This window comes from Nylanderia fulva, unplaced genomic scaffold (assembly GCF_048542155.1).
Source record: "Nylanderia fulva isolate GAGA-0341 unplaced genomic scaffold, ASM4854215v1 Scaffold73, whole genome shotgun sequence".
NCBI lineage: Eukaryota > Metazoa > Arthropoda > Insecta > Hymenoptera > Formicidae > Nylanderia > Nylanderia fulva.
The window spans coordinates 158,413-230,501 of NW_028190841.1; the positions used below are offsets into that span (position 1 = coordinate 158,413).

Here is a 72,089-nt window from a genome sequence, read left to right on the forward strand (position 1 = left end):
TGATTCCAAAGGAGGGCAAATGTCCCTTTTTGCTCCTCCTCCCTGCGAACGCCCATGAATAAAATTGCTAATTATCATCGGCAATTAATTGAATTAATGCAATGTTTAGAAAGTAAAATATAAAATATTTAATCTAATATATATATTTTTTAAATTTTTTACCTCGACACAATTATATAAGGTACTATATGTAAAATTTTATTTATAAAAAGCATTTCTCTCTCCCTCTTTTTCTCTTTTATTTTCATTTAAAAAATTTTAAAGAACATGTTACTCGAGCAATTAAGAAACAGGATACAAATAGTGAAAATGTGAGAAAGATAAACACGACTGAGACTAAGGACATAGTATAATTCCGTAGAACAACGAATGCACATAGAAGAGCAAATTTACGGAAGAGTGAAAATATATAGGATGCCTTATACTCTGGCTGAGATAAAACGATATGAAAAAATTGAGCCGTTCAGGCGAACATCAAAGTATAATATGTTGTGATGAATGTACATCAGATTTATATTACAAATAATTGAGAAAGCTAATAAAGATCATCGATCAGTCAATCTATCTGCTGATGAGATTATTGTGAATGATCATATGTACGTAAAAGTGTGTGAGACAAACGGGGAGGGATAGGGTATGGTGAAAACAATTAACTCTACGAGTGATTTAACCGGGAAACTCCGGCTCGTTTACCAGTCGTGCCTCGATAGAACGAGATAATTCCGTATGAACGCCAACACCGGCTTAACGATCCATCAAGGTGCGATGAAATGAAGTCGTTTGCCCGCAAACGCCGCATTCGCCCGCATATTCCGGTGAATGCAATGCGCAATGCGCAGAACTATCTCTCTCTCTGTTCGGATTTTATTCTTAAATAGATATTCTTAAGATAAGGCATATTAAATGGTTAATTAAACCAACTCTTGTACATATCAAGAGACATTTCTTTTTTCCCCGTTAAAAGGGAAGATCTTCCAATAATTTTCGAACAGTAAATGCGAGGAATTTTAAATTTTCTGAAATTATTTCATTGCACTCTCTCTCTCTCTCTCTTATTTTACACTACAACCAAAAATTATTTTCAATCAGAGAAAGTGTTTCTTATTTTTTTTTTGAGTGCTGAAAACGATGACGCAAATTAAATTTTACGTCAGATTTTCAAAATAATTGAGGTTTAATGTGTAAAATGTAGCTTTTTTGCGATATTTGAGTTTTTTTGTAAAAAAAGATTAACATTATATGGAAAATCTAATCAAATATCATGAATGTATTGTTCATGTTCATATTCTATATGCATTTTTTTATTTCAATATCTTACTTTTTAGTCATGTTAGAAAGGATTTAAATACAGAGTTTTGCTGACGATAGCAAATATTCTATGAAGTAATATAATTATACTTATAATTTGTTTAGGATTATTGATACACACACATATTGTGTAACTTATCGTGATAGATTCCGTTAAATGTATATTTATATGTAGGATGTCTTATTTTAATTGCTCATTAAATTTTTACCATTTTTTGTATATTATAAATCTCAATTATTTCGGAAATGTACTGGTGAGAATTAGCTTGTGGAATAGTTTTCAACATCTGAAAATCTATAAGAAACACTGTCTGATTTAAATGATAATGGATGATAATGGAAACAAATATTTTTTGTAAACTAGTGTTATTTTTTCTATATTATAATTATTATAAAGAATAAATTTGATAGTTTATGCGAATAAATTTGATATAAATAAAAAAAAAACTAGTTATAACGGTTAGTTATTAGATAAAGTATTGTTATAAAGGGATCCAATGAAAGTCCTTTCATTGGATGGTTAAAAAGGAAAAAGAGGAAAATCGTCACGCTAATTTACCATAATAAATAAAATTGGAAGTTATATATCGCGAAAATGAAAAAGAATAAAAAAAAGGTTGGCGCAAAATATGAAGGATTTAGGCGACTGAAAAGAATTTAGGATTCTTGTCTAAGAAAAATACAAAAAGAAAATATATAAGCGTTATATATTTTCTATATTCTTTTATCTAATTTTATATTTTCTTTTTGTTATTTTGTTAAATAGCTTGAGCGTGTCATAAAACCAACCCTTTCTTGAAACGGCGAATAGTTACGACCAGGTAGTTATTAGTAGAGTCTGTTATACGATTCTTTTTAAAGGATTGATGTGTTTGAGGATTCACGCGCGTTTTCGTCCGTCTCGTTTATTGCACTGAAGAGAAAAAAAAACAAAACCTCGTTTCCGTTTCGATCATTCTTCCTCGCATTTTATAACTCTAGTTTATTCGCATCTGCTCAAAAACTAGATCATCGTTATAAAATGTGATGTGACCCTTCGAAACCTTTCTTGTGGTTTGACCATTTCCGAACAATAATTGGTATATCCTATGGGCACAAACGATACATCATATAATGCATAATTGAAGTTATAATATTTATTATATTACATATCAAGAATATGCTTGTAAAAAACATAGCATTTGAAGAAATTAGAGCATTAAGAGTGAAACTGTAAAGTCACAAAAAAAATTAAATTATAAAAGTAACAACATGTAAAAATAAAATAAAAATAAACTGTAAAAATATAGTAAATAAAATAAGTAAAATAAAATGTAAAAATAAACTGTAAAAGTAACAAAAAAATTAAATTAAAATCAAATAATTGAAATTTTAAATTAAAATAATTTTCCTCACGTTTCGCGAAAATTTCTAATCAAGAATTATAACAAGCACAAATCGCATCCTTATTTCTAAAGGAAATTTTATTTTGTCTGATAATACTCCCCGTCCTGAGAACAATCTGTTAAGCGTGCGTGCTGCAGCATCACAATCTGTCGCGCAACTACGTTTTATCTTATCTATGGAACCATTGAGTCTCGTTCGGATGACGGGACACATGCTTTTAACAATCTCGTTGCAATATTGTTTCAGCTTACTGCTAATAAAACGTACGCGATATACAGATTAGGATTTTAGACTATCGTGCAATAACTATAGAATTTATTAGATGAGATCGCTGCATGAAGAAAGGGGAATATAAGAATTGTAATAATTAATATTTAACTGAAAAAAAATATTAATGTAAAAGAGGATTAACGATTGAAGAAGAAATTATTGCCTTTGCTGCTGAAAAAAATTTTATCTCATTGTCAGATAAGATATGTGTATACATATACAATGCGAATCTTTTAAAGACAAACAATTCAAATTTATTATTCGTTTAGAAAATATACGATGTCGTTTTTGTCTGAATGGAGCCTTTGCAAATTCTCCTTGAAAAATATATTTATTAACGGAATAAGGAGAAATATTTTAGAGTAAGGATGAATGTTGTAAAATAATTGATAATTGTGATGTCAAAAAAAAGATATCGATATTGTTTCTCTAATAATTTAGTATGACACGTGTTTATGAATCTTTCGAGGCAATTTTAACGGTAATATTTTTCTCTCTCCTAAATTAACCATTCTCACCAGGCTTAACTCTTTTCTTTAACCCTTTTCTTTAACTCTTTTCTTTAACCCTTCACTCTTTTTTTTAACCCTTCTTACGCTATAACGATCGCGTCGACTTATGAGTTTAAGAGAAAGTTGCATAACCGTCCGTGATTATTTGTTACGGTACATTTCTCGATCTTCTTTTTCTATATAGAAAAGAAGAAGAGACAAAATAAAAGAAAGGGTTACCGTTAAAAACAAATATTTCAGTTTGTAAATAAAAAAGCAAAAATGCGCAAAAAATTGAGTTTCAGCTATGAGAGATCTCCAAAGAGGCGAATACCGGAGAAAAATAGTGTCTCCCTCTACCTGCTCGGATCGGAGTGATTATGAGCGGATCGGTTTCCCAGCGACTGATCGACTTGGTCGAATTAATTCCCACAGTTCGTCCGTGATAATCGCCTAGTTGGATCGCACAATGCCGATCGACGATATGTCGATACGCTCTCGGTGCATTCTCGGGCGCTCTTGGTGTGCTCTCTATTTAGGGATTGGCCATGCTTCTTACCCTGCCATCCCGTTACCGCGTTATTTATTGGCCCTCGCTTTTATTACCTAGCCCTAGCCGGGAGAGTGCGCGGCCCGGATTCGCCACGCTTGCCATTTATGAGGGAAATATTGCTCGATCGCAAAAATCAAACGACCGATTAAAATCGATCTCTGATCGCGTGAAAATTGATTCCGCAGGTTCCAATTCTCGTGCCCTGATATATATAGACGCAGCTATCGCGGAAGTTAATCTTTTAACCGTATTTCTGTTCTTAAGGGGATTCAATTTTATGGAACGTATAGGGTGAATCCGTCAATAGTGATTGGATATGCTGATTGAAAGAGCGCATGATGCAGTAGTATCGAATATTAGAAAGTGTATTACACTAGTCAAAAAAATTAACGGTCGTTTAATTGCCAAGGATGTTTGAACGAATTTAGGATATTTTGAGGATGTTAAATTCAATAATGATAACAATTTTGTCGAATTGATTTTAATTTTTTAGGACATGCAGCAAGATTTAGTCTGTTTTTTTTTATTCTTTAACATTGTTTTTATTTTCAACGTGATGACATATATACATATAAGAAAATTATACAAACAGCATTTTTCTATGCATTAATTGTGATTATCTGAATCAGCTTACTTTGTTTTTGTATTATTTTATTTACTTACTACTTAATACAACGCCATTAGGTATTTCATATATAGGGTAAAAAAGGCATACAAAGTCGATTCTCGCATGTATTGTTGCCGCTTTTCTGTGTTGTTGATTGCGGTTGTCTCGATTTGCGTTATGTATTATATCGTAGCATTGAACGGCTGTCAAAGATTAATAGTGTGACAGTTGTTCAAAATAATACTAAATCAAAGCACATAAAATCAATGGCGCGCGCTTGTGTTGTCTATAGCCATATAAAAGTTTCATGACTTCGCGGAGGACATAAGATGGTATCATTTGTTCGATCTTGGATAATCATTTGAAGATCACGTGAAGGTCATCTTTCTTAAATGAAAACTATTTCTCTCTCTCTCTCTCTCTCTCTCTCTCTCTCTCTCTCTCTCTCTTTCTCTCTCTCTTTTAATGCATATTCTTGTAGGTTATCTCGAGAGCTTATTTCCAAGATACTATAATAAAGTATTTTTCTTTTATATACGTACTTCTTCACAGAAAAAAAGGAATCCTTGATTCAAGTATATTTTTATTCTTGAACGCTATTTGATTGATTTAAGCATAAAATGCTCTTTGTAATCACAAATTTTCATTTGCCTTAATAATAAATAAGTTTGTGTAAAGTATATTTTATCCTTAAGATATATTCTTGTTTTAAACATCGCATATGGTAAAAACAAACTTAGTCACATTTGAACTAAAAATTATTATATATATTTGAAAGTACCGCTTATATCTGATGCTCACTTGTCACTTGTCCTTGCAATATTTAAAAGTAAATTTCAGCTTCAACCAAGAATATTTTGCACTTTGTTTTAAGGATAAATTATCCTTTATCCAAAATTATTTATATTTGGCGCTATTATAAGGATAAAATATACTTGAATCAAAGCATATTTGCATTCTTTCAAGGATACTGTTTTTTCTGTGTTGAGTTATAAGGCTTGAAATATTTACAATTTTTTGACATAAAATACAAAATATGTTGTAAAATATTCAATTTTTGGCAATTTTACCTTAATATTTTTATGCACGAAATAATAAAACCAATTAACAGACGTAAAGAAAACGCAGTTGTTTTTAAGAAAAAGTATTCAGCTGCAATTGGAAATTACATACTTTTTTAAAACAATTATCTGTTTTTCTATATTTTCTACATTTCTATATTTTTCGAGATATTTCCCTGGGACGATTAAAATGAATCACCCTGTATATACTTTTGCATGACTTGAGACAGTTTCCATATGATTTAGAGATAAACTACCTGACTATTACATTTGCATTTTTTGTTTTTTTACGAGATACCCATATATCATCTTAAAAATTAGGGCCAATCTAGGAAAACCAAAGCCACATTCGGCGACACAAAATTACTCTAAAATCAATCAATATAATTGGCACTAAAATTAGCATTGACCAGTGTTATTGTTCAACGAAGTTTTGGGACGAATCTTTAATAGCTTCACTATACTTCTGTGCCATCAGTTAGTGAAAAGAATGGTCACGATTTACCGCAATATAACTAGAATGGTTTATACCTTCTGTTTGTCCCAGCGTCCTTGTCATTGTTCGTTGATTCGTCTTTGAAGAAGAAAGTAATAAAAAGGAAACTTGAAATTGTTCGAATCTTTCGCTTCTAGGGTTATAAATTTGTCAGAAAGGATATTTTCGTAAAACAGAATAGAATTTATACATATATATATATCTATCGTTTACGCTTCACGCAATTTTCATAATTATTTTTCTCCCCAAACTTTTAGTCAGTTGTTTGAATTTCTCTTTCTAGGGTTGATTATTTTTTTTTCTTAGCAAAAATATATCTAATATGTATATTCGACTTGGAATTAATACAAGAAACCTATAAACTTGAAATATACGAAGAAAAATTGGTTACCGATTAATGCAAAAGATTAATCTAATGTATGTTAGGTAATTATATGTAACATCGACAAATCATCCGCGCATAAAGACTAGAAGTCGTAGAATAAAGCCGTGACTACGGATCCCATAAAGCGACGTAACACGGACACGTAAAACAAGTCGACGAGCTTTGCTTGCGTTCTTCCTTTAGCCTAATAAAGGTTACACCGGGGTATGGACGCCGCTATACGGGGCTATAGGTGAGTTAATTCCATCAAGGGAGACCTGATTCATTATCCAATATCGGGTCTCGTAAATTCTCGAGCAAGTCAAATAAGTTATCGTTCTGAACGCGACACGTTGACCCTACTCACTTTTGAGGATTTTCTTTCGAAAGGTACATAGATTCTTTCGATTTTTTTTTTACTCAATTTTCTGTCTCGTATTCTCTACGCACTTTTTTATTGAGAAGAAATGAGAAAAAACATATTTTAGCGTACAAACAAGAAATATGTATTTGTACACACCACGCTTTTTAAAATAATTCTAATTTATATTTTACTCTTAATATTGTCCATTATTGAAGAAAATGATATTAAAACAAAAGAAAGGGAGAATTTTTATACTTTAATAATTATTTTAATTTAATTCATTTTCAAAATTGTTTCTAGAAGGTGTAATTAATATAATTATTGAAATACTCACATGTATATATAAGTTTGTGATATATCTATTAATTTCCATTAATATTATAATAATAATATTTTATATTTTTATTAATATAAAAATAATAATAATAATAATAATGATGATGTAATATTGCTCGCATGAACTCATGTAATTTATAAAAATTTAAAAAGCGTGGAAATAAGTACGGAAATGAAATAATTAACGGAAATTAAACAACGAAATCACAAAGAGCTCATATTTATAGGGAGATCAATAATGTCATTTTATCCGTTTTTTTACGTATTTACAGACCAATAAAACTTTCTTCTTTCATCTTATTTCGAACAAGATCGTGAACTAAAAAAATTAGTGAAATAATAGCCAAGTAGCAAAAAGAAAAAAAAACAGTTAATAATGAATATAATAGACAAACCGAAGGAAAAAAACAAAGAAAAAAAGTGAAAGGAAGAAAGGAAAAAATTGATGTGTCGACAACAGGGAAAAGTCATTTATTAAACATTTTAGAAATATTGTGAACGAGTTCTTAGGACGTGCTAAGATTATAAAGATTTATTATTTTGCCTGAATAAAAAATTTAACTTTTTCCTATAAATCCTATATTTTCTATTAAAAAATTGTGGAAAAAACTAAACAAATAATAAAATAACCCTCTTTTTTAAAGGCTGAAAAAAGAACAAATTTCATTTTAACAAATTACTTTTCTTTAATAATAAAAATGATAATAATGCAGGTAATAAAGTATCAATAATGTGGCTAATAATATTATTATCTTTAAGATGAGATATATTTCAAATCTGCAATTACACGTAATTATATATTATATGAGATTAATAAATTTATTAAACTATAAATATTTAAATAAATTTATTATACTATAAATATTAGTAGTATATATAATAATGAAAATTTTTACATTACACCACCAAAGCAGAGAAAAAGTGTAAATAAAGTGAAAAATAAACAGACAAAATAAGATCGATGGTTTCCTTTTTCGAATTCCCAATAAAATCACGCACGATTAGAACATGACAATCTTCTTGTTTTAGAAATTGATTTATCTTTTTCCAGACATCGCCACAATTTACTTCAAGCGTAGTCGAAAAATTACGTCAAGGACACATGGTTCGATTCAGTCAGTGTTGTTCCAAGACAATCGATTTGACGCACGATAAACTGAATGGGATTGTTAGGCGCTACTACTTATTTCTTTCCCTTTATATCTCAAATGAATTTTCTGGAGTAGGAAAGGGGACATAATAGGTAGCTTCGAACGTGCACGCGATTTTGTATAATAGTCGAAAGACTGGGGAGAGAGAAGGAAGGGAAAGAGAGATAAAGGAAACTGGCGGACTTATCGTTTAGCGATCGACCAAATTGCTTGGCAGCCAATACGGCGACTCTCGTCAATGATATTATCGCTCTTTGGTCCTTTCCATATGCGACAAATTTTTGTTATTCACGGTCTATATAAGAATATTTTACACTTGTTAATTGTTAACTAAAATTTTTTTTACGTTATTTCCAAAAGAATTGCATAGAGCGCTATAATGTTAGGTTAGATTAATTTTTTTATTATACTATAAATTTATTATATTATAAATATTAGTAGTATATATAATAATGAAGATTTTTACATTACACCACCAAAGCAGATACGTAATGTTACAAAAAATATTTTTTTTTATTATTTTAATAAACCAAATAAGATATTTTTATAAACGTTCAATATACAAACGGAATAATTGCCAAAATTTTTGCAAGCCATTTTTTGCACATTAAACCTCAATTATTTTGGAATTCTAACCTCTAATGAAATTTGGTTTGCGGTATTGTTTTTAGCACCCAAAAATCTATAAGAAACACTTTATCTGGTTTACAATTATTTTTTATTGTAGATTAATGTTATTGAATATTTTAAAACATTTACACACTCTCGTTGATTAATAATCGATTCTATTGAAATACCAACATATAAAAACAAGCAATGTATTAATCCCATACAACACCGTTAGATTGCAAAAACATTACAACAATCTTTCACCGCAATATTGCAATATTGCAAATTCACTGCAAAATGTTGCTACATCATTGCTGTTGAATTGCAGCAATGTTAAAATGTCCGCTTTTTGGAAGATAATAAACCTATTGATTATTGTTAACATCTTTTATTGTACAATATTGCAAAAAATTATTTTATTACAGTATTATACCCAGCAAATACCAAGTTACAGTTATATAATTGTTAGTTGTAATTTTCCACTCAACAATATAATTGTTATAATACACGTATTATATTTTTGAGTGGGAAATTACAACTAACAATTATATAGCTGTAACTTGGTGTTTGCTGGGTATATGTATATATATTACAATATATAAATTATAGAATTTGGATTACATGCAATATTTCCGAAATATTAATGTCATGTTGCTACAAGTGTGCTGGAATTTTGTGCACCTATATTTCTGCAATGTCTTTATAATGTTGCATTGCAACTTGCAACGTTGCTGCAATATAATTGCAATAATCTGTGCTGTATGGGAAGTGAAAAGGTTTTTGCTTTTGATGTACAATTTCTCTTCATCAGCGTTCGCTAAAATAACCATAGCGCAATCACGAGCAAGAAAGAAAGAGAGGAAAAGTGGGAGAAAGAGAGAGAGGGGGAGAGAATTCGCAAACCTCGGAGCTGTTTCCTCCGGCGATGAGGGAGTGCCTTCTCCTTATTTACGGCGAAGCGCGATAATAGCGCGGATGATGGGGCCCCCGTCCCGAAGCGAGATATCGAACGTAGCCATGGTAACCGCTGCCGTGGCCATATTGGTCCTCGGCCAGCTATCGATAATAGGAAAGATAAGAGGCAACCCCCGGGCAACCCGGGATATTTTATCGTCGGCAAAATGGCGACCCGGAGTCTCCGCTTACATGAACCGTCCTATACACTGCAAGGCTGCATTATATATTGTTTTCGTAATGTAGAAAGTCTATCGCGTGACAGGAAGAAAAGCGAAGGTACAACTTCATTTCTTCCGATCTCTTTTGCTTCCTCATAGAGGAAGTTTTGTTTCTATGAAATTTTTTTTCAGATTTCTATGCCAATGTGTTCAGAATTAATGTTTCAAAACGTCGAATTTTAAAAAAATTTAAATATCTCAAAAAGTATTTTTACTTACAGCATTCCAATTTGACATACAACTAAAGCAATACAATGCTTTTATTTACTGTCATTTTTATAAAAATTCGTACAATGTTTTAAATTTTAATTCAATTTGAATTTTTCAAAAAATATGTTTGTGGTTGCTCTAACTTCCGCAAATTTAAAGATATTGGGTTAGATTCTTTTTATTATATATAAATAGACTATCATTAAAGGATGGTTGGTATTGATGAGTCTGAGAAGAATCTGTGAAAGGGTTTATTTTTTTTAATTTTGAATTTTATGAAAATTGTGGTTGCATTAATTTCCGTTTTGTTTCTTCCATATAAAACAGGACAGTGTTTAGAGGGAATCTCCTATTCTTTCTTTATATTTTTAACTTAAACCTAAACTAATTTAAACATCTTTGATAAACTTCTTCTCAAAGATTATTATTAATCTTTTTCTCCAAGTAAAAGTTGAAAGTTTCTTGTCTCTCCTCAAAATGTCTTCGAGAATATTCGCGCAAACAATTGACAAAAATGTGGGTAAAATAAAAATAAGAGAGACGGAAGAGAGGAAGATTTATTTAATACAGAAATGTGCTTTCTTCTCGCACACATGTACACACCTATCCTGGAAAGTTCACCGACGAGAGAGAGAACCGTTCCCATTACGCGAAATAAATGCGAGTTAATTAAAGGGAGGAAACAATTACTCGCGAATAAATCGCAGCCGTTAATCCGTTATAGCGCGGACAAGTTAAACTTCTCTCCTCTCCGCCAATTCTCGCGGGCGAGAGGGTTTTGCGAGGAATATATAGGGATTTGCGAGACGTCGGGGCGCGTTCGCATAATTGGCTCTGAGCGTCGCCACCTGCGTCCCGAAGTCGAACCCGAACGAGGGATGGTATAAGAGGGACGAGAGCGAGAGAGGGAGAGACGAAATGGATCATTCGATTCACGGAGATTGCTTTAAAACGCCTTTGCCTTCTTTAGATATACTTGAGAATCTGCTCAAGTGGATTAAATTACTTTAATGGAGGTAATCTTAAGATAAAGAATTTTTCTTGATAGAGATCTCTCGAACGAAGCAACCCCTCTCATCCCTAGTTTTTTTAAATTGCAATCTAAATTCGAGTGCTATTCTGATAACGTCGAAAAGGAAATTTCACAATCTCTTATGTTTGTATATAAAATCTTGAAGTTTATTATTTTTATATTCAAACTCTTAAACTTTTGAAATAATTATTAGGATCATCCACTCTTGTAAAAGCATTTTAACATAGCAAGAAGGAGTAACAATATTATTATTACACATATAAAAGGCTAATAAGAGCAGAAGTAACTTCTGTTATTATTAGCCTTTTATATGTGTAATACTTTATTTGAATTAAAGAGCATTTAATTAAAATATTATTTTTGAATATTAGTTTACAAAGAATTTTTTTTCATTATGTTAAACTACTAGATAAGATGATATTATATATATTTTTGGATGTTGAAAACGATACTGTAAGCTAATTTTCACCAGCACATCAGGTTTCCGAAATAATTGAGATTTAATATAACATGCAAAAATGGCCTTTTTGCGATATTTGAGATTTTTTGTGAAAGAGGTTAACGTTATCTGAAAATTCTGATCAGATGTCGTGGATGTATTGTTTATTTCCTATAAAATGCATTTTATTAATTCAAAATATCTTACTTTTTAGTCATGTGAAAGATAAAAGCCATAGGAACTAAAAATATTGAAATAAGAAAAATGCATTTTATAGGGGATGAACAATAAACACTCGTGATATTTGATTAGATTTTCCAGATAAGATTAACTTTTTACGAAAAAATTTCAAATATCACTATTTTTCAAAAAAGCCATTTTTTTTACATATTAAACCTTAATTATATTGGAAATCTGACGTGCTAGTGAAATTTGAATGTTTTTAGCGCCCAAAAATTTACAAGAAAAACATTTTGTCTGGTTTAAAATAATTTTTGGCTGCAACTAGTGTTTCTTATTAATGTTAAATAAATAATTATTATATAATATTATATATATCGAATATTATATTAATATTGAATAAATTAAAAGTCTTTGTCGCGTTATTATAGTATTATACATATGTATATATTCTCCTCTTAGGAGAAGCATCTATTTTTCTGTAACAGAAGCCATTTCACTTATTTTTTTTCATGTACTACAGTAATAGCAATTTGTAGTCAAACAACTTAATATAAAACAAAATTGCGTGTCAAGCTGTGAATTCCGGTAATCTTCACAAAGAATCAACGTCACGGGAAATATATACAAGAATTGTATACAAAATTATACGCGGTAGCTCGCCTGCTGTGGTCTGGAAATGCGTTTCGAGCACATCATTGAAGGTCACGTTGTCATAAAAAAGCAGTTTCTTCTTAAGACGTTTTGCCACCGTAATTTTTCTCAGTTTACTTTGTGTTTGCCGACAAAAGTCACGGGTGGTTCTTAAATCACGAGAGAGAAACACATATGGGTTGTATCTGCGTTTTTGCAAGGATCATATAGGATTCCTTTGTATCCTTCTACACATAGAGAAATCTGACCTTTACAGTAAATGTATTATTATTATATTATATGGATCATCACTATAATTATATCTATAAAATAGTTTATGATCCGAGTTACAAATTTTAAGGATATACGCATTTTTGCCGCTTTTATTACGAAAAACTATTTTGAGAACATCATATCTCAAGGAATCGCCTAACCATAAATTCTAACCTAGAACTTTTAGACATTCAAAGTGGTCTGGTTACAGATGAACAATAATCTTTAAAGGCCCAATAGAGTATAATAGAGAATACACTTTCGCATATTTTTCAATTTTACAAAGATAAATTTATTTTTTACTTTATCTTTGTTAAATGAAAAATACAAATTTTTGCTTTTGTTTATTCTTTGCACAAGATTTTTTAAATTGAACTGAAATGCTATATATATATACACACTGAAAATTAGTTTAATACATTCCAATGAATCATTTATTTGAAACAAATAAATATTTATTTTGATATAAAAAATACTTATTATAAGAAAATCCTTTTCAAAACAAATAAATATGTTTATTTGTTTCAAACAAATTTATTTGAACGTATTGAACTAAATATTTGTTAATTCAACAAACTTTTTTTTAGTGTATATATACATATATACAGGATGTTCTGTAAAAATTAGATTAACATTTAAGTATGATAGATTTCTGGGATTATTTGAAAACGATTCTTCCTCAGCGAAAATATCGATGAAGGCCATCATTTTGTGCATGTTTTCAATTTTTGATATCATGACTCTATGTGAAATTAATTAAAAAATGTGATTTTATTAATATTTTACTTCCACAAGGCTTAGTTTAAAAAATCCTTTATTTTCAATCGCACGAAAATTATATGGTGTCTTGACATTTTCGCTAAGAAGGAATCGTCTTTAAATGATCCCAGTACCTAATCCATCATTAACTGTTGATTCGGTCTTTATGGAATTTTTAAATATATTGCAATAAAGTGATAAAAAAAAATTAACTAATCAATTGTTGCATATTTTGTGATGATTATTGTCATTAAGGGGATGCCGGAGAGACGGCCGAACTCCAATAGGTTAGCACCACACATATCTAAACATATGCACGTATACACATATACACATGATAGGTTAGCACTACACATGTCTAAACATATGCACGTATACAACACATATGCGTGAAAATTTTCTGCACCGTTTTCTTATTTATTAGGCTTTTAAACTTATATCTAAAAATATACTAATACTTCTTCATTCAATTTCTAGTCGGAACCTATCTTATTTTGTACGTACAAACAGCAGAATTTTTATATTAAACAATTATTTTTTTCGACCTGACGACGAAGTCGATAAAGAAATTTTAGTTTTTAAATTTTTTCTTGTTTTTAACATAAAATCAGTAGGTTCCCACTTTGTTTCTGTACGTGTTTTAATTGTGGAAAAGCATTTATTATTTTATTAAACCACAATAAAAAGATTTCGGTGCACAGAAAAATCTATAATCATCTGATCGATAAAACAGACATCCGGCATCCCAATTAATGTTTCATTGTCTCTACATACAAATCATAATTGAATAAAGAAAATAAGTTTTCCGCCTAGCTACCAGAATAATCTTGGTTTCATTTAACAGAAAAAAAAAATATATATATATATATATATATAGAAAGTAATAATAATATATAAACCAAAATTTTACGATTCGTTAACGCGGGGACAAACTGTAGCGGATTTTACGGTCTTCTCAAGTGTGGAAAGAGAGCATATGTGATTGTAAACCCCTCTCTCCCAGCCTCTTCCCCAGGTTCATCCCTCGATGTGTCAACCACCCGCGGACACGGATCCAGCCGGATTTCTCTGTATGGATCGTTTTGTCATTGGAATTTGATGATCCGCCGTCCCGTGGGGATCTCCGCTACATAAATATTTGCACGGTAATCCCTTCGCAGATCCACTTGCCTTCTCTCGCCGCCACCCCTTGTTGCCGTTCTAACCTAACTGCCACTCCGTTTCTCTCTCTTTCTCGCTCTTGCTCTTTCTCTCCCTCGCACCCTTTCGCTTTATTACGCGCCATACACGGATCTCGGCCACTCGGCAGCTTTATGATCTGCGTTTTAGCAGCCTGTGTTACTCAATCTCTCCCCGATGATGATCCCCCGTTTGTTATTCGCGCGAAATAAATACTCGATCGCTCACGCGGATCTTTTATTTTTCAGCTACACATTATTTGTAATTAAAATTTGAGTGGAAAGTTGAATTTATTTTAAATTCAAAAATCTCTCTGCAATTGATATTATTATATATAATTATATCTAACTATTAAACGTTCTGATAAAATTCGAATCGTCAAATTCTCTTTGAGAATTAAATTAACAAATTTTCTATTTGCAAAAATTTATTCAGTAAATTTACGAGGAATTTATAGCTTTGAAAATGAGAAATTCAAGAGCGATCAGCTCTATATTAGGATGTTCCAGAACTGGCGGAAAAGTTTTTAATGGCAGATTCCTGGTATCATTCGGAGACAATTTTTTCTTAGTGAAAATATCGAGACACCAATCATTTTCATCATAAGCAATTGAAAATAAAGGTTTTTTTTTTTAAATTAAGCCTTATGGAAATAAAATATTAACAGAACTACATTCTTTTCAGTTAAGTTTAGATAGAGTTTGCTTTAATAGAATTTTAATATAAGGCTTAGTTATATAAAGATACATAATAACAAAGATTGGGAACATGCTAAAAATAATGGCTTCCCTCAACATTTTTACTAAGGAAAAATCGTCTTCAAATGATACTAGGAATCTGTCATTAAAACTTTTTCGCCAGTTCTGGTACACCCTGTATATATTCAGCTAAATTGATTATCATATCGCTTTAATGACGCGAGGATTTTCGACCCTTCTATTCGATATTCGCACTTTTATTTCGAGGTACTAGATGACAGCAGGTAGGGATTACCCTTTCTTTCTGTCGGCGAGTGCAATTCAGTCCCCTCCCCCCGTGGGGGATCTCACGCTCCCCTACAAAATAATAAACACCGTCGCGTATATATGATACTTGATGATATACACGGTATGACAATATCGCGGTGATCCCTGCAAGCAGTTACCAAATGACCAATTTATCGCTCTAACGCAGCGGGGCAAATTTGTTACTTTGAAAACTGCGATCTATGAAGTTTAACTTAACCTAATCTAACCTAAGCGCGAGTGTATTCACGTGGTATATAATTAGATATCATTATTTTGCATATCAAATATTCAACAATGCAAAAATTATAGAATGAAATATCTAATGTCTAAGAAATCAATTTAATATACAATTATTTTAAATTTTTTCGAAAAAAAACAAAGATGCATCCACGTAGTAAATTGACGTCATTAAACGTCAAAATGACGTCATTTGACGTCGAATGACATTAGTTTGCCGTAAGTGATAGTGTAAGTATAAGGAATAATTGCCAATGTTGTTTCAATCAGTTTGCAGCTATCTTCAAGTGAGAATTATATAAAGTGAAGTTGAAGTCATATTGACATCGAATGACGCCATTTTGACGATTAATAACATCAATTTGCTACCTGGAATATCTTATTTCATCATATAACTGCAACTTCACTCTATAATGCCTTTCCACCTGAAAATGCCGCAAACTGATTGAAACATTAGCAATTCCTTATATATATAGACACCACTTTCAAAATAAATGGCTCACTTATTGTTAGTCTTATTTAACATAAACACATGTTTTAAAATTATATACAAAGAAGAATAATTATACAAAATGTTATTGCAAAGAGAGAGAGAGAGAGAGAGAGAGAGAGAGAGAGATGTGCTACAAATATGTGTTGATCACATATATATATATATATATATATATATATATTAATTATTATATTTTCATATATTAATTATTTACCTACAAATTTTATATTCACATATATTATTTTATTCTTACTCACCTTACGAGTGTAAAAAAATGCGCAACATATGCTGGTAGAAGCTGCAAATCTTCGATCATAATCCGGTATAAGCAGTGCGACATCGGGGACTGTCGATGTAGTAAACCGTCCTACATAATACAACATCCATCGTCGATGATTAATCGTTTCTAAGCCTCGTCATCGTGTAAATCCCTCTCGGCGATCGAGCGCTTTATTCTTTTTTTTTCACCAAAAAAACACAAAAAAAAGAATACAAAAAAAAGAAAAAACAAATTGTTTTAGAGCAATTCGCACTTTGTCTGACATAACGATGTTTTATAAATTCCACAGCAAATTTATCGCGAGATACGACAGTTTCGCGAGCGCGACCCCGTATCTCGTATTCCGTTTTAATCAAATTATTGCGAATTGTGTCTTCGTTTCCAGTAGACGGATTCAATGACGCCTAGACGAAATTTATACCAAAATCTAAGTAATCGCAAATTATAGATTAACAAAACAGTCATAAACCGTAAAATATTTTTATATATTATTATACATATTATACGTATAATTTTTTTTAAATTCTTGAAAATTGAATGTTTTTTTACTAGAATTACACATAATCTTTGTACAAAATATAACAATTTTCAAGAGAGTTTTTTAAACTATTCTATACTAGAAAATGCACGAAAATATACAAGTGTTTTATTTTAATTAATATAATTGAATATTATTGAAACTATGATTGTAACAAGAAAATATTTCATACAAAAATTAAAAGAATTTTGAGAAGGAAAAACAGATTAATTTTGAATTTTAATTTTAAGATTATTTTTCAAAATTATTTCAAGATTAATTTAGTTTTTTCAAATAAAATTATTCTAATTTTTTATATAGATTGCTTGTAATATTTAGTATAAAAAGTTATAAGGGTGGGATGACCAAAAATTGAATAGTTTACAAGGTATTTTATACATAGGTATATTTTAATTCGACATAATTTTACATAAAATATATTTACATAAAATTTAGTTTTTGATTTTACCTAAATACTTTTATGCACAAAATAATAAGAGGACTCAATTTATGTAAGGAACACATAAGTGTTTTTAAGAAAAAGTATTTAATTTGTCTTTATTTTAGAAACAACAATGTGTTTTCTTTATACATTAATTGATTTTTCTTTACACTAATTGATTATTTTGTGTATAAAAGTATTGAGATAAAGTTATAGAAAAATAAATACCTTACGAAATATTTTATGAAAAATTATAATATATATGTAATTATTAAAAAAATTAATAGTATAAAATATCTTATAAACTATTTTTTTGACCATTCTATTCTTATAACTTTTTATGCTAAATATTGTGAAGAATTAATTTATGTGAAAAAATTAGGTTGAAATCACTACTTCGAAATCTCTTAATGTACAAAAGATTTTGTCGTTACAGTCATAATTTCAGAAATATTCGACTAATTAATTAAAATATGAAACATACTGTATAATCAGCAGGTCATGAAATATTATTCTGTACAATATTTTTCTCTTTTTAAATATATCTTCCGATTTGTACACAAGGCCAGAAAGGACGAGACAATAAAGAATAGATATTACATCGACGTATAATTAAATCCAATCTCCCTTATCATTTTTTAAAGCGGGCAATCGCGCACAGGAGACACTATATGCAGCAACAGCAGCATTGACTCTGTATGCGGACATATAGATTGTATTAGGACCGAACGCGCGTACTCTTTCTTATTCCGGCTTAATCCAGGGGAACGACTGTAGTAAAACGGATCAAAGGGGGATCATACCCGGGGGTAGATATCCCCGCCCACTCGTTCACCCCGAACGCTCGTTTCGGCTCGTTTCTCCACCTCGATTCGCCACCTTGCAAGCTATCTTCTCACTAACCTCTGACTCCGGCGGAATCAAGATTAGGAGGGGAGATCGGAGTCGAAAGAGAGAATAAGAGGGTGGGAGGGGATGAAAAGAGGGAGGACGGGAGGGATGGAAGCAGGACAAGAGAATTTCGCGCGGCGAGAAACGATTGCTTTTCCGCTCGCCGGATTTTTATCGAGTTATCGAAACTCCATCGACACCGAGACACATTTCATTCCATCCAGATCTCGTATCTCTGCACGCGCCTGGTAGGCATTTAATATTAGATATTCGCGTGAAATTTTTTTCTCGCGACGCGATGCGTCGCTGTCTGTATGTATATTTTTTTTATTTTTTTAACAAGGAAAATTGACGACGTCGATGATCAGTATATATGCATTTTCTTCCCAGGTAGCAAGCACATATACGTTGATAACGTCATTAAATGTCATTTTGACGTCTATATGACGTCAATTTGTTATTTGGGTCTCTTCTTGCATTTTTAAGATGAAAAAGAGTGATAATGTCAATAATTCATTTTTCAGACTAATTAGCAGCTATTGTATATAAAAACTTAATCTATTTATTTATTATATATATTATATATATTGTATATATTTTCCAAGTATAACAAACTAACATCATTATAAAAACATCAGAATGATGTAATTTTGATGTTTAATGACGTCGTTCGACGTCAAAATGACATATGCTTGCTACTTGGGTTATGTATACATATAATTATGGTTTTCATATGATCTCAAGTAGTAAATTGACGTCATTGAATGGTCATTAAACGTCAAAGTGAATTTGACATTCAATGACGTTGCATATCTGACGTCCAAATGTACGTTTGCTATATTGGATCAATTAAAACCTAGGTAGTAAGTATATGTCATTTTGACGTCAATAACAGACGTCAAAGTAATATTATTTTGTACAATGACGTATGTCAGTTTGCTACTTGGGAATAAGTCTCTTAAAATGTAAAATATTCCATTTTTACTCCTTATTTCTCATTACAAGGATACAAAACGCACACATACAGCGAATTTCTATTGTTAAGGCCGTTCTACAATGGAATATTGTAGATGGTAGTCGTAAGAAATTGACCTGTCACAATTGATTATTTTTGAAATAATCGACTGTGGTTTGTCAATTTCTTACGACTATCACCTACGATACTCCATTGTAGAAGGCCCTTAAGACCGGGTCTACAATAGGTGTAGTAAGCTCTAGGCAAGAAATTGACCAATCACAGTCGATTATTCCCCTCATTCTTGACTGTGATTGGTGAATTTCTTAAGGCTTAAAGCTTGCTACACCTATTGTAGACCTGGCCTAATGCAATTTACCGAAGTGACAGTAATTTATTACGTGCTGTTACGACTTTTCCTTTCCGTCTCATTTGCATTTATATAATATATATATATATATAATTCATTTTTATTCATTATATATACACACACATATTTTACACTTTCACCCTATTTTAAAGCGATATATATATGGTTTCTTCGAATTTCCTGTGATTAACTTTTCCACATTTATCCTCAAATATATATTATTTTTATTTATTTGCATATTTTATTGTTTTAGGAATTTAAAATTGCACGATTTGAAAATACAATATCAAAAATACGTAATAAAGAAATTATAAGGAATTAATCTTTGAAGGAATTAATCGATGGGTTAGCACCACACATAACCGCACATATGCACGTATACACATGCATATACGCAAATGCGTGAAAATTTATTAATATATAACTTTTTTATTAGGTTTGTAATCTCACTTCTAATTGTTCATTAATATTCTTTCATGTTAGCCCTATTGCGCGAGCTCTATTGCCTATTCTTTCATGTTAGCTTTATTGCCCCTATGTCTTATGCACAGACAAACTGCAGAATTTTTTTTATTAAATAAGTATTGTTACGAACTGGCACAAAAGAACCCGATAACAAAACTGTAATTTTTCATTTTTATATGATTTATATATGGAATTATAGCTAGTGTAGTCCGTTTTTATAAGTACTTTAATCATGGAAAGGGATTTATTGATCTGTATAATCAATATAAAAAAATATCCTAAAATATTGTGATGGTGATAAAATTATATATATATCTTTCTATATAATCTCAATATAACCACAGATTAATAGATCTATTAATCTGTGATATAACGTCGTTTGACATCAAAGTTGCGACATCTTCAATTGAATAAATGAAAAACGAAATTAATAAGCACTGTTTTATCAACACAGTTGCAGTTTACGATTTTACCAGCTGAGGATAGGTTGATCTGTTTAATTCACAGCGTTGCTGTAGTGTCGCCACTTACAAGTAAACTTGCGCGCCGTCTGTGAGACTCGATAAACACTAAACAACTCTTTGAACCTCATCTTCCGGCTTTATCGCCTCGTACATTTCGATCTTCGGTCCTTTCTTTCTTTCGAGAGTAAATCGGCCAAGATGGTGAGTTTCAACACGTCAAAACGTGTTCGAAATCCAGTTTTTTCAGTTAAATCCTACGTGATACGTAGCTGAGTTTTTGAGTGAAATGATAAGTGTATCATTCCTGGATTTCCTATAAGAATATTTTCACGTATATCGAGATCAGACGCGTTTGGTTATAATTCATAACTTCTGAGAATGAATTTTGCAATTTTGTTTTTTCGAATATACTTTCTGTGAATTTGCACCAAAATTTTCCACATTTGGCGTATTTTGCGAATTTGAAAATGGTGAGGGATTATTTTCCCCGATTATTTTTTTAGTCATCACGTGTTTTGAGATCAGCTTCGAGGATATACATACACAACATCCCAAGCAACAAATTGATGTCATTAAATGTCAATATAACATCATTTTCATCTCTAATGACATCATTTGACGTCAAAATGATATTTGGCATCAAAATAGTATCATTTAATATGGCAAAATGGCATCATATGATATCAAAATGACGTAACTTACTACCTGGGATGCCAATACACCAATACTAATAGACTTTAATTATTTACAGTCGCTCGTGATTCCTGAGAAGTTCCAACATATTCTTCGTGTCATGGGCACGAATATCGACGGTAACAGGAAAGTCATGTTTGCCATGACTGCGATCAAGGGTGTTGGTCGACGTTACGCCAATATTGTGTTGAAGAAAGCTGATATTGACTTGGACAAGCGAGCTGGAGAATGCTCGGAGGAAGAGGTGAGTCGATTTATTTTTCTACAATTAAAAAATTTATTTTAGCATCGCAACATATATATTCAAATCACTTTCTAAAAATGCTTTCAGGTTGAAAAAATTGTTACTATTATGGCCAATCCTAGGCAGTACAAAATTCCAGACTGGTTCCTCAATAGGCAGAAAGATATTGTTGATGGAAAATATTCGCAGGTATGAATTCATTTTGGAAAAGGAAAAGAAACCTCATTGCAAACTATAAACTTGTTCATGGTGCGATAGCACTTTAATTAAAATTGAATAACATCTCTGTCCAATCAGGCATAAAGATACATGTTTTTTTTCCAATAATTTATCTTTCTTTATAATACATCTTACAAATCTTATCGCACAAATTCACGACTGACTGCGCAAACGTTGATTGTACATTCAGTTGGTAGCTTGTGCAATAGTAACTGCACTGTTGTACGTTTAAATTGCTTCGTAGTATCTCTTACTTTTTAAGTAACAAGTATGAGTGCAACAAAGAGATCAAGAGTATTTACAGATATATGCATTTGCTAAATAAAGATATATCTATAAATTGTGTGTTATTTCGTGTTACAGCTTACCAGCGCCAACTTGGACTCTAAACTGCGTGAGGATCTGGAGAGAATGAAGAAAATTCGTGCTCACAGGGGCCTGCGTCACTACTGGGGTCTTCGTGTGCGTGGTCAGCACACCAAGACCACCGGTCGTCGCGGACGCACGGTCGGTGTGTCGAAAAAGAAGTAATTTATACATATATTGTACGTATTAACAATAAATTTTTAAACAATAAGCGTTTTCTATTATTTATTAACATTGAACAGAAAAACAGCGAATTGCGAAGCAAATATTGGATCCAAGAATCAACATGTCATATATATATATATATATATATATATATATGTGTGTGTATATTACATTTTATACATATATGTATAATCTTGAAACAGTAATTTATTTAGGGTTTCTGGAACTCCTGACCGACCATATTAGAATTGTAATGTCAGAGACAAGAAGACACAAGCTAAAAATTCTTAGATGCCATTTTGAAATAAAAAGATATTTCGATGAAACACAACTTTAGATAACTTTAGCATGCTTTTAAAATAATAGACTATTTTTCATCTTGACAGCCAAACAACCGTAAAATAATTGTGATATCAGATTTTGTAAAACAGAATAACTACACATGAGAAAAACTATATGGATCGGGCCTTATATTGTAGTCATTTTACAGCTATTGATTGGATTATATATATATATATATATATATATATATATATATATATATATATATATATATATATATATATATATATATCTTGTTGATTAAATATTATTTCATTTAAAAATGGCATCTAAAAACTTTCAGCATGTGCTTTTTCATTTCTGACGGCACAATCTAACATGATCGCGGCGAGCACAATTTTACCGACAAAATGTTAATTTGTAAATTTTGTTTTATTGCTTTTATAAAATTAAAATCCTTTTTAGGGATTAAAGTGCATATGTTAATAAAGGCATTGATGATTATCTTTGATTAAAAAAAAGGAAAGAAAAATTTCGAAAATTTATCGACAAACTGCCATATAAATATTTATTTTATATTAAAGTTATACAATTTGCAAGTACAAAATAAGACAAGGAGGGCAAGGAAAAGTGAAATCATGACAGGAAACCTTTAAAATTTAGTTTAGAGGTTTAGCCTTAAAAATAACAAAGTCAGATTTATGTAAAATATATACAATATTGAAGTAGTTACATAAAAAGGAGCAATAAATAAGTTCCCGGATATTGTACATAAAATTTTTAGTGTATATATATATATATATATATATATATATATATATAAAAGCAATAAAAAATAAAATTACAAGTAACATTTTGTCGGTAAAATTTTTAGAATCAGTTCCAGCATCACCTTAAATCGAAATCTTTAATCTTTTGGTCCTAACAAAACGAACCGCTTTTCAAGCCAAATGAGCTAATTCTAATTTTAAGCTGGAAAAAGCGGAAGAGTAATGGGTTCTAAAAATGCAATTGACAATAGATGTAGTAGAATAATTTCTCTAAAGTGTCTCAACGACGTATAATAAGCGTCTCCAAGTATACTTTGGGCACCTTTCCTCGTTGATTCCCTCTAATTCCCATGAAGTAATCTTCGTCATCGGGAATTTCATAAATACCGATTACCTAAAATATATATATATCTAATAAGATATATTTATTAAGATACCACGATACTTTATATACAATCAATACGTTGTATCGACTATAATATACAATAAACAACTATATGTAGCGTCAATACATTCAGATAAATTATATAGAAGGTACAATAGATACAATAATTTATATATATATTTAGTGAACGAATAAAATGCTCTTAACAAAGTAAACATTTATTGATAATACATGCACAACTCGAATAAATATACAATAACTCGTACATATACGAGTACATTTGTGATTTTAGCCCTTTCGGGCTGAACAAGTTTGATATTTATGTTATCTTACAAATCTATATAGAGGCATAGAAAGGAGTGTAATACAAGAACGTTAACATTGATACATTGATTAAAAAAAGAATAAAAAAATTAATGCATATATAAATTCAAAACAAACATCTTAAAAATTAATACAATATACAACATTTATCATGCATAAATAGTACAATTCATATACATGTATAAGTCGGGTGTGAGTGTGTAACTGGTAATCTTATAGAGATAAAAATGAACTTTTTTTTAAATCAAGATAATCGATTAATCAACATTTCAATTCATTTTACAATTTATATGATAATATTTTCTTCAAAAAATCGCGTACATATTTATTGATGACTTTCGTAGAATGATACATTTATGTCACTAATATTGCATCATTATAGATATTATTAAGCTTATTTTCTATTACATAGTACGCGTTCAATGAAAATAATTCTAATTATCTTTGCATTAAAACTAATTTACACGAGTATCATAATCTTTAAAATTTCTCGCTAAGTTTTTTTCGTTTCTCTCTCTCTCTCTCTCTCTCTCTCTCTCTCTCTCTCTCTCTCTTTAACAATGGGTGTAGTTTATAATAATAAATGAGTAATAAATGAGATTTTAGTACAATCACATATTTAGATATGTAATATTTTATAAATAAACAATATAACAACATATACAGTAAGAGTAAATGTTCAAGTATTATATTGTATTAGTATTAACAGAGAGCTATTTGAATATTTATACAAATACGAGCGCATCTCGATTTAAAACTTATAGTAGTAAATAACAAATACTTAAGTCTAACGAATCAAGACATTTTTAAAATCTTTTCGGGGTAAATTTCTCCGGATTTCGCGGTTCCAGTCCGAATTTTTTACGAAACTACAGAGTGTCCCATAGGAAATTGTTGAAACTAATCAGCTGTAATTTTTTAATACATGCAGTTATTGAGAAAACAAAAATCGTGTTGAAAAGAGAAAAATCTACAGTTTTTAATGGATATAAAATAAAAGGTTCGTATACCAGTTTATTTTGTTGAAAAAAAGTAACGAAAAAAGTGCTAATAATCATATATATAAACTAATGAGAAATATTTTCGAAGTGCGCACCATTTGAATTTGTACAAAATTCTGTTATGAAAACTTGTAAAAACTTTTTCTAACATATCATTTTTAATGTTATTGACGATCCTTTTAATAGTCATTATATTAAATCTGGCACTGTTGAAAATATTTATCATTAGTTTATGTGATTTTATGTGATTGTTAGTACTTTTTTCATTATTTTTCAATAAAATAAACTGATATACAAACATTTTATTTATACCCATTAAAAACTGCAGACTTTCCTCTTTCTAACACAATTTTTGTTTTCTCAATAACTGCATGCATTACAAAATGACAGCTGATTAGCTTTAGCAATTTCTTGTGAGACACTGTATATCAACGATAGGATCTCAAAAAGATTTAAGACTTAAAACTAAAACGGATAGATTCGAGGGAAAAAGAGATATAAAAAGAAAAGAAATTTTTCTAAAGTGTACGATTTATACAAAGGAAAATATAATTGATAAAAAAAGAGAACTTTATATAATACTAAGTAATCTTATAATACCATAACTTGTATAATCCGACTACAAATCATGCCTTTCGCTTATACAGAGTGATTCAGATCGAGTGTAACAAACTTTGACAAATTATTTGGAGGGGTCATTCTGAGCAGAAAAATGTTAATAGGTTTTATTTCCATATTTTAAAACATGTTAGGTTCTACAATTACTGACGTGGTTACAGAAGTTTTAATTTTACTGCTATCATAGTAAAATTATATGCTAGGAAGTGACTTTGAGAAATCAAAACAATTAATAGAATATGCAAACATTATTTATTTAGAAAGAAATATTTTTATCGGCTCTCAATATTAAGAATATAAATATGATGTTTTTTAAATCGGCCAACAGAGCCAAAGCACGAAAAATTAATTATTCGGAACTGTATCTCTTGGTTTGAGATTACTAAGTTCCATATATAAATTAATCTCGAAACTTACATATGGAGAAATAGGCGCGAAAAATATAGGTCCGAAAAGTCGCTTATTTACTTTAAGTCGATTATTTATTTACAATTCAGTTTTGTAATAAATGCTCAAAAAAATTTCTCCCTCAGCTTAAAAGCATACATTATAAATTTAAATATAAAAATAAAAATTAGATTTAGATGGTTAATCTTTTGGAGGTAGGAAAAAGATCCTGTTCACGCGTTTATTTAAATATCGAAAGGTACAATTAATATAAAATTCATGCTTGGAGAAGTTCAAATTATTGTATTTAATCCCTCGTGAAAGTTTCTTAGATTTCCGTAATAATTTTCGTATCAAGGTTTTTAAATTCGCTGAATTCGAATATGACATCAAAATTTCAACATTCAAAATGGCGGATCTAAAATATTGACATATTTTTGATAAAGTTTAAATAAATAATTATTTTTAAGTGATTCTTTTCAGCAAAGTTTGATCTGCAATTTATAATAACAAAATTCAGATACATGTATCTTAATTTAGCGATCTCGATATTTTAAACAAGTTTCTCGAGAGGGGGACACCTGATAGTAACTTTGATCTTGACCTTAGAGTCTAATTTAGGAGACATTTTAAGGTCAACTTGATTTTTTTCATATCATATTCTTGTAGTCGACGTCAAGAGCTTTTCAAAACACTATAATAAAATATTTTTTCATAAAGTACTTTCTATGAGTCTTCAAATGAAATCCTACAACTGTTGTATAAAAAATTTTTTTCTATCTCGATTATTTCACGAGATATTGTGTGTGTCGTATCTCCTACATACACAGTGAAAGGGTTAATTGCATATTCTTATTGTTATAATTTAATTGTCAATAACTTTTTAATAAACAATGAGAGATGGTTGAAATTTCTTAGATCTTAGATGTCATTATGACCTTGACATGTTTTCAAGGTCAAGGTTATTTAATTGTTAATAACTTTTTAATAAATAATGCGTGATGGCTAAAACATCTTAGATCTTGGATGTTACTCAGGATCATGATCTTGATATGTTTTCAAGGTCAAGGCTATTGAGTTCCCTAGCATGCAGCATATTTATCTTACAATATCTTGATTCTTTGATGTAATGACGCACACGTTTGCGGAAACTATTTTTGCAGACAATCTGTCAAAGTTCGTCATACTCCGGTGTGAATCGTCCCAAACAACACATGCTACCTCTAGATCACAAATTTCGTTACCTCGTCCTGCATAACGCTCAGCTCGCTAGGATCCCTCGCGTCGTAATTGCACAATACTCTCGCTCGGTCCTGATCGTTCTCGGATAGTGCATTGGTAGTGGCTGGTGGTGGTGGGGTGGTATAATAAGGACCCCCAGATAGGCTGGGTAGGATAAATGATAAGTGAATACGAATTACGCGATATTTATTCTTAATAAACTCGTATATTAGGGGTGAAAATGTAGAGGAACTCAAACTGCAATTTCGATGCAGAAGAATAGGTATTTGTATACCCCAATCTATATCATTTTAATCGATACTAGGGTGAGAAACTGTACTTTGACATCATCAATTATGTGTAACGCAAAGTAATTGATATGTATTTTTTATGACACATATTTACAAGGATAGCTTATGTTGAGCTATAGAAATGTGTTGTTAGAGATGTAAAAAAAGTTTATTTTTCTAATAAAAAAAAACAAATTTTTTTGTTATTTTTTAAAATATATTTTTCTTTTTTGTTAATATAAAAAAATTAAGTTTGTATATTTTTAATTTATACATTTTTTTATTTATTTAAGCAATATCGGAAGCCAGAGCAAATGAATTAGATGATCAAACTATAATGAGTTTGGAATTTTTTTAGATTCTTCTATAATAAATTTCGAAAATTAGAAGTTACGATTAAAGTATTATTTAAAATAATATTAAAAATGTGCATTAAAAAAATTACAAACTGTATATTTTCTTTTATCTATAATAAATATAATTTATTTAAGTTCAATTTTGATTTATTTTTGCAGAATTTATTTAATTAAAAAAATTGAATTGAAATAGTAATTGCATCTAACTATATAGTCAATTGGAATGCAAGTTATATTTAAAATAATAATAGTTAATTCAAATCTATCATCTGAAATGTAAAATAATGAAAAATTAATTTATAGTAATCAAAATATAAAGACATTATATATGTAAAAAAATTTTTTTTTGAAAACGTTTTTATAAAAAAATTATGAAAAAAATTTTTTTCTATTTACATCTCTAGTTGTGTACGTATCTATAGCTCTATATACACATTAAACGTTTATATTTTACAGCCAAACAAATTAACATTTTTTTTATCTTTGTAGAAAACAGGCATATTCATAATCAAATTCTACATAGTTGTTATTCAGTGAGCGAAATAATCATAAGCGTTTGATTTTATATCGAATCAAATCGATGCATGCAATTTTTTTCGGGAGGATTGAATTTCGTATATGATATTTCTTATATATTCAAATTACAAATTAATGTGTTTTTCAAGTCTACAGGATAGTGCATGCATTACTGTTACACATTTCCAGTGTCAAATATATCAGATGAATGAAAATTTAATCTCTCTCAGTATATAAATTTAGTCAGATTGAACAATTATATCTTGTACGCGCAACAATAAGAAAAGCGTGATTTGTATCTATCTACAATTGTATGTCACTGTGTGTGTGTTTTTAGTTACATGGCATTATTACAGCACCGAGTATTAGTTTTCTCTTTGATATCATCGTGACTATTCTCGGTCGAGTTACGGCGATCTATAAAATAAAAAATAAATAAATAAAAAAATTTTTTTAAATGCTCTCGAAAACGATATTAAAATTATCAAGAAGTAGAAGAAGAGAAGAAGGATGCTAGATTGTGAGATCGCCGTAAATCGTTTACAAGGGAATATTTCTAGGATATATACAATTATACAAAATTATAGTGTGTTTAGTTCGATGTTTCAAGTTTGGGTCGACGATTAAGCTCGTGTTTGAATTTACATACGCAGGGTGTATACTCAAATCTTAAAAAGAAATTCCCTGAGGATTCCATGATTTTCCAGATACTTTTGTCTAATTCCAGGTAAAATTAAAGTATTTTAAATAATATTTAGAATACAATTTTGAAATAAGTTTATATGTTATACATGATTTTTTAACATAAATGAAGTATTTTTTTAGTATAATAATGTAATTTAGTATTATATTATAATAAAATACATTTTAATATACACTTTATATAAAACTATTTTAAAATCAAAGGGACAATTTTTTTTTAATTCCCTGAGTTCAAATCAAATTCCATGATAATTCTAGGATTTTTCAAGGTAGGACAAAATTCCCTGAGAATTCAAAGTTTTCCAGGTTTTCCAGGGAGCATACACCCTGAATACAAGAAGGTACGTGAATTAATTAATTATTAATTAACTTGACAATAAACACCACTGTTAGAAGAAGAGAGAAAATGTAGTGTAACAACTAATACGCAATAGATGCAGAATTCGCGTAACAACAATCCGTCAACGAGATCCATGAACGAATAAGTAAATTAAATTTTACTAATATCAGTGTCGAACGTGGCGGTAACGTAAGCGGTAGATCCGGTGGTTACAGGCGATGAATTTTGAGGGTAGACAGATGAGTTAACAGGGAGAGTGGGCGAGGGAGTTAGCTCGATCACTTCCTCGCTGTTGACTCTCAGCAAAGGGCTCGGTTGACGTGCCCTGGAATTCCAATCGTGCAAGCAGAGAGAGAGAGAGAGAGAGAGAGAGAGAGATAGAGAAATGGAAAATGAGGCTAAACAGCGAGAGAAAGAACATTCGACCACATTGGATGTGAAGGCTAAAGAAGCTTAGGAATGTAACACCAGTTTACAAAAAATATTTTTTTTCATTATTTTAAACCAGACAAGGTGTTTCTCAGGGTTGGCTAAGTTAATGATTTTTTTAAAACTAAGTTAAGTATTTTTTTTTTAATTAATTGGTTATAAAATTAATTTGGTTAAGTTAAAAGCTTGCATGAATAAAAAATTAATTCAGTTAAAGTTAAGTTAACTGAAGTTAAAACAAAAGTTAATTTTTAAAAACACTATTTATATTGAATTAGAATTTTGTTCATTAATTCTTTTAAAATTTATAATAATAAATAACAAAGAAATTTTTATTTTTTAATAGGAATATGTATATTTTGGGGTAATTTCAATTGATGACAAATAAACAATAATACTTTAATTTTAAAATAATACGTTTATAATTTATAAAAAACAATAATGATATTTAGAGACTTAAAAAATTTAACTTAGGAAAAAGGTTAATAAGTTTAATAATTAAAGTTAAAAATTAATTCATTTTAAGTTAACTAACAAGGGAGGTTAGGCAACCCGGAAATTCAAAAAAATTCTGAAACTTGGTGTACAAATAGAGTAGTTTATCCATAACACAAAACTATTGTTCGTGTTGAATTTTGGTCTGAGGGTGTGAAATCACCCTTTATAAATAGAAGATTTTTAGCTTTTCTCGTTTTATCTCAAAAATTATTCAAAATTTTTTTCTCAGGGGCGTCTCCATACAAGTTTTTAGTTTTAATTTTTTATTACATAGTTAAAAAATACGATATAAAATTAAAAAAATGTATTTTATTAGGAATGAACAATATATCCATGTTTGATTTTTTCCAGATAACATTGTTTTTTTCTTTTTTTTTTTTTTTGGAAATCTAATGTGCTAATAAACATTGGTTTGCAGCATCATTTTTAGTACCCAAAAATCTATAAGAAACACTTTGTCTGGTTTAAAATAATTTTTGTAAACTGGTGTAATTATAAATATAGCGAAAACACTATAATACCACTACATTGTTACAAAAAGCTCGGGAAAGGTAGGCTGATAAGCGATTAAACTGTGTGTCGGCATTAGATCTGGTAATAAAAATTTAATCAAGTCAACCGGTTTTTCACCAAAGTTAAAGATATCTTTCAAAGATCAAAGTTAACTTGTTAAAACCAGCCGCGACCGGTAATGTTCGGCAAACCAAAATTCGCTGGATCCTCTGTTGTTAGCAGCGAAAAGGAGAATTACATGTAAAAAGGTTTCGTGAAATTTCATTCTTAATAACATTTAATAATAATATTGGTATCCAAATCTATTCCCGCGATTGCTCTACTGAGAAGAAGCGGAGCTCGACATCTAAAAACAGTTACTCAAGGTCATTCAAGGTTTGTCAAACATTACTCACTCGGATCACCATAAAGTAGGATAGCTGTACACAAGAAATGTCGCGATAACACATATAATTGTGCGAGGATAATGAATATGACACGTGAAATAGATAAAAAGAGAACATTTTTTTAAAGAAAAAAGTAATAAGAAACGAAAAGCGTGTAAGAATACGGCTTACCCGGCGAGTTCGCGCTGCAGATCCTGCATGACGGCGTGGCACTGCGCGTAATGACGAGTTTGGGCTTCCACGAACTCGTGCAGACATCGCAAGTGTCCGGCCTGCGAGCTGGAGACACCTTCCAACAGCAGTTTCACGATCTCCGCTTGTCGATCGAATTCCGACTGCGCTACCCTCAGCTCCCTCTCTGCCTGAGAATTGATATGTACAGATATTATTTCCTTCATTTTTCCGCTGCTATTTCATTCGTTATTAAGTGTGACAACTAAAATTAGCTGCATATATTTAATTCAATTCATAATTTAGATACACAAGGCTTTTTGTCGCAACCATGTCAGATTGTGACGTCAGAGGCGAGAAAGCACAAGCTAAAAATTTAGATATTTTTAAATGGAAAGATATTTTGATAAAACACTATTTCAGATCTGACATCACAGTCTAACATGGCTAGGAGCCTTAATTGCTCCTTTTTTGTTCCATCTATTCTACGTTCGCATAGATGAGACAACGGAATATTTAATTTAGATACATAAATATAAGGTGATTACGAAATGCGCCCTAAAAGTTTGTCCTGTATTTCATTTGTGTCCTGTATTACATTTAAAAAATGTGCTCAATATTACATGCAAAAATGTTATAAATTATAACAATTAGTAAAAACGTATCTGTAAAATGTAAAATGTAGAGTATGATTATACAAATAATAGCTATAAAAATATATATTTTTTATCACGACTATATTAAAACATATGGATCCCTAAAAAAAGCAATCAAAACTATCGATTGCATTAATATACCTGATCGAGCAACACTTCGGGTGATACGCCAGACTCCTATCAATTGCAGCAGTATGAAGGACAAAACACATTGTAAACGTATGGAACACACTTTTTAAGTGAAATTAATGACGAACGATACTTACACTCTGTTGACCAAGCATACTCCTCGCTTTCCTTACTCTATTTTTACACGCATCCAGATCCAGCCTGAAACAGGTGTTTAATATTAGTATAAGGTCTTTGATAAACAAAAGAGATGAGCGCGAATATTTCACCTTTTAGTTTCCAATATCGCCATCTCTTTGCTAACAGTCTTCATTTCTCCCTCTAAGAATTTTCTCAGAGGCTGTATGTAACAGTTGGCGGCAGTTCCTATAAAATCTCTTTCGATTTGTCCCAATTTCTGCTGGCATTGACCAACTTTTATTAATGAGCTACCTGAAATTTGATTAAATTGATATTATTATATGAAATTCTATATCCTTTATACATTTTTTTCATACTAACCATAAGCTATTCCTGGGCCAAAATCATTCCCAGCTTCTATCATATCAGTGCCCACATACTCTAAATTGCTCAAGCGATTAGGTCTCTTCTTATCAATTTTTTCAAAGAAAAAGTCTTCAATTCTATTGCCTACAACATATTGTCAAATTAATAATGTACATGTTTGTATATACAGAAGCTATAAAAGTTGAGTCTCATCTATTATATTAATATATAAATCCAAATTTAAAAGAAAACACTTAGTACCAGGATTTGGAGTAAGCACAGCTTCCATATTCCGCAGTATCTTCTCTGTCCACGTCTTGGTAGCATTTGCTCTCTCGGCTAAATGCTCCAAATGTGCATCCAACTCTGTTTTTTCCGAAGTGCCCAGTGTTTCCTCGGTCAACTGACAAAAGACAGAAATAAAGATATATACACTGCTGGTTAAAAGTTTGCCTATACAATTTATATTTAATAGGATCCTCTAACTCAGCTGACAGTTTTTTTTTTTGTTACGAATCAATTAGTCTAGTCTAACTTATATTAAAAATATATTTAAAAATCTTTCTGATCTTCAATAAAAGAATTCATAGAAACCTAATATATACAGGGTGTTTCCAGGTTAAATAACCAAACTTAAAATACGAATTTAGGATCTCAAAACAAACAAATATTTTATCTGGAAGTTTGCTCGCAACCGCTTCCTTGAAGAGATATTGACTTTTGAAATTTTAAACCATAAGGATGAATAATATCGAAATAATTTTTGGGCAACATCAGATGTCATTCTCGATGACAGGAGACATTGGACTTCGATCCGTGTTTTTTTTTCGCCTCGAAGAAGGCGAAGGAAGTCGCTCTTCCCCACCTGAACGACTCTGCTCAGGGCGGCTCCCGCGTCCTTCACCAACTTCTTCACGTTAAAATCCATTTCTCCGGCGATCAGATTATTTCACGCGCGACCGAAAGATTTCGTACACCCGACCCTTCCTTCTCGCTCCGTGCTCCGTCCTTTATATATTTATACGTGTATGTATACACTCGCGTTTTACGTATACACACACTTTATCTTCCTCTATCGATCATTAATACCGCGTGTCTCCGCAGAGTGGCGACATATTGTCGCATGCGTAAACGCGCGCGTTGGAGCTTTAACTAACTCTTCCTTTTTGTCGCATCGATGATTGCCGACAGGATTTTTTATTATTTTTTATTTTCTATATCAATATTTAAAAAAAATAGAGAAGAAAAATGTTTTTCCCCGATGCTAAATTTTGTAAATTATATTTATTTACATTTTAAGTAGCAAAAACTGACGTCCGGAGGCGTAATTACATACGAGTCTTAGGTGCCTCTACGCTGGAATTTAATTTTGCACCCCAGTGACAAATGTTCCATTATTTTGCAAAACTGCAAAAATAATTAAAAAATAAACTATCAAAATTTTGCGCCCTACTCTGGAGCATATATTGCGTACCCCCTTTCCAGGTAGCAAGCTGACGTCCAACGTCAAAATGACGTCATTTTGACGTTTAATATGATGTCAGCTTGCTACCTGGGTTGTAACGTCACTTCACTGATGTCATTACAGATGTCAAAATTAACACGTCACTTAGACGTCTAATGATGTAATTGACGTACGCTTGCCTGTGGGATTAATGAAAAATAATAGGTACAAAAAAAAAATATATTCTATATATACAGGATGTCCTATTTTAAAGATTACAGTATATTTTTATATCTCGCAAACCGCAATGATTTTATTGAAAAATGTTTCAAACAAACATATATCCCTATATAAGCGCATGATATATTATTTAATATTTAATATTCTAGGCGAATTCTTAGAATATTAAATATTCTAAAAATATACCTAGAACATTGTTTAAATATTAAATAATATTATGCACTTATAGAGATATGGGTGACAAAAAGATTTGATCATTTTGAAGGTAACGTGAAGATCATCTTTAATTTATTAAATAGAACCTATTATTTTTCATTGCATATAGTCTTATTGTAGTTTATTATCTTGAGAGTTTTCTAAAACACTTAAATGTGATAAATATATATATATATCCCCTATCAACGAACGACGGTAAAATTCCCTCTTATTTTAGAATTAAAAATATCGGTATATATTACGTGTTTTTTTTAGAAATGGATAAAGCAAAGATAATATAATGGGTTGACAGTTCGTCTATATCATTTGAGTCATATAGAGATAAAAGTAGATTACGAAACTGTAATTTCGTAATTATTTGAAAAAATTAAAGGTGATCTTTAATTATGTGACCTTCAAATGATTATTCAAGGTCAAATCTTTACCACTATATCTTACGTCCCTTTTGAAGTCAAACAACTTTTGTTTGAAACATTTTTCAATAGAATCAGTATAGGTTGCGAGATATAACATTGCGTAACTTTAAAATGGGACATTCTGTATAAGGTGTCCTATCTTATAAATATTTTTTCTTAACAATAAAAGCCTTTTACAAAAAAATGTTTCATACAAAAATTGTAGAATTTCGAGGAGGAAAGAAATTGGTACTACTGATTTTTTCTTAAAAGGCGATTTTCAAGGTCATTTGAAAATTGTTTTTTTTTTAATGAGACTACTTTATTTTTTTTTATACAAATTGCAATATTTGCTATAAAAAGTTGTAAAGATGAGATGACAAAAAAGTGAATAGTTTACGAGATATTTTATATTTTAGTTTAACGAACATAATTTAACATAAATTATTCTAAAATTGAAATAAAATAGTTTTTATCTTACTTTAATACTTTTATGCATAAAATTTTCTACGCACATTATATATAATTATTCATGAATTAGATCATAACAAATTATACGATAAATATACATATAACAATTAGTTTTCGATAAAAATGTGATTGTAAATAAATTATAAAATACAAGCATTTTATAGAATTTCTTTATTCTAGATTATAAAATAAAATAACTCTCATTCTGCATATATAAAGGTTTCGGTAAGACGGTTTTTAAGCAACTGCTCGGTGCTGTTTTATTAAATTTTTTAAACAAAATGCCATTCTTTTTCTCTCGCTTTTTCGCAAAAAGAAGTTAAAAATGTGACACTTTATATATACTACTGTTTTTATCAAGTTAACAATGTTGATATTGCTGAGCTTTGATTCGCACATCTTCTCAAGTAGCAAATTGACATCATTAAACATCAAAATGACATAACTTTGATGTTTAATAATTTAGGTTTGTTCAAAATCTCGGCAAACGCTTATAAAAAAGACTGATGTAACTCGTTTAGATTGGTATATTTGTCAGGCAGTGTGTGTGTATGTTTGAATGTGTGAATGAGAATCAACAATAAACAAGGAAGAATTTGCACCAACACTTAAAGTATGCAAAATGCAAACGCATTGTATTATAATTTTTTGATCTCATTGTTTTTTGGAAAATAAATATTTCGTACAATGTATACAAACATGTACTGGATGAACATTTGGAAACGAGAGTTTGGCTAACATTGGAAGAAGTTCCTGTAACATATTGCTAAACAAAAAAAATTATAATCTGCTAATAAAGCTTTGCGCTAAATCATTCTCTGGTATATTTCATCATTCGCTCAGTAAACCAGCATTATCAAGGAACTTGATTCTTCTCATGTCGCAGCTATTTACTGTTGAATGATATTCGATAGCGAAAAAACAAAGAGAACATAAACTCGTTGGAAATATTCATAGTTAAACTTAGAACGTATAAACAACCCCAGACCAAGAATCTTGGTAATATTTGCACAATTGTCATTCAATATAGCTATCACACTAAATAACTGTCGTTTCCCTCTTATATATACGGCAATGTTCTTACAACAAAACAGTTTTGCCATGTTTTCGTCCGTTTCTTTTCGATAAAAATGCTTATATTAATACTAAGTAATTATCATAATGTAACGACAATGCTGGATGATGATGATTTCATTTCTCTGATAGAGGCTCGAGCATCGATTTCGAATATTCCACAAGCGTTTTTCAAACTTCGTCGATCAAAGGAATGTTCTTTCAAATTGCTCGTGTTATCAAGGCATTTATTATCCATTGTTCGGTCTGCTGGCCAACCGTTTATCAGTGCGATCTGCCGATTGCCGATAGCTTTCGCGCACGCGCCCGGGCTTCCGTGCGAATACTCGTGTACTCGAACCATAGGACATTAGGAATTAAAGTCGTGTCGCGCAGCAGCAGGTACTCTGATATTCGCCTGAAAAAGAATAGAGTATATCAAATAAACAATATTATCGCTATTATTATTGTTATTATTATTATTTGCTATTATTGCCACCATCCTCATCATTAAAATATGAAGAACAATAAATATCTTTTAAGGAAAAAAGTGAGACAGTATTTTTTAAGCAATTCTCTCACATTTTATTATTATTATTATTATTATTATTGCTTAAGGGGATGTCTCAGTGAACTTCGACAAAATAGTAGCGCTCTCATTTTGGAATTAACAATATCGGTAATTGAGTACAATGCCTCTTTTAAAAATAGACGAAACATATAATATGAGTTGACAATTCGTCTATCATTTGACGTCATATAAAGATAAAAATAGATAAGGAGAACTATAATTATTTCTTGTTTTTTCCCTATTAAATCGAACTTCCTTGGGATCATTGATGTATGTATTGCAGTCGTAGAGAAGCATTTTTAATTCCGTCTAATTAATGCGACAAAAGACTAGAAGTACGAGAATAATGATCGATAAAACACAATTGTGAAAGATTCCCTTAAAAAGGAACTGCACTATATTTTTTCTTAGAAAGTATTTATTCAACAGATTTGAAATTTATTTGCAATATACAAATAAATTTTCAGCATGCATTTTCTCGCATATGATGTCACAATCTAACATGGCCGACTATTTTTTTTTTAAACTTTAAATCTGTAGAATACTTTTGAAAAAAAATGTGATGCAATACTTTCTGAGTAACCTTCATATTATTATAATAATAATTATTATTATTACTCAATCATTACTAACCACGAGACCACTATGGGAAAGAACGGCGTTAAAACCGTATGCATAATTATAAACCATGCAGTTCCCAATATAAGTCCAATTAGCGCACCAAAGAATACTTGTGTATTTGAGTGATACGCTAGATATACTCTGCTGTAAGTTACCAATATGGCTCCGAAAATGCATCCTATCGCTACTATTGTCCGCCAAAACTTCTCGAATATTGTACAGTTGTAATTTAACCTGAAATGTACGAGATTCCATGAGTCAATAAAATGAATGAAAAATATAGGCAGATGTTTAATAGTGAAAATCATGATTGAGAAGTCACTCGTTACTTGTAACAAAGTTACAGTTACAGTTATATATTTTTGGTAACTATAACTTTGTTCCTTTTTCTGTAACTGTAACTTAGTTACTTTTTTGCTAACTAGTAACTAATTTAATAGTTTATTTAAAAATTAGGACTAAGAATTTTTTGGAAAGTTACGACTGTCTAAAATTTTATGAATGTTTTAATTAAAAAATCTGAGTCCCATTTTTATTTCAAGTAAATAATATTGATTATTGTGTTAGAAGTTAATTTATTACAAATTATTAATTGAATATATTTAATATAAGAGTTTTAACAAGGCTCTGTAATATAAATATAAATTTAACGTATAAGACGGGCAACAAGAGCCAAATCGCGGATGACAATGCGTTATCCTAACGAAACTAAATAATTTTTCGTTAGAATTAAATACCGGTGCACAAGGCACCAAATTTTTACTTGGACACGGCCAAGATTTTAAAAATTTGGTGCCTTGTGCACCGGTATTTAATTCTAACGAAAAATTATTTAGTTTCGTTAGGATAACGCATTGTCATCCGCGATTTGGCTCTTGTTGCCCGTCTTATACGTTAAATTTATATTTATATTACAGAGCCTTGTTAAAACTCTTATATTTGATACACGCTGGCTTAAAAAATGCGTTTGTTTACCAACATTAATATATATAACAGAGAAAAGTATAGAATCGAAAGGATCTGAATAGCTCAGCTGGAAGAGCAGTCGCCCGGCAAGTGAAAGGTCTCGGGTTCGATTCCCGATTCAGCGATTTTCGGATCTATATTTTTCTCTTGCATTCATTTATTTATTTTCCGTAGGGGGGTTAAAGGGGTATTGAAATTAAATCTCAAAATATGAGATTATTTCATATTTAAAATCTTGGCCGTGTCCAAGTAAAAATTTGGTGCCTTGTGCACCGGTATTTAATTCTAACGAAAAATTATTTAGTTTCGTTAGGATAACGCATTGTCATCCGCGATTTGGCTCTTGTTGCCCGTCTTATACGTTAAATGAATATATTTAATATATGAAATTATTAATTTATCTAATATATTTTTATTTTAAATTTAAAACAGCTTTAATTTATTGCTTATAAAATAATATAGCACATCATCAAGCATGTAATATATAGTTAAGTAAAGCTTGAAATACATAAGATTATGTTTAAAATAGAGTCATTGCAAAAAAGTAACTAAAAAATAACGATTTGTTACTTTTTGAATTATATAACTGTAACACATTATTTTTCAGAGTTGGTAAACTGTTAACTGTAACGTAGTCATTTTTTCAGTAAAAAACTGTAATTGTAACTAGATACTTTTACAAACTTTCTCAACCCTGGTGAAAATATAATGAATCATATTTATCTAATTTAAATGTATAATTTGTTTACCTAAAATATATAAAAAGTGTTGCGTATGCAGCGAAGAACCACATAAATTGTGCATGAGTAGATGGCATACCGTATTCAACATACAGGCCATCTCTCTTTATTGGTCTTGCTTCGCGAATCGTGTGTTTCAATATAAAATTTATACAATCATTGATAATAATTCCGCTAAAAAATACAATCTGTAACAAAAGAAAAAATCAAATTTTCAACTAGCAATACGATATCTATACAATTATAAAAAAATTGTATTTACAAGTTTGATATAAAATTATTCTTCAACTTCGTTCTTCACTTACAGTATGTAAATCTCTCCTAAATAGTATTAATGCAATAAAACCAGCTATAATGGCAAAGGGTGTTAAACTTATTGCAGCTAATGCCATTCCAAAGAGATCCCCTGAAAAATAGAAAATGCACATCATTATTACGATATAACACATTATAAAAATAAAAAAAATAAAATAAAATCAAAAAATGAAAAAAATAAAAATAATTTAAAGAAAAAAACATTTTCTTATAACAAATTTTAATATAAATTTGATTATTATTAGCAACAGCTTGATCATAATTCGTCCATGTGAGAACAGAACAGTATTGGTGTGTACGTGTGTATTTATATATATAATCATTATTATTATTGTTATATCAATAAAAATTCAAGAAAATAAGTGGAGTGTCAAAATTTTTTGTTCTTTGTACACCCCGACGAGAAATATGAATCGACCTACTCTACCTTGTGGATACTCCACCAGTGTCAGAGACAACGGGACCCATTCGAGCTTGTCGGCAGCATTTGCGAAACGCGACTTGATCTGCTCGTCGAACGACTCCTCGAACGATGCCATTTTATCGCAATCGTCGAAGCAGCATGTCTCGAGGAAGATAGAGTGAGGGAGGGGGATGTTGTATTTACATCCCTGAATTCATAAATCGCATTCAATTGTCACCACTCGCGACTTAGCGTCCACCTGTCGCCGGCAGAACTGAACCGACCCCGCGAGAATTGCGAAACGACGAGGCCGAACGAGATAGGGAAAGCTGGAAAACCGAAGCCATCTGACAAAGCGTCGCGGAAACACTGCGCTTTGCTCGATCGGTAATCGAGAATTCTGTAATATACAAGGTGTCTCATTTTAATGTCCTAAATAATTTTTTTATTTTTGATCGTAGAAGAAAATGGTTCAGACAAAAGTTGTATGGTTTCAAAGGGGATGTAAGATGGTGCCATTAATTTGACCTTGAATAATTGCTTGAAGGTCACGTGAAGGTCAACTTTGATTTCTTAAATGGAACCACTTATTTCTCATTACATATTCTTGTAGCTTTATCTCGTAGCTTATTTCCAAAACCCTAAAATAAAATATTTTTTAGTACTTTTTGAGTTATAAAAGTTCGAAAATTAACAATTTTTTGACATTCTGTATATAGGTAGCAAGCTGACGTCATATTAAATGTCAAAATGACGTCAGCTACCTGGGATTTTAACTTACGCAGATAATAAAATATCTCTTGAATAAAATACATTTTAGAAAAAAAATGTTTTAGACAAAAGTTACAGAATTTTGAGAGAGAAAGAAGTTGGGGTTATTGGTTTTTTTCTAAAGGTCAATTTTTAAGATTATTTATGTTTTTTAAATGGAACTAGTATAATATTTTTAAATATAAATAAAATAGATTCCTTATAATATTTACTACAAAAAGTTGTAAAAATAACATGATCCAAAAATCAATAGCTTATGAGATACTTTATAGCATGTAAAATAATTTAAGCATTAAATATCTCGTAAACTATTATTTATTTTTGGCTCTTTTCTCTTTTATTTTTTTATACTGAAAATTGCAAGGAATTATATAAAGAATATATGACAGTTCCATTAAAAAAAATCTTCAAATGATCTTGAAAATCACTTTTTTTTTGAAAAAGTTAATAATATCACCTTGTTTAAAATATTTTTTTTATGAAAATCTCTCCTCCAATTTTAAAGTCGACCAGACTGGCAATAATTTATTTAAAAAATTAGTTAAATTACAACGTTTCGGCTGTCATTGCAGCCCTTTTCAAGTAATCTATGAACAGTTATATACATATAAATATACTCTTAATGCGCTTAATCATACAAATAATTATAAATTTACAAAAATATATATGTTTACGTACCAGATTAATACAATAAATCAAATTTACAGCAAACCCCCGACAAAATTAACCATTGTTTTGATGAACAATGTATAACTGACAGAAGTGAGCACGAAAAAATAGATGTTGACTGTTAGCAGGAAACTTAGTCACTAACGCGTTGAGAAAATAGAAAACCAGAGTACTGTGTCTTTCGCAATTTTTAAAACGTCAATACAAAGTCAAATAAATAAATAAATAAATAAATATGTAACATATGACACAGTACTCTGGTTTTCTATTTTCTCAACGCGTTAGTGACTAAGTTTCCTGCTAACAGTCAACATCTATTTTTTCGTGCTCACTTCTGTCAGTTATACATTGTTCATCAAAACAATGGTTAATTTTGTCGGGGGTTTGCTGTAAATTTGATTTATTGTATTAATCTGGTACGTAAACATATATATTTTTGTAAATTTATAATTATTTGTATGATTAAGCGCATTAAGAGTATATTTATATGTATATAACTGTTCATAGATTACTTGAAAAGGGCTGCAATGACAGCCGAAACGTTGTAATTTAACTAATTTTTTAAATAAATTATTGCCAGTCTGGTCGACTTTAAAATTGGAGGAGAGATTTTCATTATTTATTACTGGCGACTCTTAAGGATTATCATTTATATTTTTTTTAAACTGCATAGTTCAAAAGATAATTTTACTGTATGAGTTAAGATGAGATAACCTGTATACATTACATATATATAATAAATTTTCATTAAATTCTATTTAAAATAATTTTTAATCAAATTTAAAATAATTACGAATTGCTGTCAAAAAAAGTTAGAGGGGAGGGGGGTTTATCTTTTGATATCGGATTCAGCATAATCGTATAAATTATAATTTGTCAACTATATATAAACACACTCCAGAGATTTTAATAGGTTGTTAAAAATAGTATTAAAATATCGACAAAAGAGTTAATATTAAAAAAAGGTAAAGTATAACAAGAGCTAAAGGAATGAATTATACTGGATACATAACGTAATATATACTTTTACATATCTTAAAGAACAATACAAGCTTTTATTTTAAACAGAAGAAACCTGTTATTGCAATTCATTATAAATAGCAGCATATACAAAAGATACTGTGAGTGACAAGACGCAATAATAGAGCTCACGTTTGCGAATTATTCTCTTATTTAATTGTATCTTATTTCATCCTTATGGAAAAAATGAAATGCAACGCGTGACAGATTAAATTTTACATCGGTCTGCCCATGCCGCGTCCCATCGGTGGGCCGTCCTGAGTGCTCTTGGGGTTTTTAATGGTTTCGTCGACTGACAAAATAAGGCACGCAGCTTCCGTGGCGGCTGTCAACGCGTTGATCTTCACTATCGCGGGCTCCCAGACGCAGCACTGCATGTTATCCGCGATATCCTCCGTATTGATGTCGACGCCGTACCACTGCAAGCCTTTATGATGCTTCTGTCGCAATTTGTTCAGGATATTTGTCGCGTCGAATCCGGCGTTATCGCAGAGTTGCCTGTAACCCAACATATTTATTGTTCTATGATGCAATTTGCACTTTTACAAGATGATTCATTTTAATTGCTCCAGGCAAATATTTCGAGAACTGTGAGAGATATGAAAAAAATTTTTTTACTTCAAGGGGAGCATAAAATGGTATCATCAATTTAACCTTGTATAATGTGAAGGTCATCTTCAATTTCTTAAATAAACCTACTATTTTTCATCATATATTTCCAAAACACTATAATAAAATATATCTCATAGTTTTAGTAACATTTGCCTTGGGAGATTAAAATGAATCACCCTGTACAAATATAGTGTATAAAAGGTTGCAATGTCCTTTAATTTTATTAAATTTAACTAAGACTACTAACATTAAAAAATGTTTCAGACCAAAGTTGTAAAGCTTAAGATCTATTTACTGAAGCTAGTAGTTTGATCTTAGATGAATGCGACTAAAATTAGGACAAGATCACCTTGAATTTTTTAAATGGAATTATTCTATTTTTTATATAAATTGAGTCCTTGTAATATTTGGTATAAATTGTTAAAAGAATGGTCAAAAATTAATATTTATTTATATATAATTATATATAATTAATAGTTTATTATATAAAAATTATTAGTTATGAAATATTTCATAGTTTATGTATGTAAGATTATATCAAGTAAAGATGATCCTAAAAGCTACTGTTTTACTGATAAAACACGAAGCTATAGTTTATGTAAAATTATGTCGAATTTAAGTATTAAATATCTCGTAAACTATTCATTTTTTGACTCTTTCATCCGTATAACTCTTTTTTACATCGATAATTGCGAGAAATAAATTATATAAAAGACATGATTTTCATTAAAAAAAACCTTTAATGACCTTCAAAATCATTTTTTTTAAGTTAGTAATGTCAACTTCTTTCTCCTCTTTAAAATTCTACCTTTGTCTGAAATATTTTTTCACAATTAAAGTACTCGTATTAACAAACTAACGCTATAATTTCATGTAAAAAAAGTTAAAAAGGGGCAATACAAAATAAAAAGGAAAATTATTTTTTAACTTTTTGTTTTACATGAAATTATAGCGTCTACAGTTCGTTATTAGTTCTTTAATCATGGAAAAGGATTTTTCAATCTGTGTACAGTTAATAAAAAGATAAGAGAGCGAACTTTCCAACTTCGCGTTTTATCGGATCAAACTGATATACCTAAATAGACCTTCTTAAACTCTACAACTTTTAACTGAAACATTTTTTTCGAAAATAAATAATAAAATTAAAGGAGTTCAATATTTTTTGGACACTTTATATAACACTTATGTCGAATATGCCAACCTCGGAATAATTTCGAGAGCTCTCGCAATCGCTCCTATTAAGAGCTGCTCCTTTCCAGCGATCGTGCGAGAATAATCGCGCAGGGTCTTGGAGAGTTCCATCTCGATGGCACCACCCCCGCCTACCACAGCGTCGTTCTTCACCATGCGCCTGACTACCATGATCGCGTCGTGAAGAGACCTCTCCGTTTCTTCTAAGAATTGGTCCGCGCCTCCACGCAGTATAAATGTACAAGTTTTCGCCCGCGAACATTCATAAAAGATGTTGAACCTGTTGGTGGATACAATTAATACATCGTTACATTTAACACTTATATTTTTTAAATATATTTAATATTTGTTGCTTTCCATTTACATCAAAGCTCAAATAAATCTCACTTTTGTCTTTCTTTAATATAGATGTTGAAGAAAGACAGAAGTGAGATTTATCCGAGTTTTGATGTAAATGGAAAGCAACTATTATTATATTTATATTTTTGAATATATTTCTTAAATATGTTTTTCCATTATGTATGAATCACCTCTCGCCCCCAATCTGTTTCTCCTCAAAAAGCTGGCATGTTCCAAGGTCGGAGACCTTGACGCCGTGCACCGTTGTCAAGATGGCTCCGCCGCATGCCTTCATCGTCCTCTTAAGATCTTCCTCGGGTACTCTACCAGCGCAGAACATGTCCCGGTCGGCGAAATATTGTGTCGCAACGTCGCCGATCGGTAGCATGGACAATACAACTTTCGCGCCGCTTTTGTGAATCTGATCAAGCTTATCGTAAAGAATCTGCCATTCCGCGTCGACGATTCGCTGATATTCCGCCACGTTATCCACGCGAACTTCCGCGTTATCCCGTTCGGCCTTCAGTTCCAATTCGATGTTCAGCAACGCGATTTTGCACTGCTGATATTTCTTCGGTTGCATCTCAAAGCCGGCGTACGAGAAGGTCTTCTTGAAAGCCACCCCCCCTTGGATCAGTTCCGAATCTTCTAGCGCACCTCCAGATACCTGAGAGTGTATTAATAATTTATTAATATATGATATAATAATAATAACAAATATAATAAAATAATAATAATAATACTATTATAATAATAATAATACTATAATAATAAAATATAATGTAAATTTAATAATTTATTAAATTATATTAAATTTATATTATTAGTAATTATCGATGTTAAAGAGCATTGAAAAATTTAATATAATTATACCTTCTTAATGCCTATCATGTTGAGGGGAAGCAATTCGTCCAGCATCATGACAGCTTTGACGACTAACTTGCTAAAATGCTTCTTCTGTTGATGTATCAATTTTGAGCTCATGGACGTGGCCGCGCATTCTTCCAAAAGTTCAATCTGCTTATCTATGTCACTTTTATCTATTTTTACGCGTAGTTCATTAATCTTTTCCACGGCTATTTGAAGCGCGCGACGAAGAGCCTTAATAATTATCCGCGAGTGCACACCCTCCTCTATAAATGGTTTCATTTGCTTCAGAAATTCTCCTGCTAACAAGACGACGCTGGTCGTGCCATCGCCCACCTGTCAAACAAAGAATTATTCAGTTTTTCATCTTACCTGTCTCTAGCTTCACATCAAGATTACAAGCAATAATATGTTTGAATACTATCGAGACAATTATCTTATCTTCAAGATATTGCCAGTCTTAGATTCTAAATTTTAATATCCTCTGAATTTTTATTAACACGTAACAATGTTACTTTCATATTAAACGTATCTTTAAACTCTTTTCAGAGGAAACAATGTTAATAAATATGCACAATTGTTAATAATTTTTACTTCTGCATCTTGTGACTTTGCAATATCCACTAGAGTCTTCGCAGCTGGATGAATAATATCCAGCAACTTTAAGATGGTAGCACCATCATTTGAAATCGTGCTCTTTCCATTTTGATCGACTATAAGTTTATCCATGCCACGAGGACCCAAGGTAGTCCTAACAGCGTCCACAACAATTTGACATGCATTTATATTGGATATCACTTGTTGCTCCCCCTGAGTCGCATCTGTGCCTTCTTTCAACAGAATTATTTGAGGTTGCTATAAAAAATTAATACACAAAAATTAACAAAAGAGAGAATTTTATATATCGATAGAAATATAATATATAAATTATTTATAAATATTAATATTAAAATATACTATCATAATTTGTTTATTATTTGTAAAATATAAATATTTATTATTATTTATTAAATGTACTGTGTAAAAAATACCCTCGCGTATTTTCCCATTTTTGACGTTTGTGATACTTTTTACGTAATTACTTAATAAACTGAAGTCTCGGCGATGTGTCCGGATGAGAAATAAATGAAAATCGAAATATAATTGAAGATCTACTACGTCGCTAAGATCAATCTTTTAATTAACAAGCAGAACCGAATGGGGCCGAAATAATTTTCCATAAAGTAGTTGTTTGTCGATTTTTTTTTTACACCTTCAATTTTACGAATTCTCTTATATCCTTATAAGGTTATAAAATCGGATCGCAGTCTTTGAGGAGCCGACAGTGGAAAAACAGATGATTTTTGTGTGGGAACATTTGTCAGTATAATTGATTTATTTATCGAAATTTATTTTTTATTTAGATAAAAAGTATTTTCATTAGATAAAAAGTAAATTAATGAAGAAATAACGATGAAATGCCGCTTTACATGAGAAATAGGGTTAGCGTGGTCAGGAAAATGTTTATAGTGAGTTGCAATGATATAATTTACAAAACAAATTTTCTATTAAAATTTACCATGTTGATGTTTGTGATGTAGGGTATCACACGCTTTCGAAAATTATTTTCTTGATATTTCTAGATTAATTAATGTTTCCTAGAACGAAACGCGCCGACAAAAATTGACGAACAAAGAGTAGACGTTCTTAAGATTTGGATACGGGCACAGAATCACAGTTTAGCTATAACCAGTTACGACAGTAGCGTCGGAACCTTTGATGTTCGTGTCCCTCAGTCACGTGATCATCCGTCATGTTCTTGATGGTATAAAAGCGCGTTATTCAAAGATATAGAATACAAAAAAGTACTGATCTATATACTAATTGGATAGATTATATCCAAAAAAGTATTCTGAATTGAAACTCACTCAGCGCCTCGGAATGTTCAATAAGGTAAAACTAAATACTGTCATGGCATTGTTTTTTTTTACAATATTCACAACGAGACATTTTAAGTATAAAATAAAATATGATTTTGTATATAATTTTATAATATAAATTATATCACCGAACAAAAAAAATTACTTATAGGTTATAAGATAAAATAAATATCCACTTGTCAAATGGGATTGGCTCATTCCGTTACTCTCGACAAAATGAGCGAACCCCATTTCGTACTGCTTACTGCTTACTCTTTACAACTACGGATGTTATTAAACCCGATTAAAGGTATCATTTCATGTGCAGCATACTGCCGTAGCAGTTTGTTGCTATTGGTGAAGTTCAATTGAACTGTGACGTCCCGCCATTGGTCGAAACCCTAATTTTCTTGCGCTAACATCATTTCTTGCGAGAACCTACATAATTAATTATTTTGAGAATAATTTAACTTAGAATTAGACGTTTTTATCATTTATCGTTAGTAATACCACAGATTAATAGACAGATCGCCAAAGGTCTGGATGAAGGAGAGACCAGCATTTCTCACTGATTTCAGCGCCATATCGTAGTAGTGGTCAATGCAGTAACTATTAATACGTTCCCAAGATAAGAGCGTCTCATGCTCATGAACTCGTCCGGCGGCATGTACGAGATTTATCTTTTCGTAGCGTTCGCGTATTTCGGAAAGGACAGAATTTTATGATGTTATAAATAAATAAATAAAATATTAACCTGACCTATTATAATTATTTTTTAATAAATGTTTCATTATTATTATCATCTAAGTCTAAGTCGTTTAATTAATTTTTAGTTTTTTAATAATTAATTTAATTTATTCTAATCATTTTAATATGTGAAAATACTAATACGTATACGTTTTATAACGAATTAAATATATTTATGTTCAAAAATTATATTTGACCTTTAATTTTAATTTTGTATTTTATTAAAATTAATAATTAACATATATACTTAATTGCGAATTATATGGATGAACAAAATCCCTATTATGTGTGTAAGAGATTTCGGAACTCTTTGCTAAAATAATTAAAATTAAAGTCAAATATAATTTTTGAACACTTTTATATTATTAAAAATATATAATTCGACTCTCGAAATATATTAATTCATTATAAAACGTATACGTATTAGTATTTTTCACATATTAAAATGATTAGAATAAATTAAATTAATTATTAAAAAACTAAAAATTAATTAAACGACTTAGACTTAGATGATAATAATAATGAAACATTTATTAAAAAATAATTATAATAGGTCAGGTTAATATTTTATTTATTTATTTATAACATCATAAAATTCTGTCCTTTCCGAAATACGCGAACGCTACGAAAAGATAAATCTCGTACATGCCGCCGGACGAGTTCATGAGCATGAGACGCTCTTATCTTGGGAACGTATTAATAGTTACTGCATTGACCACTACTACGATATGGCGCTGAAATCAGTGAGAAATGCTGGTCTCTCCTTCATCCAGACCTTTGGCGATCTGTCTATTAATCTGTGTCAGTGATATGTTGTCGTTGTCTCGTAGGACGATACGACTTTCTCTTTAGAAAAACGGTCCCTCAAACCGCGAGATGGAAAACTGGTCATGCTCTAAATGCAGCCACGTAAATACATATAAGCTTCTCCTCTCCTTAATTCGGAGATTCAGTCAGGCTATTTCTACGACGATCACGATGAGATTATTGGTGAGTCAGGCCGCGGACTATATGCAAATACAGCATGTTTTGCAACTAATGATACAACGGGAAGATAATAATTTTATAGAAGATACGAAATTCTATAAAATAACAATACACACATAAGTCAAAAATGTAAAATGAAATTTTTTATATAAGGCTACTTATTTACGCGAAAATTATATAATAACATATTGACGACTTTGTGACGACCCGATTAGCCGTCACTAGTCGCCCGCGCTCGTGTAAACGGCCCCTTTCGGGGCCACCACACGAATACGTTGGGAATCCGCCTTTTCGCCCCCACCCGTCACTCGACCCCCTCCAAGCTAGTCTTAGAGTGGGGTGGCCGACGGGTATAAAGAGCGGCGCAGCCGAGACTTCGACACCAGTCCCGTCCTGGTCCCTCGAGCGTACTCAGGGATCACTCCTCAACTCCCACACTCCAAATCACCCCGGCCGACGAGCGTTCTCGTCGTGCAGGCCGAGCGTTCTCGGTCACCGGGTCCTGTCCGTAACTCACCCCGGCCGACGAGCGTTCTCGTCGTGCAGGCCGAGCGTCCTCGGTCACCGGGTCCTGTCCGTAAATCACCCCGGCCGACGAGCGTTCTCGTTGTGCAGGCCGAGCGTTCTCGGTCACCGGGTCCTGTCCGTAACTCACCCCGGCCGACGAGCGTTCTCGTCGTGCAGGCCGAGCGTCCTCGGTCACCGGGTCCTGTCCGTAAATCACCCCGGCCGACGAGCGTTCTCGTTGTGCAGGCCGAGCGTTCTCGGTCACCGGGTCCTGTCCGTAACTCACCCCGGCCGACGAGCGTTCTCGTCGTGCAGGCCGAGCGTTCTCGGTCACCGGGTCCTGTCCGTAACTCACCCCGGCCGACGAGCGTTCTCGTCGTGCAGGCCGAGCGTTCTCGGTCACCGGGTCCTGTCCGTAACTCACCCCGGCCGACGAGCGTTCTCGTCGTGCAGGCCGAGCGTCCTCGGTCACCGGGTCCTGTCCGTAAGTCACCCCGGCCGACGAGCGTTCTCGTCGTGCAGGCCGAGCGTTCTCGGTCACCGGGTCCTGTCCGTAAATCACCCCGGCCGACGAGCGTTCTCGTCGTGCAGGCCGAGCGTCCTCGGTCACCGGGTCCTGTCCGTAAATCACCCCGGCCGACGAGCGTTCTCGTCGTGCAGGCCGAGCGTCCTCGGTCACCGGGTCCTGTCCGTAAATCACCCCGGCCGACGAGCGTTCTCGTCGTGCAGGCCGAGCGTCCTCGGTCACCGGGTCCTACCTGAAAGTCACCGGCGCCCGACGGAGCTCGCCCTTCTCAGGGCGCCCGTACGCGTGTCCGCGTTGGAAACTCTAGCAATAAGTCGTGTCCGCGTCCGTATAATCTGGTCGCGTCTCGTCCGTAATATTTCTATCCGTCAATCCTAGCAATAAGTCGTGTCCGCGTCCGTATAATCTGGTCGCGTCTCGTCCGTAATATTTCTATCCGTCAATCCTAGCAATAAGTCGTGTCCGCGTCCGTATAATCTGGTCGCGTCTCGTCCGTAATATTTCTATCTGTCAATCCTAGCAATAAGTCGTGTACGCGTCTGTATCATCTGGTCGCGTTTCGTCCGATTATACTGTGCTGTGTATAATGGTTTGAATCACGGGAGAACCACAGGAAGGTGGCCCCGAATAAACTCTACTTTTACCAGAGCAACCGTGTGTCATTGTAAATCTGAGTCTCCCCTCTTCCCGAATCCTGGCACCGACGAGCCGATCCGTGGCGTCGGGAAAGGTGCTTCGTTACATGGCGCCCGAAACAGGGACCTGACTCGACCGTCTGAGACTCCGGTTTGCAATCCACATGCTTGGGTGATCTACCGCCTAGATAAAGATGGAAGCCGTCCGATACCTCGCCACCCGCGATCTAGACCCAGATGGAGATTAATCGACCTCCGCCGCCGCATAAGAGACCACGTAATGGCCAATCAGCCAACACCGGAGCGGCCGAAACGCTCCACGCGCCGCTTAGCCGCAGAGAACGTTACCGGAGTGCACGCGGAAACCCCCGAACCACGCAAAGCCACCCGGCTAAGGCCCTTAATCCAGATACGCAAATAGGGCTGGACTGGCCATTTTGATGGTAAAGGACCCCCCTCGCTTTCTCGACCCATCTGGAGGAACCAGTGGGCCTATGGTCTGGAAGACCACAATCTTCTCCGTCTGTCCGAGCTGTTAAAGGGCGACGCCCCTTCTGTGGGGCGAAACACCAGGAACCAGGGGTTTCCACATGGGCCGGGTTCCGAAAGGATTTCTTGGCCCAGTATCTATCACCCGGGTCAAACGACAATTACGACGGGAAATACAAGGCCGGCGAAAGAAGCCAAAGGAGAGGCGTTTCGCGATACGCTACCCGCCGTACAGGACAATGTGGTCGGGCTGGCGGCTACACAGCAGGAAAACGGCTCGAGAATTTACGAAAACGCCCGACCCGGAACTCCAGCTATACGTTCGATTGGACGAACTGCACCCGGGTCTCCGCGCTATGCAGTCGTGCCGCCGAGTGGGAGGAAACCCAAACCGGCTTTCCCCAAGAAAAAAAGCCCCCGAAACTTTTACGGTACACCGAGGCGAATTTTCCCGCCACTACCAAATGCCCGGGCGGTTGCTGTTGGCGTTGAAACAGGGGGCACACACGACTCGACTGTCGCCGCCCAGCACGGAAGTTCTGCTCGCAGTGCGGGAAGGATGGCGCCTAACCGAGACCCCAACCCCTTTCCGACGGAAAACGACCGGCGGGTCGGAAAACGAGGCGGTCATCGTCCAAACCCGCGTCCGATAGAGTACACACCACGGCCGATTTACCAGTCCAGATTCACCGATTAAACCCACCTGGGAAATTCTGTTTCCCGGGATCCGAAGTGTCGTTGTAAACGCCGCCATGGCCAAAAACGTTGTCTGTCGCGGCCTCCAGATCCAGCCGTCGAAGAACGGCTCAATTGCCGCGGTCCAAGGCACCCACCTCCGGTTCGATCCCCCTTCGCCACCGAGTCGGCCCCGCTCGTCCGCCCCGTTTCCCCAGGCCCTGGATAAAAAAGAGAGAGGCCCCGGGGGACTAATCGGAGTCGACATGGGCTCGGTTTCGAAATTTCGCTTGCCGCCTCCCCCATCCAAACCGACCAGGGAGGCGGCTCGGTCCAGGTGCTAGTCTACGGCAAACTGTCCGCCGGAAATCTCCCCACGTACCAGAGGAAGACCAGCGTTTCGGCGTTCTTGGATAAACCGACTCCCGGGTTTTTTGAGTCGTGCCGGGGCCCACCGATGCACCAAACACCAGGGTTTAGATTGGGCCCGGAGCCCCAATTTAAAGCAGAGTACCGACCCCGTAATCCCCCATGCAGGCCCGTCATTGATTAGCGAGGTGAATAAAAAAGTTGGAGCCGGAGTGATCGAACCGTCCAACAGCGCCTGGAGTTCCCCCGTTTGTCATCGTCCGAAAAGGATGGAGGACCCCGATTTTGTAATTTGATTTCCGCAAGGAACAAGCCTCCGAAAAGATGCCTACCCACGCCGCACATCCCCGCTACCCCCGATAAAACTCCCAGGGGCCCCCGTACCCTTTTAAAAACTAGGGTTAAAGGACGGATATTGGGAGGTGCCACCTAGATCCGTCCGCCGTCCACCACCGCCTTTACCCAAATTCTGGGCGAGGACCCCTACACCAATTTAAAGTCATGCCTTTTGGGTTACATTCGGAAACCCGGCCCCGTTCCCCGCGGTTGTGGATAGTGTCCTCGGCCGGGGAAATCGAGCCACAAGTATTGTCTACCTCGACGACATCATGTTTTGTCAGCTCGTCACTGGAGGGCACTATGGAACATCTGGCCGAGGGGCTTCAGGCGTTGAGAACAAGCGCCGCCCTCCGCCTTAACCCAAAAAGTGCCAATTCGTTGCAGCCGTCTCAAATATTTGGGGCCCTAAGTGGACAAAGACGGCATTCGAATGCCCAGACAAGGGCAGCGCGGTTTGCCGCGTGGACGACCCCGACAAAAAAGTACGAAAATTTCGCCAATTCCCTCGGCGTCGCCTCCTGGTAACGCCGTTTGGACCAGACTTTTCCACCACCGCCGCACCGTGGGCACCTTGACCCAAAAAAGGCCCCGTTTTTTCGTGGGGCCAGAAGAAGGAAAAGGCTTTTCGACGAGCTTTAAAGGGGCGCTCACCCCCGCACCAGTTCTTGCTTGTCCCCATTTCAGCCGACCATTCACCCCCAGGACCGACGCCCGAAGTGTGGGCTGGTGCTGCCCCACCCAAGAACTATCCGAAGGGGAAACCGTCATTGCCTACGCCAGCCGTACCCAAATAGCGCAGAGAAGGAAAATTTCAGCGCTACAGAGTAGAAGGTCTGGCGGGGTAGTGTGGGGAATCCGGGTCGAATGCCGACTATCTGGGGGGGGGTTTATCACTTCACGGGGGTCACCGATCACCGGGCGCTTCGATGGCTGCAGAGATGGAACCCTCCCACCGGTCGCCTGGGAGAGGGGTATTCGAGCTTCACCCGTACGACTATGCACCCGGTTCGAAAAGGGGAAACTGAACACGTGGCCGAGGGCTCTCTCGTCAACCCGATGGCCTGGTCTTTACAACCGCTCCAGACGTCAAGGGTACCGCCCCCCTTATCACCAGGTGACAACAACACCCGACCGGCAATCCGGACTACCGCATCCAAAACCCGCAGTTGCATCGACACATCCTGCATGATCCAATTTCCAAACCGACTCGCCAAGCGAGGAGCAATGGAAACAGTGCGTCCCGAACCCCAGCGCGGGGAAATACTGCCCCGGGACGGAATTTTGACGCCCCGCCCGGGCCGGACACTTTGGAATTGCAAAGGAAATCGCCGAGTAGCGGGGCTTTATTATTGGCCAGGAATGTTCCGCGACGAAATCGAAAAGCCCGGGGGACTGTGAAACGCGCCACCCAAAAGGCCGCACAAACCTTGCCGGCCGGGAAACTTCGAGCCCCCAAACGTCACGCACCCGTGGCAAACAGGTCTCCATTGATCTGGTCGGACCATTGCAACGATCGACCAGGGCCATACCTGGTGGGGGACCATGCGGGATCGATTCCCCAAAATGGATGGATGACGCCGCTCCGCAAACCCACCCCCGGGCCAACGTCACACGAGAAGTAGCTGGACGTATTATATACCCGTCACGCTGCCCGGACCCCAATCGCTCTGATAACGGGACTCAGTTGAGATCGCACCAGCTCGAGGGATTACTCGATCCTTCGGCCCCAAGCATAGAACCGCCCCGCTAGCACCGCAGTGCAAACCCCGGGGTCGAGCAAACCCAAAACCGCACCATAAAGCACATGGGGGCCCGCAATATGTGGAAAGGGCCCGACATCGCCGTTGGGATGAACACATTCCCAGCTCAGTTCGCTTTCAATACCGCACGCAAAGAACCCAAAGGGATTACACCCCGGCCTTTCTGATTGTACGGCCGGGGGGAGTTACAATCACCGCATCCGAAGGACCGCCGCCCGGCAACGACCAGCAACGCTCCTAAAACGTTCGACGTCGACTCGAAGACGCCTACAAAATTTGTCAGAATCAACCTGGCCCGCCTTCCAACATCAACAGCAAAAATACGATTTACGTCGACGGGGAATGGCGTCCCAAGTTGGAGCCCGAGTATGGAAAAAGGGCACCTTATGAAAAAAAGGGGCGCGGCTTTAATCCCAAAAACTAGCACCAAAGATTGGTGGCCCGTTGACGATCAGACGATCATCTCCCCCGTCATCGTGGACCTGAAGGACGGCCGAGGGCGATGGCATCGGCACGTCCACGTGAGGAATTTAAATCCGCCCCGAACCGGTCTGCGACCCAACCCCTAGTTCGATACCAAGCCACGCGCGCCGATTAACGCCGCCGGTCAACCGTAGGCATGTTCGCGGGTTTTGAATCAAAATTTCGTGGAGCGGCCTTTCATGGTCCGCGTCTTGTCGAAAATTTTTTGGCCGGGAAAACCGGGAACGACATTTTTCATGGTGCGCGCTTTTCCACCCGGTCCCGAAAACCGAGGAGCGGCACTCTTCTGGTTCCGCGCTTTGCCACCCGGTCCCGCCGGGAGCGGCACTTTCATGGTCCGGGGTCCAGATCACCGAGGGTATAAAGAACGGGCACCCTTTGGGGCGGAACTCATCCCGTCACGATTTGGGCAACACCAAACGAAGAAGCAACCGCGCTCAAAAAAAAATCCGTCCGTTTCCGGAAAGAAATCTGCCCGTTTTTCCCGGGGGACCACCCCGGCCCGTACGGGAATAGGGCCCCGCATCCAGGGCCGACGCCGAGCAGCGACGTTCGGAATTTGGGGCTTTGGAGGCACCTCCGCCCCTTCCCGGGCCCGAAGCCGACCTATCCCCGGTTTAACACCCGGCCATCGAGACCAAACCCGGGCCTCTCCCCACTCCCCCGGGCCCCCACCTTCGCGGGTCACCAGGCCCACGGGCGACACCGGGCCAGCGCACGCCACCGCTCGACCATCCGCGAAACCGATCGGTTCCCTCACGGCACCCGCCGCACACCCATCCGCTGTCGCACCCCCAGCCCCCACGCCGCCAGTCAGCGACGCCGCGAGCGGACCAGCCCGCGCATCGCGCCAACACAGGGCCAACAGGTGCGATCCCTTGTCCCCCAACCCGCCAGGGAGCCACCCCAAAACCCGGGACCACGCCGACCCTTTAACCGGCCAGGCCCCCCCAGTGCCAGCACACGCCCCGGGGCCGCCACGACCCATCCAGGGCTCGGGGGGATGGCCAAACCGTCCCACATTTCCGTACCACCCGCCCCATCTCCGGGGGTTTTAAGGTACGCACCCCGGGCCGGTGGATCATCAGATGCGCCGACGAGGAAGACCGCGAACGATCCGTCGAATAGCCACCCCCCCTAGAAAAGGAGGGTGATGTGAGACCCGTTAGCCGTCAATAGTCCCCCCGGTCGTGTAAACGGCCCCTTTCGGGGCCCCCAAAAGAATACGTGGGAATCCGCCTTTTCGCCCCCACCCGTCACTCGACCCCCTCCAAGCTAGTCTAGAGGGTGGGGGGGGCCGGGGGGTATAAAGAGCGGCGCAGCCGAGAGGCCTTCGACACCAGTCCGTCCGGGTCCCTCGAGCGTAAAAAAGGGATCACTCCTCAACTCCCACACTCCAAATCACCCCGGCGGACGAGCGTTTCGTCGTGCAGGCAGCGTTCTCGGTAACCGGGTTCCTGTCCGTAACTAACCCGGCCGACGAGCTTTCTGTGTGCAGGCCGAGCGTCCTCGGTCACGGGTCCTGTGGGAAAACCCACCCCGGCCGACGAAGCGTCTCGTTGGCAGGCCGAGCGTTTCGGTCACCGGGTCCTGTCCGTAATCACCCCGGCCGACGAGGTTCTCGTCGTGCAGGCCGAGCGTCCCGGTCACCGGGCCTGCCCGTAAATCACCCGGGCCGACGAGCTTCTGTTGGCAGGCCGAGCGTTCTCGGTCACCGGGTCCTGTCCGTAACTCCCCCCGGCCGACGAGGTTCTCGTCGTGCGGGCCGAGCGTTCTCGCCCACCGGGTCCTGTCCGTAACTCCCCCCGGCCGACGAGCGTTCTCGTCGTGCAGGCCGAGCTTCTCGGTCACGGGTTCGGTCCGTAACTCCCCCCGGGCCGACGAGCGTTCTCGTCGGGCAGGCCGAGCGTTCCTCGGTCACCGGGTCCTGTCCGTAAGTCACCCCGGCCGACGACGTTTTTCTTCGTGAAGGCCGGGGGTTCTCGGTCACCGGGTTTCCTGTCGTAAATCACCCCGGGCCCGGGACGAGGCGTTTGTCGTGAGGCGACCCCGTCCCGGTCCCCGGGCCCTGTCCGTAAAATCACCCCGGACGACGGACGTTCTCTCGTGCAGGCCGAGCGCCCTGGTTCACGGGTCCTGTCCGTAATCACCCCGGCCGACGAGCGTTTCTTTCGTGCAGGCCGAGCGTCCTGGGTTTCCCGGGGTTTCCTACCGAAAGTCACCGGCGCCCGACGGGGGCCCCGCCCTTCTCAGGGCGCCCGTACGCGTGTCCGCTTTTGGAAAAACCTAGCAAAAAAGTCGTGTCCGGTCCCGTAAATTGGTGCGTCTCGTCCGTAATATTCTATCCGTTATCCTAGAAAATAAGTCGTGTCCGGTTCCGTAATCTGGTCGGTTCTCGTCCGTAATATTTTTATCCGTAAATCCTAGCAATAAGTCGTGTCCGGTCCGATAATCTGGTCGCGTCTCGCCCCGTAATTTTTCTATCTGTCAATCCTAGCAATAAGTGTGGACGCGTCTGTACCCATTGGTCGCGTTTCGCCCGATTTAACTGTGGTTGTAAAATGGTTTGAATCACGGGAGAACCACGGAAGGTGGCCCGAATAAACTTTTACTTTTACCAGAGCAACCGTGTGTCATTGGGTAAATCTGAGTCTCCCCTCTTCCCCCGAATCCTGGACCGACGAGATCGTTGGCGTCGGGGAAAGGTGCCTTCGTTACAACTTTTTAAACTTGAACAATTTCGTTACATTTCGAATTCATACTCTTTCGCCGTAGTGATTTTTAAAAATATAGACATAAAAACCAAAATTTTCTCACCTATTTACTAAAATAATAATTAAAATTATGAAAAAATGTACATAAAAGTATTAAAGAAATTAATTTTTTTAAAAGGTAAATACACAATTTTTAAATAGTCACGAAATAAAAAAATGTATATAATCGTTAGAGATCATGTTAAAAATTTAAAAAAAATTTTCCAATTTTCAAATTTAATGTTTGTTTCTGAAAACATAAGTCTCGTTTAAAAAAATTTTTTTCTATATTTTCAATTTATTTTTTTTCATGTAGCATATTATCGTTTCTGTATCATTTTAATTGTGAAAGACATCTGCATTTTTAAACTTTTATTTTAGCTGCAATTTCGCAAAATATTTATTTAAAGCGGAATAGAATATTGAGTCACATATCAAATGATTACTACTTTTTGTGTGTAGTGACGCATTTATACTAAATTCTTTCAAATAGTGATGTTTACTGCGAGGGTAAAATTTCGATGAATCAAAGGTTATACGTAAAAAAAATTTGGGAAAAAAGGTAATATCGCCCGATGGGGGCAAATAATATTATAAAACAAGAAAGCGCTGCGTTGATAAAAATAGTGCACAAATAATAAAAAGAAAAAGAGCAAGTCTTTCGATATTAATAATATATTTTAATAATAATATATTTAATAAATATTTTAATTTAAAAATAATAATAATCTATTTTAATATATATTAAAAAACATTCAATTAATAAGCAAGATGAAGGGAAAAATATAATTTCTCAATAAAATATATAATTGCTCTCGCTTACAGATGATGTTGACGGGTCAAATAAAAGTTTTTTTGTGGCCTATGCAAGAAAAAAATGGTGAGTGTTTTCGCTTTCCCGGGATACTGGATCCACAGCCCGGGGGATTTAAATTTTAATTGTGAATGTTCTATTTTTCTGTAACAGCGACAAAAATTCTTTTCTTTATTCTACGATTTTATAAAAGATATATATGCGCCCCATCAAAAAATTAATTTTAAGAAAAATTTATTTCCATAGAATTAAAATTAAAAAAGTTTAAAAAAAAAAAAAGATTTTTCAAAAATTATGTCAATTTGTTTGCTTCTACGATAAAAAATTATACTATGATTAATATTTCTTAAATTTAGATTAATATTTTGGGCAAACTCGGGGGAAAAAAAAATATTAATAGGACCCTGGAAATAAATATGTAAAGAAATAAAAAAAATACGAGAAAAAGGAAAAAAGATTGTACGATTTTACGGCATTTTTATTATATGATCTCACCAATTTCTTTTTATATGTTTGAATGCCAAATTTGGATGTTGTAAAAAATGAATATTTTTTACTTTTTAATTGGATTATTCGGATCTTTGTTTTGGGTGGTTATCCAAATCCGTTTTAGTTCCCGCGCCTTGGTAAAACCCCGTATCCAGGGCCAGTCGAGGTTTTCGGAAAATTTCATTGGTTAGTACGATTAGCTGATTTTCGAATTTCCTCAGAAAATACCAAAAAAAAAGAGTTTTATTAAATTAAGATACTACATTTTTCACAAAACATTTTTTTGATTCCGGTCGAGAAAATCAAGAAAAAAGATCGAAGAGAAGAAAAAAAAAACCAAACAAGATGGTTTAAAAAAAAATCATCACATAAAAAGTATAATGTATTTCTGCAATATATGAAATTTCATATTAAAATTAGCCATTATATGTACATGGAGAGCATTTTCTTTATATAATTTATCCTGAAAATCATGGTGATCATGGGACAATATATTGGAAGAATTTTATAAGATTTCTCTGATTAAAATATATTTTACCACAATAAAAAAATATTAATACGTAGTAAATTTAATCAAATATATTTATTTCTTATTGTAATAGATCTTAATAGTTCTATTGTGATAAATATTAATCAAAGAATTTCTTATTGTGGGGGTTTCAGAACATGAATAAGTTAAAAATAAAATATTATAAAGAGTTCGTCAGGATGTATTTGATTATGGATACAGTTTATATAAGCACTTACTATACTCGATATTAACCCGAGGGCAGTATGGGTCCAACTCAAAAAATAATAAAAATACACGTGTGTCTCGGTCGATGTTTCTAATACGACTCTCCGCGCTTGATATACATGCTGTCGCGAAACGGAATCATTCGATGATCATGCGCAAAGTGATCTCACGCATCACGGTTAGGACACGTGTCCAAAATATCTAACATTATAACGCCTACATTATAAAATTCTTCGAATAACATATTGTCCCATGATTACCATTTTTCAGGGTAATGCTAAGAAACAATTCTATATGTGTACTACTAGCTATTGCACTATAATATTTCACTTATCAATTTTCAAAATCACGTATTATATTATTTGATTATATATTCTTTGCAGACTTTGATTTAAGTATTAAATAATTCTTTTAGCAAACATTTAATAAATATTACAATGTTAAATATTAAAATTTAATAAAATATTATTATCATCTCTACATATTATCTTCACATATTTTACATATTATAATATATTGCTCTATTTCTACTTACTTTTTTTTTATATTTTAAACTCGTAAGTATAGAATCATTAATTTTTAAATAGAAATTTAGAAATAATTTATGTAGACACTAAAAATCAATGAAGCAATGTGCATGACTTACCTTTGATTTCGCAGTTGGAAGAAAACTTGTTATGAAGCAAATAATCGACGGTCAAGCCATGTTCTATGTGCAACAGAGCAGCGAGTTTAAGACGCAACTTGTGATCGCCGCAATATTTATACCCTCTTCAATACCACAGGATTAATAGGACAGATCGCCAAAGGCCTGCCTAAAGAAGAGACCGACCATCTTCGTGCGATAGACTTGCCCCTTACCGACACACTTGCCCCTGGTTCGAGTCCGTGCTAAATTTCGTAGACTTGAACCAAAAGACTTTGCCCCTGTTGAGTCCGTGCTAAATTTCGTAGACTCGACCAAAGACTTTGCCCCTGGTGCAAGTCCAGGCTAAATTCGTTTGACATTACCAACAGACTTTGCCCCTGGTGCGAATCCAGGCTAATTGATCATGAGACCAATTTGAGAGATTTGGCCCCCGTTGTGTGTGTGTGTGTGTGTGTGTGTGTGTGTGTGTGAGAGAGAGAGAGAGAGAGAGAATATTTTACATATATGCATATATATAAATTTATTAAATATAAAAAATATATTTTTTACACATAAAATGTTTTTTTTTATTGAAATAATCACAATTTAAATGTGATATAACACAGTGTTCAAAAATTTTTTAATTAAATTTTTTAATTAAATTTTATTAAAGAAATTACTTGAAATTTTTTACATTAAGAATTTAAAGGCTCCTTATTCTCTTGTAGAAATTTATCACTACGCCAATTAATCACTTATTTTGAGTATTTAAAATACTATAATATACAGTAATTTAAGTATTCGAAATAAAAGTGATTAATTACTCGAAATAAGTGATAAATTGGCGTTACTAGTAATAAATTTCTATAAGAGTTGAAATAAAGTATAAGAGATAAATAGGCTATATGTGAGCCGTATGCGAAATGTGAGATGTAAGACGCATATTGAAATTTAATTTTTCGATATAACTTTCAAAATGTACACGAGGTACAAAAAATTAGCTTGGACATTTGTAAGACTTAAAATTGGGATTAATTCTCAATTCTATTAATTAAATTTCGATATAACACACCTTACATCCGCGCACGGCTCACATATAGCCCATTTATTAGTGCAATTTTTAAGTTCCTTATTTTTCAAAGTTCACCTTTTTACGTTATCAAATATTTTTGGTACGTTTTCAAGAATTTTATATTTTTACTTACCGCAGTTTCTTATCCAAATGTAAAATCTTTTATCGCAGTCTATAAAAAATTGAAACAATTTACAATTTTATGATATAATATTATTATTATTACAATTTCTATATATATGCACATCTGTCAAATATCGTGATTTATTTCACATTATTATTATCTATTTTAATAAAAAAAAAACAAAAACACTTGCAACAATCAAAATAAACCGCTTGCCGCGAACGGAGAGCGAACGAGATGATGAGCTTAATAGCTCATAATGTTATAAATAAATAAATAAAAAATTATAACCTGACCTACTAGTTATTGAATCTTTTTTTAATAAAATATTTCATTATTATTATCATCTAAGTCTAAGTCGTTTAATTACTTTTTAGTTTTTTAATAATTAATTTAATTTATTCTAGTCATTTTTATATGAGAAAAATAATATCACGTATACGTTTTATAATGAATTAATATATTTCGGGAACCGAATTATATATTCTTAATAATATAAAAGTGTTCAAAAATTATATTTGACTTTTAATTTTAATTATTTTATAGCAAAGAGTTCCGAAATCTCTTACACACATAATGGGGATTTTTTTCATCCATATAATTCGCAATTAAGTATATATGTTAATTATTAATTTTAATAAAATAAAATTAAAATTAAAGGTCAAATATAATTTTTAAACACAAATATATTAAATTAATTATAAAACGTATACCCATGATAGTATTTTTCTCGTACAAAATAATTAGAGTAAATTAAATTAATCATAAAAGATTAAAAATTAATTAAGGGGTTATACCTACCTGCAAACTTCAAAAAAATCGATTTTTGGATTTTGATATTTTCTTAAAGTACATACTTTCAAAATATTCCCTGCAAATTTCAAGTCGATTCGACAAAAATTAACGAAGTTATGTGAGTTTAAAGGTATACTGGTGTGAACGTATCCTGCTGTTTAGAAGCAGGGTACAGAAACGGGTCTCAGGTATCGAACGGCAGCTGCGACGCGGACAAAAGCGGTCTCTATACAAAGCCAAAATATATTAAATAAATAATATATATAAATATATATAATATATATATAAATATATTATTTGGTTGTGAACTTAATTTGAAACTTCAAATGCGTTTTTCTCAAACAGCTTTTTAAAATCGGTGACCAAAATATCTCGAAAACCGCTGCATCGATTGAAATAAAATTTGGTAGACATCTTTAATACTAAAAAATCTAGTGCCCGATCGTGGCTTTTGTTTTTTCGTTGCGTATTTTTTTTTAATAATAAAAAACGAGCGAATTTTTGGTAGCAAAATCATACCTTCAAATTTGAACAGCCGCCATTTTGTCGCAAATTAATTTTTCAAAAAAATGAACGATCGGGCACTAGATAATCTTATATATTAACTAAATTCTCGGGTTTTTTGATTTCTGGTAAACCAGTTCAAAGTTAGAGTGGTCACCGCAAAACGCTTTCCAAAAAACTGCTTCTGGAAGATTAAGCATATCTTTTTTATTTATCAACATTTTGCAATAAAAAAAATACTAAATAATCTTTGAAATATATATATTTGAAAACATAAATGTTCCTTTCCAAAGCACTTCAAATATTTAAAAAAAAATTCCCAAAAATACGTGTTTTTCAGACCTTGCAGGTAGGTATAACCCCTTAAAGAATTTAAACTTATATTTTATAATAATAATAAAACATTTTATTACGTCAAACCGTCGTGAAATAATTAAATAAAATTTAAGTTGGAAGAGCAGTCGCCCGGCAAGCGAAAGGTCTCGGGTTCGATTCCCGATTCTGCGACTTTCGGATCTATATTTTTCTCTCGCACTTCATTTCTTTAGGGGGAATAGGGGATACATGGAATTAAAAATCTCTTGTAGAGATTATTCCAATTTTATATCTTGGCCGTGTCCAAGTAAAAATTTGGTGCCTTGTGCACAGGTATTTAATTCTAACGAAAAAATTTAGTTTCGTTTAGAATAACGCACTGTCATCCGCGATTTGGCTCTTATTGCCTATCTTATATATGTTAAATTTATATAAATAAAATTTGCTAGTTACGTCAAAGTCAAGTTTTCTAAGCTTATAAAACATTTTATTAAAAAACAGATTCAATAAATATAAGTACATGTTATATATATACTTATATTTATGAATCTGTTTTTTTTATAAAATGTTTTATTATATCATATATAATATAAATATTTAATTATTTTTTTATTTTTTTTATGAGTAATTTAATTTGTTCTAATTATTTTTGTACGAGAAAAATACTATCACGGGTATACGTTTTGTAACGAATTAAATATATTTATGTTCAAAAATTATATTTGACCTTAATTTTAATTTTGTATTTTATTAAAATTAATAATTAACATATATACTTAATTGCGAATTATATGGATGAACAAAATCCCTATTATGTGTGTAAGAGATTTCGGAACTCTTTGCTAAAATAATTAAAATTAAAAGTCAAATATAATTTTTGAACACTTTTATATTATTAAAAATATATAATTCGACTCTCGAAATATATTAATTCATTATAAACGTATACGTATTAGTATTTTTCACATATTAAAATGATTAGAATAAATTAAATTAATTATTAAAAAACTAAAAAATTAATTAAACGACTTAGACTTAGATGATAATAATAATGAAACATTTATTAAAAATAATTATAATAGGTCAGGTTAATATTTTATTTATTTATTTATTTATTTATTTATAACATCATAAATTCTGTCCTTTCCGAAATACGCGAACGCTACGAAAAGATAAATCTCGTACATGCCGCCGGACGAGTTCATGAGCATGAGACGCTCATCTTAGGAACGTATTAATAGTTACTGCATTGACCACTACCACGATATGGCGCTGAATCAGTGAGAAATGCTGGTCTCTCCTTCATCCAGACTTTTGGCTATCTGTCTATTAAGGGCGGCAGGCGACATGGTGGAGACGCCTATCGGCCGGCCGGGAATTAGAGATTCTTATATTCCAGATATTAGCGAAACTACTGAATGAATCTTATTAAATTTATGATATTCTTAATCAGTAAGCTCAAATGCAGTCCGCCAAAGAGTTATTATTGAAAAAAAGATGAAAATAAAATTTATAATATAACTTGAAGGAATGCGCACTAGTAACGGGTAAGGTTGGGTTAGCCAGGAGTCCGTATTTTATTTATTATAAATTTTTTAGAGCAAAAATGCAAAATCCGACTCTTTGGCGGACTACTTTATTATATCAAGAATATATTAAAAAAAAAAAAAACCAAAGTTATGTCACTTATTTTATGAAATATCTGGACGATAAGATTCTCACTAGATTCATAAGGAGCAGGGGAAATTTCCGTGGTAACATACTGACAGCTAACAGCTTGACAAAGAGAGACTATCATTCTGTCCTTGTCTCTCTTACATCGCATATGTAGTAACATCCATGTAGACACAAACACTAATGCGTTGAACGAATTTTTGCATCTTTAGATCAAGATATCTAAAAAACGTGACGTGATACGCAATTTTTGCGGCCGAATTTGTAATCGGCATGAAAAAAATCTACAAAAATACGCTTTGAAATCTTCAAACATGAAAAAAGTCATTTTTTGTCGACCAGTGTTATTGATTGAAGCATAGCACAAACTGAACATTTTATATTGTATACATTGTCTGCATAATATTTTACTTATTTATAAAATATATAATATATAAGTTTATATATATGCACACACATAGATATGACAATAGCGTTATCGTGATTTTTTTCGATTATTGAAGTTATATTGTATAATCTCTCTCTTATCTCTTTCTCTCTGCTACATTTATAACGTAAAAGAACTTACGAGTAACGTATGATGGCTCAATGCAATAATATTCAATCACGTAAAAAACTTGAGTTCAAATATATCAATATCAATTTTTTTACAATATATTAGAATATAGAAAAATTATAGAAATATAAGGCGATAAACTTGAAAATTTTTAAATATTGAAAATATTTTAATCATTTTTACAATTACATACACTATATATATATATATATATATATATATATATATATATAAATGCAAAATAAGTCCGTAAATAAATTTATCAAGTAATAAATCCGTTGCATGCTTGCAGCTACATATGCACACACAAATAGCTGGTATGTTGATTTTTATTAAAAATTTATTTTCTGTATTATTTTGCATTTATATAGTGTGTATGTGGGTGTGTGTGTGTGTATGTGTGTGTGTGTGTGTGTGTGTGTGTATGTGTGCGCGCGCGCGCGTGTAGTAAAAATATTTTCAATATATTTATAAAATTTTTATTGCCGAAATATATTTTTTTATCATTTCTCTGTATTCCAATATATTATTAAAAAATTGATATTGATATATTTGAACTCTAATAATTTACTGGGTGATACATACTGAACATCCTTTGCATTGATCAATATTACTCGACATAAGTTCTTTTATGTTATAAGTATTTATGGAGCAAATTATACAATAACATCAATAATAGAAAAGAAATCAAGAATAACCAACGCATATTCGTCAATCTATGATTGCTATACAAGCTAATAATAATTTATATTCGTTCTCTTATTCTTGTCTCTCGAAAAAGTATAAGCAATAAATTATCAATCTAACAAGTACCCGTGTCTAACATTGTAGACTAATTTACTTTCAATTATGCTACTGTTATTATTTATCATTAGACAATTATAAAACATATATATATAGCACTACAAATTATATATGTATATGTTTTATAATTTATTTTATATTTTATTATTTGACAAGTTAAATCTCTCCGAATCATAATTTGCGCTTACATCTTAAAGACGAAATGCTGTAACTCTCTGATATTCCAATCTGTATTTTTGAAAAGGACCACATCCCGTATGGTCGAAACGTTAAAATAAATATATATACAACTTTAATTTGAGGCCAGTGTAGTCAGACCAAATCTATAACCTCTGTTTTATAATTGTCTAATGATAAATAATAACAGTAGCATATATAATTGAGAGTAAATTAGAATATTTTATATATATATATATATTTATATATAAATAATATATCCACATATGTGCATAAGCATATATAAAATTTACAAAAATGGGTGCTTATTAGTCTTGCTACGTTACTGCTTTCTGCTACGGAAGGCCAGAAAGCATTTTCAGGCGGCATCTCGCGTATACCGGCACGGTAGAGGAACAAGGAGAACACGTGATTATCGGTCCTTGTCTCTCTTACGTGCGTCCGCGTGAGCGATGCAGTGGTGTATGTACGTGTACAGACATACACCACTACATAAAACCCGAGAATTGGTTTCTCGGCGTTGGCAACACTGTAACCGGAGTTTCGCGTTGTCACCGCACGAGGTCTCTAATATCAATTCGGAGTTTGCCTGAGTGTACTGCCGACCCTTAATATAATTTATTTCTTTTTTCCGGATTATATGGCAAAATATAATTTATTTATGCAAAAATAAGCGATAAAATTCCAATGAGAGATATATATTACTATCAAACCAGTGGTTTTTTTTGTTCCTCTCTTTTTTATTTTTTCTGAAAAGTACGAGCAGAGGGAGTGGGATTAAAAATAATTAATTTGCTCTTACAATTTTGCACGATTGTACGTGTAAATGTTACGCATAAAATGAACCAATAGTGGTAACTAAAATGCGGTTGGTTGGTTGGTGCGAAGTCTTGCCAGAATGATATTAAGATCGAAATTTGCGAAATGAAAATGCGTTCGCAGTGTATGTTCTCTCAGTGAGTAATAAAATAGTTGTGCAACCTCGATATGTCAAACACAAGCGAGAATTAGGATCTGACATAGAGGCGTGGCTTAATCCAATATGGCGGCTGCAAGGCAGATAGCTTAGCCGGTTAAGGTTATATTTTGCTTTTAAGATTATGTTTAGTATCAATGAAATATGCGAATGGGCAGGTATAAACCCATCTCAGAGAAATTTTCGCGAGGGGGAAAATATTTTAAGAGCCGGACACTTGATTTCGTGTGGGAAACATGAAAATCAAACATGTGAAAGTGAATCGGTGAAGTTGACAGCTTACTGTTTACAAACGTCGCAACTAAGAGCATCTCCACAAGAAATTACTGCAGAAATTTCAGAAGCTGAAAAAATAATTTCTATTTCGTGCTCATGCAAAGCTGGTCTAAGAGAAAAGTGTAAACACGTTTTAGCTACATTATTGTATTGTCACAGGTAAGATCCTAACCTCCGTTTGCACAATTTTTTGATCTGGATTGTTTGTTTTCATTTCTTTTGTAAACATGGAATGCATGTGTATGGAATTGTTATGGTTTGATTTTAGGATTAATATTAATGATTTAGAGGTTTTATCTAGTACTGATAGGAAGTGCATGTGGAAAAATAAACATAAAGATTCCTTTAGCAAATATCAACTGCTTCCCTTGGAACAACACACATGCTTTGGCAAAACTGAGAACAATATCGTTATAACTGAAAAGTTAAACACAATTATAACAAAATTATTAACCGATCGAATTCCTAAGTCTGCAATTGCAAAACATGTGATTATTTTTTTCTTTATACTAATACATTTTAGAGCTTGTCACTTTGCACAGCTAAACTGTTGTTGTTTGGATTAAAAGTTTTGCATGTTACATATTAACTTTTTGATCACTTAATATACTCTTCGCTTCTTATTTCAAGACATTTTATTATACTTTTAATATACAGAGTTGGAAGACATGCTCCAGTCTTAGTTGAATCGAACAACAATGCATTGTCAGAAGTAGACCAAGAAATTATATATCAAATATTTGCTAATCAAGATTCAGAATTAATGAATATTATAAAAAATGTGATAATTGAATGAATGCTGCGAAAGCAAATTAAAAACACTAGATGGTGATTTTATATTAATATGTAAAGAAAGCAAAATCAATTATTTATTATGGCAGAAAGAAAGGCAGTTTCGTGTGACAGGTTCAAGATGTTATGAATTATATACATACACACGTAACAAAAATCCAAATTGGAAAAAGAAGTGCCATGATTATTTTTATCCAGTAAATTTTAAAAGTGAGTTCACAGAATACGGGAGAAAGACTGAGTCTAGTGCAAGAAATGCATTTTCAGAAGCATACACCAAAGTTATTCAGATTGGACTTGTTGTCAAAACAAAACCCTTGGCTAGCATACTCACCTGATGGAATAATTGTTAATGATGATAAGTCTATGAAGTTGCTTGAAATAAAGTGTCCGTACAAGAGTAAATCAATGAATATTTATGATGCAATAATGTATGAATTTAAAAGTTGCTTAATTATAGAAGGACTACAGGTAAGGTTAAAAGAAAAGCATAAATATTATGCGCAAGTACAAATGGGAATGGCTGTATTAAATTTGAAAAATACTACATTTGTGATCTACGCATCTTATGATAAAAGTATTATAATCATAAATGTACCTTTTAATGAAAGTTTTGTGATAAGCATGTTGAAATCTTTAAAAGAAACCTATTACAATATTATGTTACACGAGATATGTAAAAATGAAAATGCACAAATATAATTTAGTAAAAATGTGATGAAAAGTTCTGTTTATATTATATTTATTAATCAATGAAAAAATTAATATAATAGTAGATATGTAGATTTTTTAATGTACACAATTATACTTGTATGAATGTAACATCTTTTAAAATAGGTAAGTTCAAATTAACTGTAGCGCAGATCACTGTGAAAATTTCTTCCAATAATGGAACAAGATTGACCGACAGTCTACTATCAACAATTTGAAAAGCTTTGATTTGTTGATTTGATCTCTCGATGTGAACTCTTGCACATGCTATTTTAGAAGTAAGAATTGCTTCTGATTTTGTGAATTGCTTCTTATTTTTTAAAAATGGAGGTCTTATGCATTTCCATCGATTAATTTGGATTAATTAAGAAATCCACGGTCGACCATTACTGCATTACCTGGTTGTAATAAATTCTTCAGATTACTTTGTTCAAAAATAACTTTGTCCGATGCTCTACCGCCATATGGCTTGCTGTTGAAAGAAATGTTTCTAGCTGGTGTAACACCTGTCAAAAATTTACAAGTATATGTGCCCTTGTAATGAGAGTAAGTATTAAGCTGACAACAGAGATTTTTTGATTTTTGTAGGAAAATTTCTGTACAGTCCAAGACGACTCGTACGTCTTTGAAATCTTCAAAACATTGTGGTAAATTTCTTGAAATTTCTTCTGATGGCCAAGGAATAGCTACTATTAAACATTTGCTTAATATATGTATCATGTCTGTAAAAATTCTTTGACATTGTTTTGCTGTGCAGCAATTAAACATAATTGATAAACTTGCATATGACATATTTTGTTTTAATTTGACATATGTCATAAGAACTTTGTCTTCACGCTTAATTTGGCCTTAGAATCTTCAGGTTTTACAAGTTTTACCAAATCTACTATTGTATTGAAAATATTGAAGGATTTGATACCTGTGAATGTGCTTAATTCACTATCACTTTTTAAAAATTGAATAAATTTAGGCAGTAGATCTCCACTTTGTACTTGCACACCAACATCTTGAAATGAACGACAGTAATTTTGATCTTGGTTCATCTCTTCGACATTTTTATCATATTCTAGATTGTTAGCATGTATTCCTTTTTCTTCTTGATCATTTTCTTTCTCTTCTTGCTTTTTCTTTTCTGAATTTTTATTGACATCTCTCCTTTGTCTTCTTTTTAGCCGATCCTCATCAAGTTGAAGATTCACTTCACTTACTACGGAATTGGTAGGCAAATTACAGGATGGAACAGCATTTTTTTTTCAAGTACCTCTTCTCTGAATGAACATCTGTAAGAAATAATACATATGAAAAACTAGCATGTATGTATACCTAGATTTTGAATCTAATAAATAATAAAGAAGACTCGTCCGAATAAATCGAATATAATAAAATACAATGTAAACAATAAAGAGCTGGCTGTACACACACACATACATACTGCTTACTTTGCACTTTATTATATACATACATAGATTGTGTCAATCATGAAAAATTTTAACCTATACTTACTTGGAAAAAGGTAATCATCTTTTCTAAAATGCAGTGAACACACTCTCATGGATGTTGAAACTTTTTTTTCAATTTTTAAAGCTCTGATCCATGCCTGTAATTTATCTACTTTTTCTGTGTTTCCAAATTTATTGACAACATTAACGAAACATTCGTTAGGTTTTGGAAATAAATGAAACCGTAAATCTAAATCTTTAAACAATATGCTGGAACAATTGTACATCGAGCAATATGTTCTCGATTTATTTTCCTTACGAGGAGAAAATCTGCCAACTTCCATTATTAACTTTCTTTCAATATTATATTGACGATGCGAACCGTACGAAATAGCAGTCTGCCTTGCTGTAGTACGATTTTCTACCACCAGATGTCATGATGCTATATGTCAGATCCCAACAGAACGCAGATGGAAATTTGTCTATGAATTTCATTCGTTTAAGTTATGCATATTTTCAATTAAAATTAATATCAATCAAAATTAATATTTGTCGCTAGTGGTGAAAATAAGCTTAAACGACTTGACTACGACGTAACTAGCAATTTTATTTGATTATTTCACGACGTTTCGACCATTTGGTTGTGGTCCTTTTCAAGTGAAATTTCATCAATTAAACCGAGGTTAACATAACATCACACCGGTGTTATTTGAAATCGAAAGTTAAACGTTAAAAGAGGAACACGTCCCATCGTTATGATGTTAAAAGTTAAAAATTAAAAGAGGAACACGTCCCATCGTTATGATGTTTCGTCAACGACTTGACGTCGTTAGCTCGACAGTTAGCTCTGGTCCGCTCGCCCGAGTGGGGGGCTCCTAGGCACGCTCCTTGCCGAGACGTCAAGTCGTTGACGAAACATCATAACGATGGGACGTGTTCCTCTTTTAATTTTTAACTTTTAACATCATAACGATGGGACGTGTTCCTCTT

General features: G+C 33.7%; 4 protein-coding genes and 2 pseudogenes across 7 annotated transcripts; 2 read left to right on the forward strand and 4 right to left on the reverse strand.

Annotated features, from left to right (window-relative positions):
* Positions 1-21,113: 21,113 nt before the first annotated feature.
* On the forward strand, positions 21,114-22,731 carry RpS18 (ribosomal protein S18). Its single transcript, XM_029309905.1, has 4 exons — positions 21,114-21,199; positions 21,750-21,935; positions 22,023-22,124; positions 22,518-22,731. The coding sequence occupies exons 1-4, from the start codon at positions 21,197-21,199 to the stop codon at positions 22,683-22,685; spliced, it is 459 nt and encodes a 152-aa protein (XP_029165738.1). The 5' UTR covers positions 21,114-21,196; the 3' UTR covers positions 22,686-22,731.
* Positions 22,173-34,247, reverse strand: EndoB (SH3 domain containing GRB2 like, endophilin-B). 4 transcript variants are annotated; one of them, XM_029309917.2, is made up of 9 exons: positions 34,011-34,247; positions 33,407-33,548; positions 33,161-33,289; positions 32,929-33,091; positions 32,797-32,860; positions 32,672-32,707; positions 31,875-32,065; positions 27,697-27,838; positions 22,173-24,131 (listed from the first exon to the last, which is right to left on the reverse strand). In XM_029309917.2, exons 1-9 carry the CDS (start codon positions 34,071-34,073, stop codon positions 24,018-24,020), a joined length of 1,044 nt encoding a protein of 347 aa, XP_029165750.1. In that variant the 5' UTR covers positions 34,074-34,247; the 3' UTR covers positions 22,173-24,017. The 4 variants fall into 4 exon arrangements, with proteins under 4 accessions (XP_029165750.1, XP_029165751.1, XP_029165753.1 ...); XM_029309918.2 differs by lacking the exon at positions 32,672-32,707 and having other exon boundaries at positions 34,011-34,246; XM_029309920.2 differs by lacking the exons at positions 22,173-24,131; positions 27,697-27,838 and adding an exon at positions 29,259-30,202 and having other exon boundaries at positions 34,011-34,246.
* A 1,820-nt stretch (positions 34,248-36,067) lies between these two features.
* LOC146720261 (dolichyldiphosphatase 1-like) lies at positions 36,068-40,839 on the reverse strand. Its single transcript, XM_085488859.1, has 5 exons — positions 40,605-40,839; positions 40,168-40,268; positions 39,872-40,050; positions 38,169-38,390; positions 36,068-37,382 (listed from the first exon to the last, which is right to left on the reverse strand). The coding sequence occupies exons 1-5, from the start codon at positions 40,714-40,716 to the stop codon at positions 37,250-37,252; spliced, it is 747 nt and encodes a 248-aa protein (XP_085344985.1). The 5' UTR covers positions 40,717-40,839; the 3' UTR covers positions 36,068-37,249.
* A 2,216-nt stretch (positions 40,840-43,055) lies between these two features.
* Positions 43,056-47,760, reverse strand: LOC114936700 (chaperonin containing TCP1 subunit 7). Its single transcript, XM_029309974.2, has 6 exons — positions 47,608-47,760; positions 46,644-46,904; positions 46,056-46,385; positions 45,374-45,849; positions 44,854-45,123; positions 43,056-43,538 (listed from the first exon to the last, which is right to left on the reverse strand). The coding sequence occupies exons 1-6, from the start codon at positions 47,608-47,610 to the stop codon at positions 43,256-43,258; spliced, it is 1,623 nt and encodes a 540-aa protein (XP_029165807.2). The 5' UTR covers positions 47,611-47,760; the 3' UTR covers positions 43,056-43,255.
* A 20,265-nt stretch (positions 47,761-68,025) lies between these two features.
* Positions 68,026-69,651, forward strand: LOC146720262 (uncharacterized; annotated as a pseudogene).
* A 100-nt stretch (positions 69,652-69,751) lies between these two features.
* Positions 69,752-70,703, reverse strand: LOC146720263 (uncharacterized; annotated as a pseudogene).
* Positions 70,704-72,089: the final 1,386 nt, after the last annotated feature.

What these genes read in the sequence shown, in the direction of transcription:
- RpS18 (XM_029309905.1), top strand. An exon ending in GAGAATGCTCGGAGGAAGAG is followed by an intron (nt 21,936 to 22,022) that starts GTGAGTCGATTT and finishes AAATGCTTTCAG; the next exon opens with GTTGAAAAAATTGTTACTAT. An exon ending in TTGATGGAAAATATTCGCAG is followed by an intron (nt 22,125 to 22,517) that starts GTATGAATTCAT and finishes TTCGTGTTACAG; the next exon opens with CTTACCAGCGCCAACTTGGA.
- EndoB (XM_029309917.2), bottom strand. Translation starts at nt 34,073, where the DNA reads ATGGATTTTAACGTGAAGAAGTTGGTGAAGGACGCGGGAGCCGCCCTG. An exon ending in TGGCCCAGGAATAGCTTATG is followed by an intron (nt 33,092 to 33,160) that starts GTTAGTATGAAA and finishes ATCAAATTTCAG; the next exon opens with GTAGCTCATTAATAAAAGTT. An exon ending in CTGCAGCGCGAACTCGCCGG is followed by an intron (nt 27,839 to 31,874) that starts GTAAGCCGTATT and finishes TATCCTACCCAG; the next exon opens with CCTATCTGGGGGTCCTTATT.
- LOC146720261 (XM_085488859.1), bottom strand. Translation starts at nt 40,716, where the DNA reads ATGGCATCGTTCGAGGAGTCGTTCGACGAGCAGATCAAGTCGCGTTTC. An exon ending in ACTGGTGGAGTATCCACAAG is followed by an intron (nt 40,269 to 40,604) that starts GTAGAGTAGGTC and finishes TCTATTTTTCAG; the next exon opens with GGGATCTCTTTGGAATGGCA. An exon ending in TTTCCCATAGTGGTCTCGTG is followed by an intron (nt 37,383 to 38,168) that starts GTTAGTAATGAT and finishes ATTCTTTTTCAG; the next exon opens with GCGAATATCAGAGTACCTGC.
- LOC114936700 (XM_029309974.2), bottom strand. An exon ending in ACATGATAGGCATTAAGAAG is followed by an intron (nt 45,850 to 46,055) that starts GTATAATTATAT and finishes ATACACTCTCAG; the next exon opens with GTATCTGGAGGTGCGCTAGA. An exon ending in GCTCTCGAAATTATTCCGAG is followed by an intron (nt 43,539 to 44,853) that starts GTTGGCATATTC and finishes GTTGGGTTACAG; the next exon opens with GCAACTCTGCGATAACGCCG.